This window comes from Dipodomys merriami, unplaced genomic scaffold (genome assembly GCF_024711535.1).
Source record: "Dipodomys merriami isolate MVZ:Mamm:240054 unplaced genomic scaffold, mDipMer1.0.p SCAF_35, whole genome shotgun sequence".
Lineage (NCBI taxonomy): Eukaryota > Metazoa > Chordata > Mammalia > Rodentia > Heteromyidae > Dipodomys > Dipodomys merriami.
This window is the reverse complement of record NW_027205048.1, coordinates 10143300-10204247: the sequence shown is the minus strand read 5'-3', so window position 1 is coordinate 10204247 and position 60948 is coordinate 10143300. Positions and strand designations below refer to the sequence as shown.

General features: G+C 43.2%; 2 protein-coding genes and 2 non-coding genes across 4 annotated transcripts; 3 read left to right on the top strand and 1 right to left on the bottom strand.

Moving 5' to 3' along the window:
- The first annotated feature begins 4934 nt into the window (after positions 1-4934).
- On the top strand, positions 4935-48470 carry Eif3a (eukaryotic translation initiation factor 3 subunit A). Its single transcript, XM_069988126.1, has 22 exons — positions 4935-5121; positions 12619-12809; positions 12941-13077; positions 13420-13583; positions 15373-15572; positions 17884-18092; positions 21254-21425; positions 22235-22339; positions 22667-22765; positions 23803-23919; positions 24528-24713; positions 25569-25916; positions 27275-27379; positions 27740-27853; positions 30062-30184; positions 31447-31600; positions 32064-32248; positions 38122-38210; positions 39705-40396; positions 43903-44107; positions 45537-45727; positions 47258-48470. Exons 1-22 carry the CDS (start codon positions 5073-5075, stop codon positions 47485-47487), a joined length of 4065 nt encoding a protein of 1354 aa, XP_069844227.1. The 5' UTR covers positions 4935-5072; the 3' UTR covers positions 47488-48470.
- LOC138803998 (small nucleolar RNA SNORA19) lies at positions 22446-22575 on the top strand. Its single transcript, XR_011365120.1, has one exon. It is a non-coding gene; the product is annotated as a small nucleolar RNA SNORA19 (small nucleolar RNA).
- On the top strand, positions 23339-23468 carry LOC138803997 (small nucleolar RNA SNORA19). The gene has a single exon (XR_011365119.1). It is a non-coding gene; the product is annotated as a small nucleolar RNA SNORA19 (small nucleolar RNA).
- Nanos1 (nanos C2HC-type zinc finger 1) lies at positions 48455-53971 on the bottom strand. Its single transcript, XM_069988133.1, has one exon. It carries the CDS (start codon positions 53885-53887, stop codon positions 52994-52996), a length of 894 nt encoding a protein of 297 aa, XP_069844234.1. The 5' UTR covers positions 53888-53971; the 3' UTR covers positions 48455-52993.
- Positions 53972-60948: the final 6977 nt, after the last annotated feature.

Sequence of the window (60948 nt, the reverse complement as noted above, 5' to 3'; positions counted from 1 at the left end):
TTGCATGCATAAGGCCCTGGGTTCAATTCCTCCGCACCACATAAGCAGAAATGAAAAGCCGGAAGTGGTTCTGTGTGGTAGAGTGCTAGCCTTGAGCTGAAGATCTGAGGGACAGCGCCCAGGCCCAGAGCTCAGGCCCCACGACCAAACCCAATAAATAAATAAATAAATAAATAAATAAATAAATAAATAAATTCAGATCCTGAGATTCAAACTTGAGGACAGAGAGAAAAGGTAAAATGTCACAGAGGTAAAACAGCATGAAAGTATTAGGTTTATTGCTCCTCCTTGCTCCCTATCTCTGGCCTTGGGTAATGCCTTAAACATCTCCTCAAAGAAAAACTTAGGGAGTAGCCTCAAGCAGCAAGGCCCCCAGGGCCACTTTTGTCTGTGACAAAAGCAGCATTTGGAAAACAAATGAGTGAAATGATGGATAAATAATAAGATAAAGGGTTTGAGAGAGTTGGTGCTGGGTACAGACAGGGAGGGAAGGATAATGAAGGTTGTATAAGTTTGATGGGTGACACTAGGCAGAGGTGGAGACATTATTTATAGAGAAGCAGATGACTGGAATAGATGACTCCCACCCTCCTCTTTCATCACTCTGTGCCATCAGACCTGCCAGACAAGTCCACAGTGTTAAGGGGAGTTAAGGGGAGTTAAGTAGCAGAGGGCAGAGTCAGGGGAGAGAAGGGAAGTAAGTACTCCCAGCAAACTTTAACTATGACTGACCTCAGTGCCATCATACTTGGAGCTATCTGGGCTGTGGGAACAGACTGAGTTCAAACCTAGCTTACCTGGGCAGCCTTACTATGATGTCAATCTTTTTTTTTTTTTTTTCTCCTTGTGCCATTCTTGGGCTTGTACTCAGGGCCTGGGCACTGTCCCTAAGCCTTTCTTGCTCAAGACTAGTGCTCTATCCTTTGAGCCACAGCTCTACTTCCTACTAACTGGAAATAGACTCACAAACATTTCTGTTTGGTTTGGCTTTGAACATAGAACCTCAGATCTCAGCAATCTATGTAGTTAGGGTTACAGGTGTGAGGGCTCTCTCTCTTTCTCTCTTTCTGTCTCTCTCTCTCTCTCTCTGACAAGGTCTCACTTTGCAGCTTAGACTGGCCTTAAACTCATTGGGTAGCCCAAATTGGTACCATCCTGCTTCAGTCACCATTAGTACTGAGATATGCTGTTATACTCTGCTGTTTGGTCAATCTTCTTATTTGGGACTTATACATATATTTTTTTAATTTATTTTTTTCAATTTTATTGTCAAGGTGATGTACAAAGGAGTTCCAGTTACATAAGTAAGGTAGTGAGTACATTTCTTGTCCAACTTGTTACCCCTCATTTTTCTCCCTCTTTCTCTCCCTCACTCCTCAAAGCAATGTACAATGCTGAAGCAAGCATTCTAGTATTTGAGCCAGACCAGTAAGTCTTGCTTTCTAAAAGGGTCTTGAATTTATTCCTAGATGGCCTGGAATACAATTCCCTTACTTATGCTTCCTGGGTAGTTGGGATGACAGGTGAGTACCACCATACCCAACTTTTATTGACTCTCTTGAATTTCTGCCTCCTGAATAGCTAGGCTTACAGATGTGAGCCACTGCCCCAGCTTCAATAGGAATTTGTTGTTTTTCTAAGCATGTACATTAGTTAACTTTTTTTTTTTTTGCTATTGCAAAAATGCCTGAGAAAAACAACTTATTGCTTTGGGCATTAAGACAATGGTCTTCAGAGTTAATTGGCTCTCAGAGATGAGCTCTCAGAACAGGTGGCATTTAAGTTGCTCTGTGAGAAGCAAATTCAATGACAAGGTCCAGGAGATCATCTAACCTCCATCTCCCCAACACAAAAGTCCACACCCTGTGGCTCCAGCTTTCCTTCTAATTGTGTTTGACATGTTAACTGAGAAGCTTATTTTCAAACCACACCCCAGAGTGTCTTACTCACTCTGCTTTTTTGACCTAGTTGGTTTGTGTAGCTTTGGGCATAGCTTCCCACATGCCCAGGGAATAGCTGGGCTCGATGGTATGCCAGTGATGTTATGTGCCAGGTAAATTTATCTTGGTAATTGACATTGTGCCTTTCTTTATTCATTCACAAAGAGTATCTGAAACTGAGAGAGAGAGTGAGGGAAGATGTGATATTGTCTAAAAAGTAATGTATCTGGTGGGGGAAAAATGAGGGGCCGGGTGCCCATGGTTCATACCTGTAACCCTAGCTACTCATGAGGCTGAGATCTGAGGACCGCCATTCAAAGCCAGCCCAGGCAGGAAAGGCCATGAGACTCATCTCCAATAAACCACTCAGAAAACCAGAAGTGGCAGTGTAGCTCTATTGGTAGAGCACTAGCCTTGAGCTGACGAGTTGAGGGATAGAGCCTAGGCCCAGAATTCAAGCCCACAACCAACTAAACCAAAACAAACCAAAACAAAAAAACACAACCACCACCAAACCCAAAACCAAGCAAAAAAGGAGGTCAGGGTAAGCCAAGTGACAGCTTGCCAAGCATGTTCAAGGCCTTGGGTTCAATTCCCAGCACCAATCGCTAAATTAATCAAAAAAAGGAAGAAGGGGAAAAAGAAAAATTTTGAATTTGCTTTTTGGCTCAATTGATTCTCCTACCTACTTCAGTCTCTCTCTGGAGTAACTGAGTTTACATGCCTGAGCTACTGTGCCCAGCCTCACACTTTAATTTTATCTTATGAACTTAATAGCTGTATTTCCAATGCTTAATATACTTTAAATAATTTGAAAAGGAACTGATCAATGTGTAGGAATACTCAAAATTCACTGTATCTCTCAATATTCTAGTATTTGATCATAGGTCTACCAAATTAATAATTTTCTATAATTTTCTTTGGGATATAAGCAAAAGTCTAGAATGTCAGAAAACTTTTTCTGATATTTAGGTCAAATTTTCTTTTTAAATTCTGCTTACATCTTCCTATGGTCTACTAAATACTTTTTTTTTTTGGTCGGTCTGGGGCTTGAAATCTGGGCCTGGGCACTTTCCTTCAGCTCTTCAGCTCAAGGAAAGCTCTCTACCACTTGAGCCATATTACCACTTCTGGCATTCTGGTGGTTAATTGGAGATGAGTCTCAGGGACTTTCCTGCTGGACTGGCTTTGAACCACGATTCTCAAATCTCAGCCTCCTGAATAGCTAGGATTACAGGAGTGAGCCACTGACGCCTGGCTCTACTAAATACTTTTTATCTGCAGTGCATGAAAGAATTATTCTTAGGTTTGGCTCCTTAATTTTGACTTAATTATAATAAACTGACAAGTTCCTTGATCCTGACCATAAAACAACTGCTAAAGCTTAGTGCTGTTGCTTTTTCTTTTTTAGTACTGACATTAAACTCAAGGCCTCCCACTCACTAGCCACTTCCTAGGCCCTTTTTCTTTTTCAGAAATTGCCTCCAGCAATGCTGGCACAACACACATGCACTATCTCACTTAGGATATTTTGTTTTGATAAGGTTTCACTATTTAATTACCTCCCCTCCCCACCCCACTTTCTCCCAGTTCTGAGATCTGGGACCAATTGGGAATACAGTTGGTTGTGAGGCACCTAGTTTGCTTGCCACTATTTTCTTTTTCTTTTTAGTTTGTCCTGGAGCTTGAATTGGGAGCCAGGTGCTGTCCCTGAGCCCTTCTGCTCAAGGGTAGCTCTCTACCACTTTGAGCCAGAGTCACTTCCTGCTCAGCTGGCTTTGATAGTGATCTTTAGCTAGGATTACAGGCCTGAGCACCCAGCACCAGCACTTGGCTACTTTTTACTTTTCTATTTTAAAAAATCAATCCTGTTTGGTTACCTTTAGAGGGGAATGAGCTTATGCATTCAGAATGGTCCAAGTAGTTTAAGTTTTTAAATTTTAAGTCTCTCTTTTAGAATTGATCATCTTTTTTTTTTGGGGGGGGGGGTCCGGTCGTGGGGCCTGAACTCTGGGCCTGGGCGCTGTCCCTCAGCTCTTCAGCTCAAGGCTAGCGCTCTACCACTTGAGCCACAGCGCCACTTCCGGCTTTTTCTGCTTATGTGGTGCTGAGGAACTGAACCGAGGGCCTCATGCATGCGAGGCAAGCGCTCTACCACTGAGCCACCTTCCCACTGGGCCACCTTCCCAGTCCCCCACCCCGTCTTTCCTATCAAAGGGCTTAAGAGCTAACCTCGGTTAAAATGGCTTTTAAGTTCCAGGTATAGTAATTAATCCGCGAGCATCAGAATCGTATACTCAGCAATAAAACAGAGCTCGTGATTAAACTTCCCCTCACGAAATGATCTCCTAGAGTTGTTTGTGACGTGGGCTGCAGGCAAGAGCGCCTCAAGCATTTTTAAAGCCCCTGCAGTGGGACCCGCGCCCGGGCTCCGCCCCTGCCGCCGCGCCCGGGTCTCCATTTCTCCGGCAATCCTGCGACATCGACTTTGTTTCACCAAGAGTACGAGATGACGCGGGTGGGAGGCCGGCCCGGCTGCCCCCGCCTCGGCCCTCCCGGGGCGGGTCACCGCGGGCCCCGCGGCGGGCAGCGCGCGCCGGCCGTACCAGCTCCCAGCCTCGGCGGGGTGGGCTCAGCACGTAGGCCCGCAGTCTAGCCGAAGACATGGCTCCGCGCAAACCAAGCCGACCTGAGCTTGGTAGACAGCTGCCTTTTCTCCTGCCATTCTCCCCACCCTGACCCTCGCTCCAGCGGTGCCGGCCTGAGATCAGCTCCCCTAACGTCCTCCGGGCGCGCCCCATAAAGAGGGCCCCGCGAGCCCCGCCCCAGTGCGTACCAAAGACGCCACCGGCGCCGCCACGTCAGCCGACGCGCGTGATGCCAGCGCGCCTGCGCGCAGTGAGGGGCGGGGGCTTGTGAGGAGGTCCGCCCCCTTACATCCGGGGCTCGGGCGGCGGCGGTGCCGCCGCGCGAGGGGTCACGTGGTCCCTTCCTTTCCGTCTCTGGCCGGCTGGGCGCGGGCGACTGCTGGCGAGGCGCGTGGAACCTCGCGCTGGTTCCCTTTGGTCTCCTCTCCCCGCCCGGGCCACTAGGGAGTCGGCTGACGCCGGGTGAGCTGAGCCTACCGCCAAGATGCCGGCCTACTTCCAGAGGCCGGAAAATGCCCTCAAACGCGCCAACGGTGAGTAGGGGAGCGGGGCGCGCCGGGCCGAGGCGGCCCGAGGCCTGGAGGTTGAGGGCCGGGCCTTGCTGGCCGCCGCCCGGGCTGCGGTCCGTGGGGAGCCCTCTGGGGCTGGCCGCCGCTTTCCCCGGGCCGGCCACGGTTTCCTGTCCCACTCCAGCGCGCTGGGGTGGGAGGCGCGGATCGGGAACCGTCCTGGGAGCCTGTTTTTCTTCGGTGACTCCTGGTGTTTCTGCGGCACCGAGGCTCGGCAGAAAGGCCTGCCCAGCCCAGAGTTCCTTCCCTTCCACCTCCAGCCAGCTCTCCAGGCCACCGGCCGTGGTCTGCTTAGGCCCTGCGCCCCTGGCCGCCATCTGGGAGTGTCGGGGAGGAGGAAACATGGCTCCCTCCCGGGGACAATGCACGCGAGAACCTCGGCTCCACCTCCCGCCGGGACCCGGAGCCCGGCAGGCCCACCCCTAGCCCTCCCTCCTGCAGGAACCTCTGCCCCCAGGGTTCGCGCGGTGCTTTGCGGGGTCTGGGTTCACTTAACTCTTCCTCAGTTACTTCTGTGTACTTTAGAGCCCCTGACCCATTTAACCTGTTACCTGGACTCCCCCTCCCCCCCCCCCGTATCAGTGTGACATTAATTAGGGTCGGTTAGAAAGCTTAACTCTAAATCACAAGAAGTTGGAACAGAGTTAATATTTTTAGTCTTTAGGAGTCCTTCCTAAACTAGGCCTAGAGAGAATGGTTTTCCCAAGGTCACTCCGGAAGTTTGTTGAGCCACGAGACGAAAACCAAGCTCTTGACATCCAGATCAGTTTTTTTTCGCTCCAGCGCTGCTACTTGCCTATTTCTGTTTCTATATGTGTGCTTAAGCACTGGGCACTTGCAGGAAAAACTTGGGCGATCTCTTCAAGAATCATGTGTAATACTCTGATATTATAGGGGTGCGAGTGCCTTGTGCATGCCGGGTCTTCAAAATAATTTTTTATTGCTTTTGTTTTGAACCTAATAATGTTTCCATGAGCATGTTTTACCCTTCATCCAAACCGAAGACCCGTATTGTGGATGGAGGGGCTATGTTAGGTACAGATTTATGTTCGGAGAGCTTATTAAATTGTTTGAAATGTCACTTTGTGAAAAGGCCATGGGTGCCACTTTAAAAACATGAGTGCTCCTGATAATCAGGAGAAAAGATGTGTTGGTCACATTAAAAAAAATGAGGGAAGGAACAGTATGTACAATAATTTGAAAAGGTTAGAAGATGACTTTGATTCTAAAGGCTAGATATGACAAATATGTATATAAGAAAATAGATTGTGAAGGAAATTTACTACTATAAATAGCAAAGATGATTATTTAGATGGTTGAGACTTACAATTATATTGTGGTATATGAAGTGACTTGCTTGATTACAAAGCCGTTGTAGAGGCCTTTTAGTCATTTGTATGCCTCAACAACAGGTCTTTTCGTGTTGTTAAATCGGGCTAGTCTGAAGAACTGCAATCTGTATGGGCTAATAGTACATAATTTGATGTGTTAGTTTGAACCTTTCATCTTTGTTCGAATCTTTGTGTTTCAGTTAGCTTTTTTGAAATAGGAAGGTCATGAAGTGTGCTTCAAATTTGTTTTCCACAGTTTATAAGTTGAAATGACTTGATTCATGAAGAATGAGCTGGGGAAAGTATTTTGAGAGTAAAATAGGCAATACGAGAAAGATACTGTAGGTAGAAAGTTGGATCTTGTTTACCCAGGTCCCTACTGCCTCCAGCTACAGCCATGTAAACTGTTGGGCTGTTCTGTAGTAGATACCTTATTTTCTAAGTAGTAACTTATATATCTTGCCTTTTGAGTGAAAGATTTGTTCTCTGAGCAGATTGTGGATGGCACAAGGCACTGCTTTCTAAACACTAACTAGTATATTAATAAAAGTATGTTTTACTACAGAAATCTCATTTTAATTTTCTCTGAACATTTGTAATTCCAGATATAGTTAGATCTAACCCAATGTGTTGTCTTAATAAATAGTAAATTTAAACAGAATAATCCAAATCTTCCCTAAGCATTATACAGGAGAAGTATTTTGGGGGGAAAATTACAATAACCATATAGAGAGATGACCTTGGCCCAGCAGTTATAAGCAAGAAATTCATATCATAATTATTCAGAAGCCACTTTTCCATATTATGTTATTAGTAGTGTCAAAGTAGCTTTTAGTCTACACTCTACAACAAATGCCTTTAAAAAATGCTTATGAAACCTGTAAGTTGAGTAACATCTATTTGGACTATTGTGCAAACTAGTAAAAATGAATGGCTGATTTAAACCTTTATTGATTGATGCATAGTTTCATATGTCCAAAAAGGTAAACTTAAAATGCCTACCATCCTAGTAATAGTCAAACTTGTAGTTTTAATTTCTAGGCTATTAAGCTGGAAATTAGGAAATAAATATATCTTTCAAATATTGGACTAGAGTCTTTAATAGATGATAATTCCTTCCCTCAAATCTCTCCCCCCATAAAGAGGAACTAAGTCTTTCTTGAGTAAACATTAGAATAGTCTCCACTATATGTCATGAAAAATCCATTTTCCATCATTTGAAAAACATCCTTTGGCTATGTTTTCATGTTTGATGTGATTGTGTCTTGTATGTTATTGGAAGCTTTTCTTTTGAAGTTAGAAAGTCTGATTTGAAAAATGCTTTTAGTTTTATCCCTAAGTAAAGATTTTTGGAACAGGGTTTGGCTAGGTAGTTTAGGCTAGTCTCAAATTTTGACTTGGCAAGAGCTGAAATTACAGGTGTATGCCAAATCTAGCTCCAAAACAATATTTGAAAAATGAGATTAAGGAATAATATTCCTGTTTAAAATTTTTTAAAATTAGAGATTTGGAAAGTATTATTTTTAGACAGTTTGTATTGTGTCATTCTTGCATGCTGGGCTCAGCTCTCTAAACTTCTTTTTGCGGGGGAGGGGTCCAGTTTTGGGGCCTGAACTCTGGGCCTGGGCACTGTCCCTCAGCTCTTCAGCTCAAGGCTAGCGCTCTACCATTTAAACCATAGCGCCCCTGCTGGCTCTTTTTTCTTTTTGCTTATATGGTGTTGAGGAATCGGAACCCAGGGCCTCATGCATGCAAGGCAAGTGCTCTACCACTGAGCCACCTTCCCAGCCCAGCTCTCTAAAGTTTTAGCACTCCATTTGTCTCTATATCATGTTAAAAATTGATAGATCAAAGCTGGGCGCCTATGGCTCATGCCTGTAATCCTAGCTATTCAGGAGGCTGAAATTTGAGGATAGTGGTTCAAAGCCAGCCTGGGCAAGTAAGTCTGTGAGCCTCTTACCTCCAGGTAACCACTAGAAAACCAGAAGGGATGCTGTGGCTCAAGTGGTAGAGCACTTGACTTGAGCTGAAGAGTGCAGGGACAGTGCCGAGGCCCCAGAGTTCAAGCCCCATGACCAACAACAACAACAAAAAATTGATGGACCCATCAATTAATTAAATTAATTAAATATATTAATAAAAATTTAATCTTCAGCATAAGGTTAGGAGCTAGATATAATAGGTCATTTTAGAGTTACTGCTGTGCTTCTTATTGTAAAGGGTAAATTTAATTAAAGGCATTTACTTCTACAATCTTTATTGATAAGTGACTTAGTTAAATAGCTTTGCAAAACATCTAAAGTACACATGGCTTTAGATAACTTTATGCTCCCAGATAAGGAAAGACGTCGTATTCCAAAATTATGAACTCTTGGGGCTTTGTGCTCTCACTTGGCTTTTTCTGTTTTAGGATAGTACTCTACCACTTGAACCACAGTTGCTTCCATTTTTTTCCCTGGTTAATTGGAAAGAGTGAATCATGGACCCATTCTGCCTGGGCTGGTGTTGCACTGCAATCCTCAGGTCTCAGTCTCAGTCTCTTGTGGCTAGGATTATAGATGAGAGCCACGGCTCCTTAGCATAAGGTTACTTTTTTTTTGTTACTCAGTTGAAGGAGGACTGTGTGAAATGGTGAAGGTTTTTTTGTTGTTGTTGTTGTTGGTTGTGGGTCTTGAACTCTGGGTCTGGGCTCTTCAGTTCAAGGCTAGTGCTCTACCCATTGAGTCACAGTGCCACTTCTGGTTTTCTGGTAGTTGATTGGAGATAAGATTCTCATGAATCTCTTTTTTGGGTCCGGTCGTGGGGCCTGAACTCTGGGCCTGGGCACTGTCTCTCAGCTCTTTAGCTCAAGGCTAGCACTCTACCACTTCAGCCACAGTGCCACTTCCGGCTTTTTTCTTTTTGCTTATGTGGTGCTGAGGAATCGAACCCAGGGCCTCATGCATGCAAAGCAGGCGCTCTACCACTGAGCCACCTTCTCAGCCCCATGAATAATCTTGCTGGCTCTGAACTGTGGTCCTCAGATCTCAGCCTCCTGAGTAGCTAAGATTACAGGTGTGAGCCACTGGTGCACCGCTCTCCAATTCTCCAATATATTTTAATAAAGTCTTGCTGGCTGCCAGCAGCTCATGCCTGTAATCCTAGCTACTCAGGAGGCTGAAGTCTGAGGTTCACAGTTCAAAGCCAGCCCAGACAAGAAGATTCATAATCTTATCTCCAACCACCAGAAAACAAGAAAGTCCTCATGAGACTCTTGTATTACATTTTTTTTTTTTGGTCAGTCATGGGGCTTGAACTCTTAGCCTGGCTGCTGTCCTCAGCTCTTCAGCACAAGGCTAGTGCTCTACCACTAGAGCCACAGTGCCACTTCCTCATGAGACTCTTATCTCCAGTTAACCACTCAAAAACCAGAAGTGGAGCTTCAAAGTGGTAGACCACTAGTCTTGAGCAGAAGAGCTCAGGGACAGCCCTGGCCCTGAGTTCAAGCCTACAGCTGAGCAAAATATAGACAGACATACAGACAGATAGATTGGAGAGTTAGAGACCATTGTAGTTTTCACTGGAAGGACTGTTGGGACATACCATTCATTCCTAGAAGGAATAATTGGAAGAAGAAATGATAGAAATGATTACTAAACCTGTAGATTTAGTAAAACCCAAATAAAGGGTTTTTATGGCCATTTGTTTGCCTACCACAGAGTTATTTGGTATATAAAGTATATACTGTTGAGATTTTTTTGTTTGGTTCTTTTCTGGGTGCTGGGCATTGATCCAGGTGCTCCATCTTGGTACTGTGGACCTTCATTCCTCCCAGCCAGATTGTCAGAGAACAAGAATTTTTTTTTGGGGGGGGGTCCGGTCATGGGGCCTGAACTCTGGGCCTGGGCGCGGTCCCTCAGCTCTTCAGCTCAAGGCTAGCGCTCTTCCACTTGAGCCACAGCGCCACTTCTGGCTTTTTTCTTTTTGCTTATGTGGTGCTGAGGAATCGAACGCAGGGCCTCAGGCATGCAAGGCAAGCGCTCTACCAATGAACCACCTTCCCAGCCCCAGAGAACAAGAATTTTTAATCCAAGAAAACTAAACATTTAAAACAAAACAAGTAAAACTTGTTTTAGTTGCTTCACAATTTTCAGGTGTACAGTTGAACATTTTGTGTTTGTGTTAAATTTGGCAGTTTCTTAATTTTAAGCTGAACTTCAGCCATTGACTTAGATTAAATAGCCTTCTGTTAGGTGTTAGTTCAAAGGAAAAATAAAGGATGAGGAAAGGTAAGGTAAATTTTAAGTTGGAGCCATTTCTTTTGACTGAATTTCAAAAGGAGCAATGTAAGTAAAACTTAAGGTTGACACTGGGTTAGTTTGAATTTTACAGAATTATTTCAAAGATAGTACAGAGTTCTCACCTATGCCATGTCCTTTGGCCCCTGCTAATGAACAGCTTATATGTATATAGTACACAATCCTGACAGATACAATACCAAGATAGTATACAATACTGAGAGATATTATACCAAGATGCTTCTATTTGTCATGTCTCTTAACTTTACTCTTAAATTATGACAGTTCCCAAATTTTACTTTTTATGACCTTGACCATTTTGAGAAGTACAGGTTAGGTATTTTGTAGAAGGTTCTTCATCTCAGTGTTTTTGTGCTGCTCTAGCAAATACTACATCCTAGGTACTTTATTAACAACAGGAATAAATTTATTCCTTACATCTGTGGAAGCTGAGAATTCCAGGCTCAAGATGTCAGCAGATTCAGTGTCTGGTGAGGTCTGTCTACTTCTGTACCTTAGAAATAGGAATTACTACTGGAGGGTGACTAATGCTGTGTCCCTTGCATGGAGGAAAGGATGGGAAGGCAAAAAAAGAAGTTATCTAGTTTGCTTCTATAAAAACCACTGATGTAGCCAGGCGCCCGTGGCTCACGCCTGTAATCCTAGCTACTCAGGAGGCTGAGATCTGAGGATCACGGTTCAAAGCCAGCCCTGGCAGGAAAGTCTGTGAGACTCTTATCTCCAATAAGACACCAGAAAACTGGGAGTGGCGCTGTAGCTCAAGTGGTAGAGCGCGAGCCTTGAGCTGAAGAGTGCAGGGACAGTGCCCTAGCCCAGAGTTCAAGCTCCACAACGGACCAAAAACAAAAAACAAACGAACCACTGATGCACCTCTTAAAGGTCTTAGCCATTAATACCATTGCATTAGGAACTAAGTGTCAATATGAATTTGGACACGTACTTCAACCATAGCATCTCCAGTTGGGACTTGTCTTGATATTCTTGTCTTGATATTGTTTTCTCATGTTTGAACTGGCATAAATGAGTGGAGAGAGTCTATGTTCATGAATTGTAAGGTTCACCATTGCTGTCAGCTCCACTCTTAACTACACCTGTAGATTCATTGTAATTCCAATAAAAATTCTTGTGATTTTGTAGACATCTACAAACTGGTTGTAAATTTGTGTGGAAAGGCAAAGGACCCACTATAGATTATACAATATTTAAGGACAATATCAGAACCCTTATTTATTTACCATAAGACAGTAGGGCAAAAAAAAGAACAGAAGAAAGCCCAGGCTCTTAAATGTAGTCAACTTAAAGTGTAGTAAAGACTAATGAGTTTTTCTGTTTCATTGTAGCATAAAATAGCAGAGGTTTCCTCAGTCAGGTAAATGTGATTTTTAAAAGTTGCTGGGAGAGATTTTTTTTTTGGGTCCAGTTGTGGGGCCTGAACTCTGGGCATGGGTGCTGTCCCTCAGCTCTTCAGCTCAAGGCTAGCGCTCTACCACTTGAGCCACAGCGCCACTTCTGGCTTTTTTCTTTTTGCTTATGTGGTGCTGAGGAATCGAACACATGGCCTCAGGCATGCAAGGCAAGCGCTCTACTACTGAGCCTACTTCCTAGCCCCGCTGGGAGAGATTTTCCTCCATGCAGTTTTACTAGTATATTTTGAGGTAGTACCATCTTCATTGATTTAACAGTTTGGCTTCCTTTTAGAATTTCAAAATAAGCATGACCTAAGAAATAGGTAATGAGTTAAGAAATTACTTCAGTAGGTAAGGTTTAATTACACTTGTATGTAATGTAGTGTTTTATGTACTGACTTAATGCTGCTGAATTGTTTTTTTCAGAATTTCTTGAGGTTGGCAAAAAGCAACCTGCCCTGGATGTTCTTTATGATGTTATGAAAAGTAAGAAACATAGAACATGGCAAAAGATACACGAGCCAATTATGTTGAAATACTTGGAACTTTGTGTGGATCTTCGTAAGAGCCACTTGGCTAAGGAAGGATTATATCAGTATAAAAACATTTGTCAACAGGTAATAAATAGAACTCAGTTTTGAGTTTTTAAAATTTACCTTTTAAAGTAAATATATTTTGTATCACAAATTTCCTTTATACACATATGGTTCTTTATTTGAAATGAGTTACTTTTTCCCTCCCTGTTTAGGTGAACATTAAATCTTTAGAGGATGTTGTTAGGGCATATTTGAAACTAGCAGAGGAAAAAACTGAAGCTGCTAAAGAAGAATCCCAACAGATGGTGCTAGATATTGAAGATCTGGATAATATTCAAACTCCTGAGAGGTATGTAGTAAGTTGTTACATCTTTACAAAATATTTGGAGCAGTGTTTCTTATAAAGGTCTTCATTGTTCCCATTTGAAGTAATTTTTTCAGAACACTTACCTTTGAAGTTTTAAATGTATATCACAGCAACAAATAACAGTTAAAATTTCTAAAAGTGGACTTAGGATAGAAGGGCATTAACTTAAATGGTTATAACAGGTTGGGAGTTCAGGTATGTATAAATGTGAAGACATAGGAAAGTTTCATATCATTTCACAGTGATCACTGTTGGTTTTGAATTTTGAGTCACATTGGAAAGTAGGAAATCATAACATTTTCAAAAATTTTCTTTTCCTTCTAGTGTTCTCTTAAGTGCTGTGAGTGGGGAAGACACTCAGGATCGTACTGACAGATTACTTTTAACTCCCTGGGTTAAGTTCCTGTGGGAATCGTATAGACAATGTTTGGACCTCCTTCGAAACAACTCTAGAGTAGAGCGCCTCTACCATGACATTGCCCAGCAAGGTAAATTTCACTGTGAAAGCTCAGTTAACTGATTGGAAAGTTAATTTAAAAATAGATTTTTGCAAATTAACTTCCTTTAATACTTGGAAAAATGAATTAGTGTAACCCTTAACTGAAGTATGAGTAATATTTGAGTATTAAGTAGATAGCCAAATAAGAAATTTGTATTACCAGTTAAAGTAGTTCCATATGAAATGTATTGGAAAAGGTCTAAAAGACTTTTTAAGTCTTTGGAATTTTCCAAGTGATGGAAAGAAAGGAACTTTTCATTGCTTTCTGGTGAAATTGATTTTTTTCCTTCTTTTGCTGGTCCTGGGCTTGAACTCACCCTGGTACTGTCCCTGAACGCTGCTGCAGTTACAGCTTTTTGCTCTTTAATTGGCAATAAGAATCTTAGAACTTTCCTGCTAATTTAATACTGACTTCAAACTGTGATCCTTCAGATCTCAGCCTTTCGAGTAGCAAGCATTACTGGCAAGAGCCACTAGTATTTGGCTTTGATTTCTGTTTTTTTACTCTATTGGATATGAAGAATTTTAGGGAAAAAATTATTTTTCTTTTTTCTTTTTGCCAGTCTGGGGCTCGAACTCTGGGCCTGGGCACTGTCCCTAAGCTCCTTTTGCTCAAGGCTAGCACTCTAATACTTGAGCCACAGTGCCACTTCTGGCTTTTTGTGTGATAAATTGGAGATAAACATCTTACAGACTTTTATGTCTGGGCTGGCTTTGAAACACGATTCTCAGGTCTCAGCTTCCTGAGTAGTTAGGATTATAGGTGTATGCCATTGGCAGCTGGCTATTTTTCCTTTCTTGAAGTCTTACTGAAGGGAGATTGAGACTTTCTTGATAACTGAAAATACTGCCACTTGTCGTTCTTTCTTGCAGTAAATGCTGTTTTTTGAGTAGTAGCCACTTGACAGTGGCTTTAGCTTTTTTTCCTGTTTTAAATTAAGTCTTTCAATAATGATTGGCATTTCCTTTATTGAGACAGGATCTCACATAGTCCAGACTATCCTTGAATGTATGATCCTTCCTTAGCTTTGGGGGGAGGGAGGAGGACCTTGAACTCACGGCCTGGGCACTGTCCCTGAGCTTCTTTGCTCAAGGCTAGCACTCTACCACTTGAGCCACAGAGCCACTTTCAGCCTTTTCTGTTTATTTGGTACTGAGGAATTGAACCCAGGGGCTTCATGTATGCTAGGCACATTCCCAGCTTCATGTATGCTAGGCCACATTCCCAGCCCCCCGTGTGTTTTTATGGCTAGCACATGTGAATTTTTACTAAAAGTAAATTTGGGCTTCTTGGTAACTTCATTGATAGAATGATTTACTTGTTACTTTGTTTTGGGTCTGTTAGAAATAGTATTTGCAAGTAGTTGATCTATGTAAATAGCTGAAATTTGATTATTGGCAATTTCTGTTTTTGTTACTGTGAAAGTATGTTGTTACACTCCAAATTAGATATGTAGTAAATTCATTGTATCTCAGCTTAGACTCTTCTACTCTTAGGATTTGAAAACTGGTGAATCTTTGCCAAATTTAAATTTCAATAATATCCTCTTTATAAACCTCTAGAACCATATGTTGGTCTTAGACCAGGACCAGTGACCATTCTGTGGTTTGTTTAGGGTCCAAAATGGTAATCTGGGCACATTACAGTTCTGTAACATTCAAAGACTAATGATGAGTTTGGTGAATCTTGTTAAAATAACTAATCTTACATGTGACATTTGAATACTGAGTTGATAGTGGAAAGAACCTAGTAATATATTTGACAATTATGCTTACAGCGTTCAAATTTTGCCTCCAATATACTCGTAAGGCTGAATTCCGCAAGCTTTGTGACAATTTGAGAATGCACTTATCACAGATTCAGCGCCACCATAACCAAAGTACAGCAATCAATCTTAATAATCCAGAGAGCCAATCTATGCATTTGGAAACAAGGCTTGTTCAGTTGGATAGTGCTATCAGCATGGAACTATGGCAGGTATGTTTGAACTATTGGCTTTTTTTTTCTTAATATCTTACAATCAGTTTCAATAGACAAAAGTAAAGACTTTAAGGTCTCATGGAGCAGAAGATAATTTTGGTTTAATCATTGTGAAATCTGTACAATACGTAATCTTTCAGATTCAGCTTTTTTCACAGAAAACAATGCCATGTCAATGCTATTCAGAGTGTGGTCCCATGATTAATGACAGTTTGCATTAAATATATGAGCTTAGTATAGAGGAATGTAGAAAGTTAAACTATGTATAGAGAAGAAAAACATTTGTAAAGATGCTTGCTGGTGGCTCATGCCTGTAACCCTAGCTACTCAGAAGGATGAGATCTAATGATCATGGTTTGAAGCCAGCCCAGTCAGGAAAGTTCATGAGACTTTATTGCCAATTAAGCACCAAAAAATCTGGATGTGGAGCTGTGTCGCAAGTGATAGAGTGCAAGCCTTTAGCAAAAAGAGTTAAGGAACAGTATTCAGGCCCTGAGTTTTAAAAGAAAAAAACAAAAAAACAAAGATTTATGTGTTTTTGTTTTGCCTTAAGATTGTTTGCTGTACCACTGAGTTGGTTTTCAGTTTCATTTTTGTATTAACTATTGAGTTTTGTTAAAGAATATTTATTGATGCTAGGTTGGAAATTTTTTCGTAAAAAGGTATGTTTGCTATGCTGATACTAGAGATTGAACTCAGGCCTCAAGCTTTTAACTTATATAGTACCATGCTTGGTTGAGCCCAGTGATGCAAGGATGCTTGTCTTTTTTATATATGAGTCCCAAAAGACATTTTTACATGATTTTGTAGTCTTGTAAGGCACATATATGTGTGTGTGTGTGTGTGTGTATTTATAGACACACACACACAATCCCTCCCTCTGCCCAGTCCTGGGGCTTGAACTCAGGGCCTGGGCACTGTCCCTGTGTGTCTTTTACTCAAAGGTAGCACTACCACTTGAGCCACAGTGGCATTTCTGGCTTTTTCTGTTTATGTGGTACTGAGGAATCAAACCCAGGGCTTCATGTATACAAGGCAAGCACTCTACCACTAAGCCACATTCCCAGCCAGGCTTTTATGTTTTGTAAAAAAGTAACAGATTACAGGGGAAGGATGAAAAATGGCCAGCTTTTCATCTAAGTAAAACTGGTTTGACTCCTGGTTTGCCCTATAATATTTTCCTTTTCTATAGGTATCTGCATCTTAAATTACTACCTGTAGAGGACAAGTAAACATGCTCATAATAGGAAAAATGGATGAGTACAAAGAAAAAAAATGTTCATCCATTATCTGATTACTCAGAAATCACCTGAATTTATTCTGTTGGACATCCTTTCAGATCTTTCCTTTATATTGGCTTCAGGTGGTATAATAATATGCAAATGTTTTCCTTTTAGTCTGGTCAGTCTACTCTACTTTTTTTTTTGTTTTGTTTTTTTTGTTTTGTGTTGTCAGTCATGGGGCTAGAACTCAGTGTCTGGGTGCTACCCTGAGCTCTTTCATTCAAAGCTAGTGCTCTGTTGCTTTGAGCCACAGCTCCACTTCCAGTTTTCTGGTGGTTAATTGGATTTTCCTACTTGGAACCACCATCCTCAGATCTCAGCCTTCTGAGTAGTTAGGATTACAGGTGTGAGCCATGTGGCCCAGATGTTTAATTTCTAAAGAGCCGCCGTGTGTGTGTGTGTGTGTGTGTGTGTGTGTGTGTGTGTGTGTGTGTGTGTGTGTGTGTGTGTGTGTGTGTGTGTGTGTGTGTGTGTGTGTGTGTGTGTGTGTGTGTGTGTGTGTGTGTGTGTGTGTGTGTGTGTGTGCGCGCGCGCGCGCGCGCGCACGCGTATGCTCACGCTTGGGTGTGCCAGTCCTGGATCATGCCCTTGGGGCCTGGGTACTAGCCTTTAGCTTTTTAACTAAAGGCTTTTAGCCTTTAGCTTTTTAACTAAAGGCTTTTACCACCTTTTGTGCCACAAACTCTACTTCTGGCTTTCTGGGGGTTCTATTGGAGATAAGACTCGAGGATTTTACTGACAGGGCTGACTTTGAACTGTAGTTCTCAGATCTTAGTCTCCTGAGTAGCTGGGTTTATAGATAGGAGCCACTGGCACTTGGCTCCTAACTAACTTAAAAGTTTAAAATGTTAGTGGTTTGGTAATTATGGCAGTTGATTCAAATATATATTGTAGATAACAATATATGAAGTCACGTATATGTATGTTATTTTTGTGTACTCTTTGTGTTAGGATTCACAGCAAAATCTGAACTAGAGATTCTTAGGTTTTAAAATGCAGTGACTAATTTATACTATTACTTTTAGGAAGCATTCAAAGCTGTGGAAGATATTCATGGCTTATTCTCCTTATCTAAAAAGCCACCTAAACCTCAGTTGATGGCAAATTACTATAACAAAGTCTCAACTGTGTTTTGGAAATCTGGCAATGCTCTTTTTCATGCATCTACGCTCCATCGTCTTTATCATCTCTCTAGAGAAATGAGAAAGAATCTTACACAAGATGAAATGCAAAGGTAAGAAAGAATGTTATGGTTGGATAGAGTTGAAATTGTTTAGCAGTATTCCTAATATATTAGGTGTGAGTTGGGAAATGAGGGAGTGTATTATAGATTTGAACTCAGGGCATTGAGTTTGCTAAGCAAGCATTCTACCACTTGAGTTTCCCATAGTGTGACTACTGAAAATACCACCGTACTTTGTTTTTGGATAATATTCTCCATCTTCAGCTCCCAATGAGCCTGTCCACATACGGGTAGAATAAATCAGACAGTTAAGATAATTCCATTAGGCCATTTTTTTCTTGATATTAAACTGTTAATGATATTGTATGCTCCTTGATTTGCTGTGGGGTTATAGCCCAGTAAATTCATTGTAAATTAGAAATATTGGAAAGGAAAGATGCATTTAATCCACCATACCTACTGAACATTGTAACTTATCAACCTAGTATGCTATACTGTCTGCTGTGTACACTTGTGACTCCATAGCTAACTAGAGCTGTGGCACATTGCTTTTGCCATTTTCCAAACAAAGCATCGTAGTTTTGCTAGCCTGGGAAAAGATAAAAATTCGAACTATAATTTCTACTGACTGTTAGTACTATTTTTTTGGGGGGGGGAGTTCTTTTTTTTTTTTTTTTTTTGCTTATGTGGTGCTGAGGAACCGAACCCAGGGCCTCATGCATGCAAGGCAAGCACTCTACCATTGAGCCACCTTCCCAGCCCCCTGTGTAGTACTTTTTTCTTTTTTCTTTTTTTTTTTGTCGGTCGTGGGGCTTGAACTCTGGGCCTGGGCGTTGTCCCTCAGCTCTTCAGCTCAAGGCAAGCGCTCTACCACTTGAGCTACAGCGCCACTTCCGGTTTTCTGGTGGTTTATTGGAGATAGGAGTCTCACGGTCTCTCCTGCCCGGGCTGGCTTTGAACCTCGATCCTCAGATCTCAGCCTCCTGAGTAGCTAGGATTACAGGCGGGAGCCACCAGCGCCCGCCTCTGTGTAGTACTTTTACACTATGATAAAGCCAACATTGACAGTTGAGCCATTGTGAATAGCATACCATCGTGTCTTTGAGAGATACATACCCCAAAATAACATGAATACAAAAATAAAGTTCAGTAATCTAACAACCCAGAGATTTAAAAAGCAAAAATAGCATAAATAGCCAGTTTGTGCCGGGTGACGCTGGCTCATGCCTGTAATCCTAGCTACTCAGGAGGCTGAGATCTGAGGATCTTGGTTCAAAGGCAGCCCAGGCAGGAAATTCCGTGAGACTCTGATCTCCAATAAACCTCTAGAAAACCGTAAGTGGCACTGTGGCTCAAGTGGTAGAGTACTCACCTTGAGCTGAAGAGCTGAGGAATAGTGCCCAAGCCCAGAGTTCAAGCCCCACGACCAACTAAATAAATAAATAAAGCCTGTTTGCTTGCTTATATATTTGGTCAGTTTCTCCCTATCCCCTCCTCCCCATCCTTCCCCTTGCCTTTTCTCCCCCTCGTGTGGATATAGGAATTGAATCCAAGGCCTTGTATAAGATAGGCCCACACTCTACCACTGATTCTTAGACTATCAGCAACCTTTACTTACAGCATTAGGGATTGAGCTTGGATGCTTATGATTATTATTAGGCAGCTGTTCTAGCACTTGAGCCAAGTCCTTGGTCCCCAGTTACTTTTAAAAAATACATTGGATGGGGCTGGGAAGGTGGCTCAGTGGTAAAGCGTTTGCCTTGCATGCCTGAGGCCCTGGGTTCAATTCCTCAGCACCACATAAGCAAAAAGAAAAAAGCCAGAAGTGGCGCTGTGGCTCAAGTGGTAGAGTGCTAGCTTTGAGCTGAAGAGATGAGGGACAGCGCCCAGGCCCAGAGTTCAGGCCTCACGACCGGACCCCCCACCCCCCCAAAAAAAAATAAAAAATACATGGGACTATAGTTGTCTTTTGCTAGAATTGAATACATCAGGTTGCTTTTCTTCTTAGGTAGCAATATGTGAAACTAAATGAATTGTTAGTATTTTGCCTAGTGTCTTTGGTACTCTTTAGGACTATATTATGTTTCCTGTGATATAGTTCACATCTATGGATACAAGGAAAAACATTAAAAATCTCATTCCTTTAACAAATCTATAATATTCGTTCAGTGAATATTGTCATAGTAATGAACATATTTACCCTATGTGTGTTACTTGATAATGTCATTACAAAGGCCATGTAATTTCATACCTTGTTGGAGGTCACAGACAGACTTAGAAATAGTGAAGCAACGATCTTAACAACTTAACTCTTGAGCTTCAGAGCCCATAATCCTTAATGATCTATAGAGCTACAGAATTCAACTTGACTCACTTCTTTTATTTATTTATTTTTTCTTCCGTCATGGGGCCTGAACTCGGGGCTTAGGCGCTGTTCCTCAGCTCCAGCTCAAGGCTAGTACTCTACCACTTAAGCAACAGCGCCACTTCTGGCTTTTTCTGCTTATGTGGTACTGAGAAATCGAATCCAGGGCTTCATGCATGCAAGGCAAGCCACTGAGCCACCTTTCTAGCCCCTTGACCCTCTTCTTTTTTGGGGAGGGGTTGGTCGTGGGGCTTGAACTCTGGGCTTGGGCGCTATCCCTGCACTCTTCAGCTCAAGGCGAGCACTCTACTGCTTGAGCCACAGCGCCACTTAGGGTTTCTGGTGGTTTATTGGAGGTCAGAGTCTCACGGACTTTTCTGCTGGGCTGGCTTTGAACAGTGATCCTCAGATCTTAGCCTCCTCAGTAGCTAGGATTACAGGCGTGAGCCACCAGTGCCTGGCTTTGACCCTCTTCTTAGGTTTCCAGAAATAATGGTTTGGGCTCAACCTCTCAATTCAAACTACCATAATTGTCTTCACTGACTAGCCATTAAAATTTCATTACCTTTAGTATCACTTATTTCCATAGTTTTTTTTTTTTTTTTTGTCAGTCCTGGGGCTTGAACTCAGGGCCTGAGCACTGTCACTGAGCTTTTAAGGAAGTGTACCTTTTCCGCTATTTAGCCGGAAAACAATGGAAAAGAAGTGAAGTTATGATTCAGTAAGGATTCGTTTAATTAAGGTCCTTCTCTTTTATGAATGAATAGTGCATATACAATTAAAGGGAAGTGTTTTGCTTACTAGGCAACAGTTACAAACTTAATAGACTTAACTTTGTTCACCACAGAATGTCTACCAGAGTCCTTTTGGCTACTCTTTCCATCCCTATTACTCCTGAACGAACTGATATTGCTCGACTTCTGGATATGGATGGCATTATAGTTGAGAAACAGCGTCGCCTTGCCACACTGCTAGGTCTTCAAGCCCCACCAACGCGAATTGGCCTTATTAATGATATGGTTGGTATAAGTTTGAGCACAGTAAAAATTTACATGTTTAGTACAGTTATGTATTTCTCCCCTAAATACTTTCCAGCTATGGTTTGTTGACTGCAAATAAGGTACCTGAAGGTACTGAAGACCAACTGTTAAATACGTGGGACATGTTAAGTTTTTCTTTTTTTTTTTTGTCGGTCGTGGGGCTTGAACTCTGGGCCTGGGCGCTGTCCCTCAGCTCTTACAGCTCAAGGTGAGCGCTCTACCACTTGAGCTACAGCGCCACTTCCAGTTTTCTGGTGGTTTATTGGAGATAGGAGTCTCATGGTCTTTCCTGCCCGGGCTGGCTTTGAACCGTGATCCTCAGATCTCAGCCTCCTGAGTAGCTAGCTAGGATTACAGGCGTGAGCCACCAGCGCCTGGCTTTGTTAAGTTTTTCTAATCAAGTATTGCTGCCCCAGCAAGTGGCTCATTCCAGTAATCCTAACTACTAAGGGTAATTTGAATAAAAATAACTTGAAAGCTCTGGTATTTACTTGTTACTGGCAATAAATTAGTCTTTGTTGACTTTAATAGTTGGTTTGCAAATATCTTACTGTTGGCTTAGAATTTTTATTTCTTTTGAAGTTTTCAGGTCTTTTCAGTATAGGTAGATGCAAACTGAGCACAAAACCCCTCAATACAGTTTTGGATTGTTTTTTGGCAAATTTAAATGAGATTTAGACTAGATAAACCTGAAGTTATTTCTAAATTTAGTTTAATTTGTATTTAGTTCAGAACCTAAGTTGGAATACTTCCCTCAACAATTAAACCTTTTACTCTGCTAACTGTAGGTCAGGTTCAATGTACTACAGTATGTTGTTCCAGAAGTGAAGGACCTTTACAACTGGCTGGAAGTAGAATTCAATCCTCTAAAACTCTGTGAGAGAGTCACAAAGGTGAGTTTTTGTCTTTGAAGTTTTGGTTTTGTTACCATGTATCTGATGGTGGTTTAGGGTTGTATTTAGCCTTGTGAAAAGAGTATTGTCCTGAATCTTTGAATCAGTGCACATTTCATTGTCTTTTTTTCTTCAAATTGGGAGAAAAGATATTTCTGATGTGCTAAACAAATCTTTGGAGGTAAATTAGCAGCATGACTAACTTAGCCATTGCTGTCAGTCACCTTCAGACATGTTAATAGCTTCATAAATTTTGTGCATTTTATGATTTTGTATAGTAGAACAAATTTAATAAAAAAGCCTAATTCTCACTAATGAACTTTCTAGGTTCTTAATTGGGTCAGGGAACAACCTGAAAAGGAACCAGAATTACAACAGTATGTTCCACAACTACAAAACAACACCATACTTCGCCTTCTGCAGCAGGTAAAAATAGAAATGACTTTTTTAGGAGGCGAGCTAATTCATTTCCTCTAGATTATTTTTTCCTGTTAAAAATATTGAAGAGGGGCTGGGAAGGTGGCTCAGTGGTAAAGCACTTGCCTTGCATGCCTGAGGCCCTGGGTTCGATTCCTCAGTACCACATAAGCAAAAAGAAAAAAGCCGGAAGTGGCGCTGTAGCTCAAGTGGTAGAGTGCTAGCCTTGAGCTGAAGAGCTGAGGGACAGCGCCGAGGCCCAGAGTTCAGGCCTCATGACCGGACCCCCCCAAAAAAATACTGAAGAGTTGTGCATCTTATATTCATGTATTTTTGCCTTCAGATAGGTATAAGAAGTGGAATTCAAATCATAGTTCACACAATAAAAGCTTTATTCCTCAGAAGACCCAGTAAACCAACCCAATAGCCTATTTTTCCCTTCTGCTAACACAATTTGAGTGTTAATGTTAATTGAATGTTGCATTTTTTTAGAAAGTTTTTTAAATTGTTACAGTAAAAGGAGCTTTAAATACTTTTGCTTGTTTCATTTGGGGAAGAGATCTTTATAATGTATCTAGGGATTTGCACATTTCATTGACCTGCTTCCCTTTGTATGTGAGCAGTGTAATTTCGCATGTGCTATACAAATAGTTGATGGTTAATTAGCAGATTCACTATACATAGTAATTCTGCCAGTCTCCTTCAGACAAAACATAAAGATGCTTCAATTTATTAGGTAAGTAAAAGGTCTTTATAAATATGTGACCATTTTGTTTTTTGTTTCATTTCACAAAACTAGAGTTTCAAAAGTATAAATATTTGAGGAATTGTAGGATGTGATAGAATGGTATGGAAGATGGTATGGGCATCACATTCCAGCAATGTCAACTGAATGAGTAGTGAGTTTTGGTTGGCTGAATAATGAGCTTCGGGTCCCTCTCACCCCCAACAGTGGCATAATTTCTACTTCCTATGCCATCAGGAAATTGCATTGAAAGTACTGAATAAATAATAGTGTTATTATTAACCCTATCTTTTTTATACAGGTGGCACAGATTTATCAGAGCATTGAGTTTTCTCGTTTGACTTCTCTGGTTCCTTTTGTTGATGCTTTCCAACTGGAACGGGCTATTGTAGATGCAGCCAGGCACTGTGACCTCCAGGTATGTACTATAAAGGAACAATGACATAGTCAGAATCCCATTGAGCACTAGAGAGACATGTTCTTTGTTTTTCAGCTTTGGTAGAATGGCAGCTTTTTAAAGCTCTACAGAGTAATTTTATAGCTTTACATAACTTTTTACATTTCAATTGAATTTTAAATCCATTAATTTCATTACATTTTTTTTCAAGTTCATTTGATTAAGTTGATTATTTTCAGTCAGGGCACAGCTAGCTAGCTTTCTGTAAGTGTTTAGGTCTTCAGATACATAACTGATCTTTTTATCCACTTTGGATCTGTAGCAGATCATTTTCTTTAACTATTAATCTCTGGTTGCTTTCTTTTGATACTTTTCAGCTAGTGTTTTAAATCTCTGCTGAATCACTGGATTCTCTCTTTCAAAATGTTCAAGTAACATAGTTTTAAAAGTTATTTTTATTAAGTAGTTGTACAAAGAAGTTACAATTCTGTAAATCAGGTTATGAGTACATTGCTTGTTGGTCAGTGTCACCCCTTTATTTTCCCTCATTTTCCCCCTTCCGTCCCTACCCACAAATTATAATATATATCATCAACACCAAGATTTTTAACCACTGACAATTTTTATAGGTTCGTATTGACCACACTTCTCGAACTCTGAGTTTTGGATCTGACTTAAATTATGCTACTCGAGAGGATGCACCAATTGGTCCTCATCTGCAGAGTATGCCTTCAGAACAGATAAGAAATCAGCTCACAGCCATGTCTTCAGTGCTTGCAAAAGCACTTGAAGTCATCAAGCCAGCTCATATACTGGTAAGTGTTTTTAGGGGGAGAAATGATTTATATTTACATATCCCCAAGTTTTTTCAGGGGAGAGAAAGATTAGAGTCTTGCTATGTATAGTGATCTTGAACTCTTGTTCTGACTCTATTTCCCAAGTGCTGAGATACTGTAACTGTGAGCCACCCTCCTGCACTAGTTTTGTTTTTATCAAATATCTTTATTAGACATGCAAATTATTGAGTTGCCTTTCATGACATAAAATACTATATATATATATTTTTTTGTCGGTCGTGGGGCTTGAACTCTGGGCCTGGGCGCTGTCCCTCAGCTCTTCAGCTCAAGGCGAGCGCTCTACCACTTGAGCTACAGCGCCACTTCCGGTTTTCTGGTGGTTTTATTGGAGATAGGAGTCTCACGGTCTCTCCTGCCCCGGCTGGCTTTGAACCGCGATCCTCAGATCTCAGCCTCCTGAGTAGCTAGGATTACAGGCGTGAGCCACCAGCGCCCGGCATAAAATACTATATTAAACACGTAATAAAAAACTGATGTTTATAACTGCAATTCCATGACACCCAAAAACAATGGGGTACAAAGATTGGGCTTTTCTTTACTGCTTAATTTATTGTTTGTAACCTCTATTAATATACCTTGGCTTGAGCATGTAAGGTATGTTTATTGCCAAGAAAAATTTACTTGCAAATAGAGACATTTTTTTATTTACTAAAAAATTGAATAGAACTAGTGCCACAATATTTGATACTGGAAACAAATATAGCTTGAAGAACAAATAACATAGAAAGGCAGTTCATCAAGATTATTTTTGATCCCTAATATCCTAGTATATGTTGCTTTCAATAAATTTTAAAAGTAAGTTTGTTTTTGAAGCAAGAGAAAGAAGAACAACATCAGTTGGCAGTTACAGCGTATCTTAAAAATTCAAGAAAAGAACATCAGCGTATCCTGGCTCGCCGGCAGACAATTGAGGAAAGGAAAGAACGACTTGAGAGTCTGAATATTCAGCGTGAGAAAGAAGAACTAGAACAGAGGGAAGCTGAACTCCAGAAAGTACGGAAGGCTGAAGAAGAGAGGCTGCGGCAGGAGGCAAAGGAGAGAGAGAAGGAGCGGATCTTACAAGAACATGAACAAATCAAAAAGAAAACTGTTCGAGAGCGTTTAGAACAGATCAAGAAGACGGAGCTGGGTGCCAAAGCATTCAAAGATATTGACATTGAAGTACGTGACATACAATAAGAACTTTGTATTATCCAAGATTTCTGTAGTATCAGAAGCATATAGTCTTTTACCCTTTATTTAGTCTATTTTGGATTGCTTTATGCATGTTTTTACAGCTGGCTCATTGATTAAGCTTTTTTGGGGGGCAAGGAGGTCAGTCATGGAGTTTGAAGTAACTTGGCCTGGGAGCTATCCCTCAAGACTAATGCTGTACCACTTGAGCCACAGCACCATTTTTGGTTTTCTGGTGGTTAATTGGAGATAAGAGTCTTACGGATTTTACTGCCTGGGCTGGCTCTGAACCTCGATCCCAGATCTCAGCCTCCTGAGTAGCTAGGATTACAAGCATAAGCCACCAGCGTGTAGCTGCATTTGTTTTTAATTGATGGGCTTTTTTCTTTTGGTGTTTTTGTTGTGTGTATGCTTTTTAACTATTTGAAGGTTTGAATTCAGCCAGAACTTAGGCAGACACTGTGCTACTTTGAGCCCCTTGTACAGTGTTTAGCAAGTGTCTATCATTGGGGTAGAATTAATATAAACTAGAGACGTGAGAGGTAAAAAGATTATGCATGTTATTTTCTTGGTTGTACAAAAGCCTATTGTGCAGTGTTTTTTTTTTGTTTTGTGTTTTGCTGGTTGTGGGGCCTGATCTCTGGGCCTGGGCGTTGTCCCTCAGCTCTTCAGCTCAAGGCTAGCGCTCTACCACTTGAGCCACAGTGCCACTTCTGGCTTATTCTCCATATGTGGTGCTGAGGAATTGAAGCTAGGGCCTCATGCATGTGAGGCAAGCACTCTACCACTGAGCCACCTTCCAAGCCCCTGTGCAGTGTTCTTTTAAATAACATGTCAAAATCATTTGAGACTTGATCTTAGAAAACTGAGCTTTTTTTTTTTGGTCATGGAGCTCGAACTCTGACCTGGGCCGCCGGTTCACCCCTCCTTAGGCAACCTGGTGTTCCCCCGCTCCCAGGAGGTCACCATATTGATGCCGAACTTAATATTGATGCCAAACTTAGTGCGGACACCCAATCGGCATAGCGCACTGCAGCCCAGAACTCCTGGACTCAAGTGATCCTCCGGGCTCAGCCTTCCGAGTAGCTGAGATTACAGGCGTGTGCCACCGTGCCCGGCATGGGGCTTGAACTCTGGGCCTGGGTGCTGTCCCTCAGCTCTTCAGCTCAAGGCTAGCACTCTCCTGCTTGAGCCAGAGCGCCTCTTCCGGCTTTTTTCTTTTTGCTTATGTGGTGCTGAGGAATCGAACCCGGACCTCATGCATGCAAGGCAAGCACTCTACCACTGAGCTACCTTCCCAGCCCCTCATTTATATTTTTAACCAGTGCATTTTTATTGCCTTTCAGGACCTTGAAGAATTGGATCCTGATTTTATCATGGCTAAACAGGTTGAACAATTGGAAAAAGAAAAGAAGGAACTTCAAGAACGTCTGAAAAATCAGGAAAAGAAGGTAAAAGAAGACAATTGGTAATAGTTTTGCTGGAGCTCTACCATGTGAGCCATGCCTCTGTCCACCCTGCTTTTTGCTGGTAATTTTAGAAATGGCATTTAATAAATGTTTCTGCCTGTGATTCTCCAGATTTTGGCTTCCTGAGTAGGATTACAGACAGGATCCACTATCACCCAGCAAGGATTATTAAATTTTTTTCCTGTCTTTTTTTTTTTTTGATAACTGAGGATTGAACCTAGGACGTTGTACTTGCTATGCAAGCGCTTTGCCACTGAGCTACATCCCAGCCCAATCAGTAACCTTCTAACATAAATTAACAGATAATTTTAATAACTATGTTTATTTTTATGTCAAATTCAGATTGATTATTTTGAAAGAGCTAAACGTTTGGAAGAAATTCCTTTGATAAAGAGTGCTTATGAGGAACAGAGGATTAAAGACATGGATCTGTGGGAACAACAAGAAGAAGAAAGAGTTAAGTTTTTCATATAATTGCAATATTTTCAACCTTAAGCAGATAAGTAATAGGGCCAGAGTTTTAAATGATTTTATATTCTTTTGCTAGAAATGATGGTTGGTTTAATAGATATTTAAATAAAACACGTCAGATGAAAAGATTAAACAATGTTCATCAGAGGATTTTTCTACCCCCAGCTGGCTTTGAACTGTGATTCTTAGATCTCAGCCTCCTGAGTAGCTAGGATTAGAGATGTGAGCCACCAGCACTAAGCAGTTTGTAGTTTCTTTACAGCATTGTGCAGCCACTACCACAAACAAATTTTAGAACATATTCCCAGAAATGTTTTAGTAACTGCTCCCAGGAGAGACACTGTATCCATCTGCAGTCACTCCATTGCCTTAGGCTGCTACCAGTATATGGTGTGTGCACGTGCGTGCTTGCATGTGTTTTGCCACTCCTGGTGGGGCTTGAACTCAGGGTCTGGGCACTGTCCCTGAGCTTAAGGCTAGAGCCACAGCACCACTTCCAAGGCTTCATGCATGGTAGACAAGCACTGAGCCACATTCCTAGCCCCACCACTCTGTTTTACCTCTAGATTTACTATTCTGAGCACTTCTCTCAATTAAATTAGATACATTACTCTTTTTTTTTTTTTTTTTTTCTGTCGGGGAGCTTGAACTCAGGGCTTGGGCGCTGTCCCTCAGCTCTTTTTTTTTTTTTGGTCGGCCGTGGGGCTTGAACTCTGGGCCTGGGCGCTGTCCCTCAGCTCTTCAGCTCAAGGCAAGCGTTCTACCACTTGAGCTACAGCGCCACTTCCAGTTTTCTGGTGGTTTATTGGAGATAAGAGTTTCATGGACTTTCTTGTCCAGGCTGGCTTTGAACCTCGATCTTCAGATCTCAGCCTCCTGAGTAGCTAGGATTACAGGCGTGAGCCACCAGCGCCCGGCTGTCCCTCAGCTCTTTAGCTCAAGGGCAAGTGCACTATCACTTGAACCATAGTGCCCACTTCCAGCTTTTTCTGCTTATGTGCTGCTAAGGAATCAAACTCAGGGCCTTATGTATGCATGGCAAGCACCCTACTGCTGAGCCACCTTCCCTGCCCAGACACGTTAGTTGTTTGTGACTAAACTGCTCTTCTGTACTTTTGTTGGTCTACATTGTACTTACCTTACACTATAAAAGCAGAGTTTGCAAATTTTTATGGTGATTTGACACGTAGTAAAACAGTAATTCTAGCTTTTTTTAAAAAAAGAATAGGAACATAGGGTATATAGCATATGGTTCCATCTAACCTGATAGCTGCCATCTGGTGATCATGAGCTTTGTATTGTCAGTTCTTCCCAATTTTAAAGGACAAGGTGTACTTCTGGTGACACAACTCATTTATGATAAAAAGTATTTAGAAATGAAAGCACTGCTTAACAAGAAATGTAATTGGAACAGTTTGAAGTGTTTTCACCTAGGGTACAGGAGAAAGCTTTGTATTGTCCTACCTTCACCTTCAGTTCTTTTTTTTGGCGGGGGGAGTGGGGAGGTCCGGTGATGGGCCTGAACTCTGGGCCTGGGCGCTGTCTCTCAGCTCTTCAGCTCAAGGCTAGTGCTCTACCACTTGAGCCACAGCGCCACTTCCGGCTTTTTTTTCTGCTTATGTGGTGTTGAGGAATCGAACCCAGGGCCTCATGCATGCAAGGGAGGCGCTCTACCACTGAGCCACTTTCCCAGCCCTCACTTTCAGTTCTTTGGGGGACAATGTCTTTACTATGCTTAGTACACATGGCATTTATTTTATTTTACCACATATGTTACACTGTATCCTATTCAAAAAGTTTGATATAGAGGTAAATAAAACCAGCCTCTTACTGATGCCTTAGAACTATTTGATATACCTCTTATATATGATTGCTGCCTGTTGGCATGGCCTTTTGGGTTATTTTGTGTGCCCCTCCTGGGGCTTGAATTCAGGGTCTGGGTGCTGTCCCTTATCTTTTCTCAAGCCCGTGCCACAACTTCATTTTGGGCTTTTTGGTTAGAATTCTGAGCTGGCTTTGAATTGTGATTCTCCTGAGTAGCTAGTGTGTGAGACACCAGGCTGGCATGGCCCATTTAACTATAACAAGGTAAAAAGGGATTCTTTTCAAGAATACCTGTCAGTGTGTGTTTGGGGTAAGTTAGTAATCAGTATGAAATGCTTTGAAGTTTAACCTTATAATATATGCTTGCAGATTACAACTATGCAGCTAGAAAGAGAAAAGGCTCTTGAACATAAAAATCGAATGTCACGAATGTTGGAAGACAGAGATTTATTTGTGACTCGACTCAAAGCTGCCCGACAGTCTGTTTATGAGGTGAAGTTAATTAAATGTTTTGAGAAAAAGTGTGACCTTTTTAGTGTTAAGATTTTTTTTTTTTTTGTATTTTTTGGATCTGGTTGTGGGGCCTGAACTCTGGGCCTGGGCACTATCCCTCAGCTCTTCAGCTTAAGGCTAGCACTCTACCACTTGAGCCACAGCGCCACTTCCGGCTTTTTTCTTTTTGCTTATGTGGTACTGAGGAATCGAACCCAGGGCTTCATGCATGCAAGGCAAGCGCTCTACCGCTGAGCCACCTTCCCAGTCCCAGTGTTAAGATTTTTTTTAACAAACTGGTATCTACTGTCTATGCGTTAGCATATAATGATAACCCCAGTTACATCCTTATATCTTGTTAGGGGTACTCAGGGCTATGAGTACTCATTTGGTTTATTGTTTGTTCTTGGCTGGTGCCCTACTTCTCAGTCATACCTCCAACCCCACTCTTCAGCCTGCTGAGTAACTAGGATTATAAGCATGTGTCACCTCTTAGGCTTCTGTTATGTACTTGTTTTTGTGCTAGGCCTGAGGTTTGAACTTAGGGCTATGGCACTGTTTCCGAACTTTTGTGCTCAAGGTTTGTACTCTGCCACTTGAGCCACAGCTTGCTCCATATCTGGCTTTTTGCTCGTTATTTGGAAAAAGAATCTTGCGGGCTTTGCTGTGTCATGGGCTACTGAGACCTGCTTAATGATACACCTTTTTTTTTCTTTTTTTTTTGCTGGCTCTGGGGCTTGAGCTCAGGGCCTGAGTGCCATCCCTTAGCCTTTTTCTCAAGGCCATGGTTCTACTGCTTGTGCCACAGATACACTTTTGGCCTTTTAGGATTTTTTCCTTATTAGAGATGAGTCTCTAATAAGTAAAGCCCAGGCTTTCCTGCCTGGGCTAGCTTTGAACATTTGAACCACAATCCTCAGATCTTAGCCTCCTGAATAGTTGCTGGGATTATAGGAGGGAGCCATTGGCACACAGCTTCTCCCTCCCACTTCACTGCCCTCAGGGTTTTAACTTGGTCTCAGGCTTGTCAGGCAAGACCTGTCACACCTCTAGCTCTTTTGGTTTTTCAGACAAGGTCAAGATACATTGAATTTGTATTGTCAATAATAGAGAAAAGATTATAGTGATAAAACTTATTTGGAACTTATGTTTTTATTTGATGGCTGCTTTTCTTTTTGGTTCCAAGGAACTGCAGGTCTTTTGTAGTCCTGACTTTGTATCTTTTGAAAGAAATTGATGTTCTTGTAATTGTTCAATCTCAGGAAAAACTTAAACAGTTTGAAGAGCGATTAGCAGAAGAAAGGCATAATCGCTTGGAAGACCGAAAGAGGGAACGGAAAGAAGAACGCAGAATAACTTACTACAGAGAAAAGGAAGAGGAGGAGCAGAGGAGGGCAGAAGAACAAATGCTGAAAGGTATGGCGAAGCAAGATTGAAGTTGTGAAGTTGAGTCCATGTTAACAATCTTAGATAACCTCGTTACATGCGAAGGTGCTCTGTCTTCTTACAAAATTGTCTTCATATATTTGATCTTTTAAAAAGGTCCCCCCCCCCCCCCCCCCCCCGCGGGGTTAGTCATGGGGCCTGAACTCTGGGCCGGGGTGCTGTCCCTCAGCTCTACCACTTGAGCCACAGCCCCACTTACAATTTTCTAGTGGTTTATTGGAGATCAGAGTCTCACGGACTTTTCTGCCCACCCTGGCTTTGAACCACGACCCTCAGATCTCAGCCTCCTGAATAGCTAGGATTACAGGAGTGAGCCACAGGTGCCCTACTTACCTTTACTTTTGTAATGCTTCCTGCATCAGGAAAGTGCAGGCCTAGCACTAGGGGAAAGATAAGTCAAAGACTCACTTGGTGACCCAATACAATTACATAGAGCAAGAAGAGAGAGAACGTGCTGCACGGGCAAAACGAGAGGAAGAACTTCGAGAGTACCAAGAACGAGTCAAGAAACTAGAAGAAGTAGAAAGGAAAAAACGCCAGAGGGAGTTGGAAATTGAAGAAAGAGAACGGCGTAGAGAAGAAGAGAGAAGACTGGGTGATGACCCACTTTCTAGGAAGGTAAATATAGAAATTACTAAATGTTTACCAGAACATTCTATTTATTTATTTATTTATTTATTTTGGTCTGGTTGTGGGGCCTGAACTCTGGGCCTGGGTGCTGTCCCTCAGCTCTTCAGCTCAATAGCCCTCTGCCACTTGAGCCACAGCGCCACTTCCGGCTTGCTTATGTGGTGCTGAGGAATCGAACCCAGGGCCTCAGGCATGCAAGGCAAGTGCTCTACCACTGAGCCACCTTCCAATCCCACAATAACAGTTCTTTAACATGTCACTCAAAGGTGTATTTGAAGCAGCAGTATAGGCAACTGAGAACTTATCATCAGTTCATTCTTTTTTTTTAATTTTTATTTTTTTATTGTGAAATACTGTACAGAGGGGTTACAATTACATGGACAAGATAATGAGTACATTTCTTATCAGGCATTGTAGCCTCCTCTTTTGTTTCCCCTTCTCATTCCTTCTCACCCCCCCTCCCCAAAGTTGTAAAGTTTTCGATATAAAGACTTGTACATCTCATTGTTGCAGTGGGTCCACCTGTATCCCTATTTAAACGATTTGTATTTCCCCTTCTCCTCCACAAATTATACCAACATCAAATACAGTGAAAGCAGGGGTTATACTGTGGAGAGGGACATACAAAGCAACAAAAAAATAATCTTATAAATGCATTAGAAACAATCCTATGAAAGAAAAAAAAACATTTGAATACATATCTTAGGGTTCATTTCCCTAACATCACCTTATCTGACCTTTTCTGCTTGACTCAGACATATACTAGCTATTGCAAAAAAGGGAAACCATGGGACCTATGTTTCTTTTACTCCCACACATTTATTACCTTAATTTAGTTTTTTTTTTAGCCTTCCAAGTCTTCAGTCATTCTGTTTTGTTTTTTTGATTTTTTAAATTTAATTTAATTTTATTTGTGAACATACTGTACAGAGGGATTACAATTAATTACATGGGCAGGATAATGCGTACATTTCTTACCAAGCATTGCAGCCTTCAGTCATATTCTGTTAATAGTTCTAGACCTTCCTTCAGATGTTTTTTTTTTTTTTTTGGGGGTCCAGTCGTGGGGCCTGAACTCTGGGCCTGGGCACTGTCCCTCAGCTCTTCAGCTCAAGGCTAGCACTCTACCACTTGAGCCACAGCACCACTTCTGGCTTTTTTCTGTTTGCTTATGTGGTGCTGAGGAATCGAACCTAGGGCCTCATGCATGCGAGGCAAGCGCTCTACCACTGAGCCACCTTCTCAGCCCCTTCAGATGTTTTTAATGGAGAATGTTCAGTCTTTTTTTTTGGGGGGGGGGTCCGGTCATGGGGCCTGAACTCTGGGGCTGGGCGCTGTCCCCCAGTTCTTCACCTGTAGACCAACCCTCTACCACTTGAGCATAAGCCCCACTTCCAGCCTTTTCTGCTTATGTGGTGTGCTGAGGAATCGAACCCAGGGTCTCAGGCATGCAAGGCAAGCGCTCTACCACTGAGCCACCTTCCCAGCCCAAATGTTCAGTCTTTAACCTTTGTTGGTACTTATTACCAAAAACTTTAGTTAGTGTTCAAGGCCTTTTCATGGTTACTTTTTTCTGGTTAGTCTTCAAGTCATGTTTGCTTTAGCTATTCTGAGCATTTTTATGTCTGTCTGTCTGTATGTATGTATGTGTGTCGGTTGTGGGGCTTGAACTCTGAGCCTGGGCACTGTCCCTCGGATCTTCAGCTCAAGGTGCTCTCACTTAAGCCACAGTTTTCTAAGTGGTTTATTGGAGATAAGAGTCTCCTGGCCTTTCCTGCCAGAGCTGGCTTTGAACTGTGATTCCCAGATCTCAGCCTCCTGAGTAGCAGCACCCAGCTTGCTTTTTTTTTTTTTTTGGGCGGGGGGGGAGGGAGGTCCGGTCGTGGGGCCTGAACTCTGGGCCTGGACACTGTCCCTCAGCTCTTCAGCTCAAGGCTAGCGCTCTACCACTTGAGCTACAGTGCCACTTCCGGCTTTTTTCTTTTTGCTTATGTGGTGCTGAGGAATCGAACCCAGGGCCTCATGCATGCAAGGCAAGCGTTCTACTGCTGAGCCACCTTCCTAGCCCCTTTTTTTTTGTTTTTGTTTTTGTTTTTTGATCAGTCGTGGTGCTTGAACTCTGGGCCTGGGCACTGTCCCTTAGCTCTTCAGCTCAGGGCTAGTGTTCTACCACTTGAGCCACAGTGCCACTCCTAGTTTTCTGGTGGTTGATTGGGGATGAGTCTCACAGACTTTCCTGCTGGAACTGGCTTTGAACCACGATCTTCAGATCTCAGCCTCCTGAGTAGATAGAATTACAGGTATGAGCCACTTAGGCCCTGGTTGTTTAGTTTTTAAAGGAATGGTAGCTCAAGAATTTCTTGGCATTTCATTTTGTTGTTCCTTTTATGTGGCTAGCCCTGTAACTAGATGATTTATGTCTGTTTTCATTTTTCATTTTAGCTTTATCAAATATGGAGATAGTGAACTTTTATTACTGATCTCCTGTTTTACTTCCTGTTGTCCATAATGTGGTCTGTGTGTAGCTTTGTGTTTTGTTTTGTTTTGTGTATTTTAGTACTTTTTTTTTTTGTTACTTAAAATGTGTGGTCATGTGTTTTATTTCATTTTTTTTTTTTCCTTTTGGTTGTTTATTTTGTTTTGTTTTTGTGCCAATCCTGGCCCTTGAACTCAGGACTCTATCCCTGACCACCTTTTGGTGGAGGCTACCATTGTGTCACTTGAACACAGCTCTATTTCGGCTTCTTGGGTAGTTAGTGGAGTCTCATAAGACTCCTGGCTGGGGTAGCTATGAACCATGTTCCTCAGAACGCAACTCCCTGAGTAGTTATAACCATGAGATACTGGTTCCTGGCCATGGTCAAGATTTTAAGAATTGTGTCCTATAAATTTATGGGATCTTCTGAGGAAAGTGAAGAAACTGATCTATGACTAGCATCTTTTCAAATCTTGTTTGTCCACTCTTGTTCATTTACAATCTTCTGTTTTTGTTGTAAAGTCATGTCAGTTCCCTTTGGATGGTTAAATTTGTCTTTAACTTGATTTTTTTTTTGTTTTACATTTAGCATGGTAGCTGTTCTAAACTATTTCTACTGGGTTCCTCCCAAATCTGTCTAATAATAAGTTTGATAGCCATATAAACAAATATTGCCTCAAATAGGTACATTTTGGTTTGGTGTATCTTCAAAGTGTATGGATTTAACTTTCCTTATGTATGTCTCAAAGGAGGTTTTGTTCTTAGTATTGAACAATGGTTCATTGTTTTGACCTGTTTAAACATCATTTTTTAGGAATGTGGAGAGCATTCCTTCTCTTTCAATGTAAAGTCAGAGGGGAGAGTTCCTGATACCAGATTTGGTCTTGTTACTTTTCTAGATACTGTTTTATTTCTTGTAAACCTCAAGATGCTGAGAATCGTGGGTACTTGGTAATCATATGCTGTATAACTGAGCTATATACCCCCACCTCTCCTTTGCTATTTCTGTGGTAAAAGGAATTAGAAATTTCAATTTGGAGCCTCTCAAATGTTGGGACTACAGGTTTGTGCCACCACATCTGGTTTTGTGAAGCTTTTCCCCCATTTCCTTTTGCCCTTTATGCAAGAGGATTTAGTTCCTGTGCAAAACAAAAACTTGCATAACTTTTCTCAATTTTGTCTAGTCTTTCCTTTAGAAAAGTCTCTATAGGGCTGGGAAGGTGGTTCAGTGGTAGAGCCGCTTGCCTTACATGCGTGAGGCCCTGGGTTCCATTCCTCAGCACCACATAAGCAAAAAGAAAAAAGCCGGAAGTGACGCTGTGGCTCAAGTAGTAGAGTGCTAGCCTTGAGCTGAAAAGCTGAGGGACAGTGCCCAGGCCCAGAGTTCAGGCCCCACGACCGGACCCCCTTCCCCCCCCAAAAAAAAAAAAAAAGAAAGAAAGAAAAAGTCTTCTATACCTTTTAATGTTTTACTCTAGTTGTCTTCTTTTGTAGCAGGTTCCCTGAGATTCCAGTTTAGAGTATATGCATCAACAGGGCCCAGTTTGCTATTTAACCACTAACTTTAAGACATTTTTTTCTCCCAGTTAATTATTTTTGTTTTAATGGCTAATAGCCGTACTCAAAAATCTCTTGAAGTTCTGTTAGGTCTATGCTTCAGTCTGTAGTATTGTTGAGTTAAAGTAGAAGTTGGAGGCTAGGAGGGTTCTCAACATTATAGAATGATTATAGGTTACATTGACTATATTAATCTCCCATATTGTCCATTTGGGGAAGTCCCTTAGAACAAATTTTCATTTTTAAGACTTGGCCCAGTATTAGTTATGGTGGCAGGGGAGCCAACTCATTATTTAGCCACCCTTGTTTTGGCTATTACTGGAGAGCATCATTGTTAAGATAGTTGAAAAATCTTTTGTGGGGTATGAGTAGGTATTTGGAATTAAACTTAGGGCCTCAGGCATGTTAACATATTCCTTACTACTAAGCTACACTCCAACCTGTACAAGAAGTTTTTTGCATGAGGGTCCTTTTTACTCATGAACTATTTAAAGTCATAGGTCATTCTCAGCTTTGTACTTCTAGTTTTTCTCACCCCTACATTTTGTTTAAATACCTTCCTGAAATTCTCTTTTGGTTACATGGGGATTTTTGTTTTGTTTTACATTCTTACACTGGGACCTTTTTGCTCATAGCTGGTGTTCTACCTCATAAACCATGCCTACATTCTGACATTTTGGTGGTTAACTGGAGAATAGTCTTATAGACTTCTGCCTTTGAACTGAGATCCTTAGATCTCAGCCTACTTATTAGTAGGATCATGGTTGTGTTCTATTTGTGTAGGAGCTGATGAGCTGCTCTGACAGAACATGATTGAGTTCATGATGAAAGTTGTCTGAATTTATTTGATCAGATTTATATTTTCAGTTTGTGAGTATGGAATAACTTCCTAATTTAAGATGTTCATGTTTAAGGGCTTGAGGCTATAAAGTTAAGAATAATAATTGGGGCTGGGAAGGTGGCTCAGTGGTAGAGCGCTTGCCTTGTATGCATGAGGCCCTGGGTTCGATTCCTCAGCACCACATAAGCAAAAAGAAAAAAGCCAGAAGTGGTGCTGTGGCTCAAGTGGTAGAGCACTAGCCTTGAGCTGAAGAGCTGAGTGACAACACCCAGGCCCAGAGTTCAAGCCCCACGACTGGACCCCCCCCCCCAAAAAAAAAAAAAAAAAGAATAATAACCTTCCCCCTATACTGAGGATTACATTTAGGGCTTTAAGCATACTATGCAACAAGCACTCTTCCGTGTGTGTGTGTGTGTGTGTGTGTGTGTGTGTGTGTGTGTGTGTGTGTGTGTGTGTGTGTGTGTGTGTGTGTGTGTGTGTGTGTGTGTGTGTGTGTGTGTGTGTGTGTGTGTGTGTGTGTGTGTGTGTGTGTGTGTGTGTGTGTGTGTGTGTGTGTGTGTGTGTGTGTGTGTGTACTCACCTGCCCAGCCATCCATCCTAGCACTTGAATTCAGGGACTGGACACTGTTGTAGCAAGCACTTGAGCCACAGTATCATTTCTGAACTTCTGCCATTTAATTGGGGATGAGTCTCTTGGACTTTCCCTCCCAAGCTGGCTTCCAGTAGTGAGCCTCTGTAGTAGCTAGTATTATAGGCATACTGGTGGGTACCACTGGTGTCTGTACCCGTGTTAGCCTTTTGTTCTGAGATAGGGTCTCAACTGGAGCTGCCCTTCAATTCCCTTCAACTCTCAATTCTTCTACCTTTACCATCAGAGTAGCTGGGGGATTCCAGGTGTGCACCCCCATACCAGGGTCAAGAATGGAAATGTTTGCATGACAGTTCCAGTAGTTGTAGTCACTGTGGTGACTTTTGTTCCCATTGTAGGACTCTCGCTGGGGGGATAGAGACTCTGAAAGCACATGGAGAAAAGCACCTGAAGCTGACTCTGAATGGAGGAGAGGCCCACCAGAGAAGTAAGTGGACTTAAAAAGTGTGCCCCTAGTCATGATTTTAAAAATCTGGTTTATTTTGTTAGAATGAGAAAGGAGTTGTGTTTCTATTAATAAAATATTTTATACTTCGCCATTACTATGATGATGGACTTAAAAACATTTTGACAAATAAGTATTTCAGATTTCTTAATTCCCTAACCTGAGTATTGAGTTTAAGGAGTAAATATGAATAGTTCTATGGCATTTTTCTTTTCCTTCAAATTTAAACTACAAATGGTAGACAATAATGAAGGCTTTAATTCTTTTTTTTTTTTTGGTTGGTCATGGGGGCTTGAACGCTAGGCTTGGGCACTGTCCCTGTGCTCTTCAGCTCAAGGCCAGTGCTCTACCGCGTGAGCCACAGCGCCACTTCCGGTCTTTTAGTGGTTTATTGGGAGATCAGAGTCTCACGGACTTTCCTGTCGGGGCTGGCTTTAAACCGCGATCCTCAGATCTCAGCCTCCTGAGTAGCTAGGATTACAAGGCGTGAGCCACCGGCGCCCGGCTGAATGAATGCTTTAATTCTTGAACAGAAATTGAGTTTAGAAAGCTTATTGTAAAAGATATAGAAGTTGCCAAAGTGCTTCTGGGAAGGTGAAGATGACCTATTTTAATCTGTCTTCTTAGTGGTCTATGTCTTGGTATATACGCCACTAAATTTTGTGTCACATTTTATGGTTTTTTGTTTGCCAGTCCTGGGGCTGGGGGCTTGAAATCAAGGCCTGGACATTGTGCACTCTACCACTTGAGCCATTGCACCACTTCCAGCCATTTCTGTTTATATAGTACTGAGGAATTGAACACAGGGATTCATGCATGTAGGGCAAGCAATCTGCCACTAAGGCACCTGCCCAGCCCTTGTGTTACATTTTATTAGGGAAACTGTTTTTTTTTTTTTTTTGTCAGTTTTGGGGCTTAAACTCAGAACCTTGATGCTGTCCTTGAGCATTTTCAGTCAGGGTTAGCACTCATCACTTAGAGCCATAGCACCACTCTGGAATTGGAGATAAGAGTCAGTCTCTGGACTTCCTGACTGGGCTGGCTTTGGAATGCAATCCTCAGATCTCAGCCTCCTGTGTCATGAGAGCTTTTTTTTTTTTTTTTTTTTTTTTTTTTTGTCGGCCGTGGGGCTTGAACTCTGGGCCTGGGCGCTGTCCCTCAGCTCTTCAGCTCAAGGCGAGCGCTCTACCACTTGAGCTACAGCGCCACTTCCGGTTTTCTGGTGGTTTATTGGAGATAGGAGTCTCACGGTCTCCCCTGCCCGGGCTGGCTTTGAACCGCGATCCTCAGATCTCAGCCTCCTGAGTAGCTAGGATTACAGGCGTGAGCCACCAGCGCCCAGCTGAGAGCTTTTTTTTTTAAGTACCAGGATTAAAATTAGTGTTTGAAACAAAAGAGTGAAATAAAACCTAATTCCTCAAAGAATCCACAACTTTCAAAAAAAGTTGCTGATAAATATGGCCTGTTGCTCTATAGGGATTGGAGACGTGGAGAAGGTCGGGATGAAGAGAGGCCTCATAGAAGAGATGAAGATCGACCAAGGCGTGTGGGGGATGATGAAGAGAGAGAATCTTCTGTCAGGCCAGATGATGATCGTATACCTAGGCGTGGCCTGGATGATGACAGAGCCCCTAGACGTGGTCCTGATGAAGACCGTTTCTCTCGACGTGGGGCAGATGATGACCGTCCTTCCTGGCGTAATACGGATGATGACAGGCCTCCAAGACGAATTGGTGATGATGACAGGGGAAGCTGGAGGCATGGGGATGATGACAGGCCACCTAGACGAGGGCTGGATGATGACAGAGGAAGCTGGCGAGCAGCTGATGAGGACAGAGGACCAAGACGGGGCATGGATGAGGACCGAGGGCCAAGGCGAGGAGTTGCTGATGATGAGCGATCATCCTGGCGTAGTACTGATGATGACCGGGGCCCCAGACGGAACATGGATGATGACAGAGGTCCCAGGAGAGGTTTGGATGATGACCGAGGTCCCAGGAGAGGATTGGATGATGACCGAGGACCCTGGAGGAATGCTGATGATGATAGAGTTTCCAGACGAGGTGCTGAAGATGACAGAGGGCCTTGGAGAAACATGGATGATGATCGGATTCCCAGACGCGGTGATGACTCAAGACCTGGTCCCTGGAGACCATTTGTAAAACCAGGTAAAATTCTGACATGTAGAAAATGAAAGGACAGGTTGGCATATACAATGATTTTCTTGTCAAAAATGTGCCTTTGCTATAGCATACTCTTTGTTTGTTTGTTTGTTTTGTCAGTTGTGGGGCCTGAACTCTGGGCCTGGGCGCTGTCTCTCAGTCTTCAGCTCAAGGCTAGCACTCTACCACTTGAGCCATAGCACCACTTCCAGCTTTTTTTTTTTTCTGCGTATGTGGTGCTGAGGAATTGAACCCAGGGCCTCATGAATGCAAGGCAAGCACTCTACCACTGAACCACCTTCCCAGCCGCACTAACTTCTGCCTATCAGAACCTACACCGTTTGTCTCCCAGAGCTTTGGCCTGGTGTTCTTGCTTGGCTTTTTTTCACTTAAGGCTGGTACTGTACGACTTGAGCCACACCTTTACTTACAAGCTTGTCCTTTTTTGCCTTGTATTTCAAAGGACCTTTTTGTGCCCATCCAAAGCTGTGGTTTTAAAAATTCTATTCAGGCTCAGTCTTTACCTCTAACCAAAATTTAGTCTTATTAAATATTTGTCCATATTCCATTTGCAATTTCTCTTAACACTTCGGAATTTAATCTATGCCAAACTAGATTCATTGACTTCTCCCCACAGATAAGCTAGGAATTGTTTTTTGTTGTTGTTGGAGGTGGTGGTGTTTCCTTGTGGTTAATTGGAGGTAAGTGTCTCATGAACTTTCCTGCCCAGTATGGCTTTGAACTGATTTTCAGATCTCAGCCACTTGAGTAAGGATTACAGGCATGAAACATTTGCACCTGGCTGGTTTTTGTTTTTGTTTTTGTTTTGTGCCTGTACTGGGGCTTGAACTTGGGCCTCACACTCTTCCTTAGCCTTTTTGCTTAAAGATGGTGCTGTACTGTCTTTATTTTATTATTACTATTTTTTAGTGTTTTTGTTGTTGTTGTTTGTTTGTTTTGCCGGTTGTGGGGCCTGAACTCTGGGCCTGGGCGCTGTCCCTCAGCTCTTCAGCTCAAGGCTAGCGCTCTACCACTGGAGCCACAGCGCCACTTCTGGCTTTTTCTGTTTATGTGGTGCTGAGGAATCGAACCCAGGGCTTCATGCTTGCAAGGCTGCACTGTGCCGCTGAGCTACCTTCCCAGCAAGTTCTTTTTGCTGGTTTTTTTTTTTTTTTTTGTCAGTTGTGGGTCTTTTTTTTTTTGGTCGGTCGTGGGGCTTGAACTCTGGGCCTGGGCGCTGTCCCTCAGCTCTTCAGCTCAAGGCAAGCGCTCTACCACTTGAGCTACAGCGCCACTTCCGGTTTTCTGGTGGTTTATTGGAGATAGGAGTCTCGCGGTCTTTCCTGCCCGGGCTGGCTTTGAACCGCGATCCTCAGATCTCAGCCTCCTGAGTAGCTAGGATTACAGGCGAAGTTGTGGGTCTTAAACTCTGGGCCTGGGCGCTGTCCTTGCGCTCTTCAGCTCAAGGCGAGCACTCTACCACTTGAGCCACAGCACCACTTCCTTTTAGTGTTGTTTAATAGACAATATCTCACTTTATATTCCAAGCTGGCCTCAAACTCAGATCCTCATGTCTCTGCCTTCTGAGTGTTTGGATTAAAGGTGTTTATTACCACACCATGCTCTTATTAGTCATTTAGTTTTGTTTTTTTTTCCTCCCCCTGATCCTGGGGCTTGAACTCAGGGCCTGGATGCTGTCCCTTAGCCTCTGCTCAAGGCTAGCACTGTGCCACTTGAGCCACAATGCCACTTCCAGCTTTTTCTGAGTAGTTTCTTGGAGATAAAAGTCTCATGGCCTTTTCTGCCTGGGATGATTCCAAACCACAATTGTCAGCATCCTGAGTAGTTAGGGTTATAGGCATGAGCCTTTAACTTAGCACTTGCAAAACTTAGCACCCAGCTAAGTTTTGCTGTTTTGATGATCCTTATACCCATTCAATTTTGTCTTCCTCCTGGTTATACTTGAGTCTGAGTCTCCATCCTTTCAGACTCTTGTTCTTACCTTGTTTCTGGTCTTACCCACTCTCTTTGTGCTCTTTCCTGTGTTCCATAACCAGAATAATTCATTCTAAAGTCTAGATCCAAGTGAGAAGCTTCTGTGGTTTTACTCTTACAGTTTTTATGGTATGCCTCTTGTCTGTTCAGGTCTCATTCTATTCCATTGTTCAGCTGTGTAACTTTAAGTAAGCTTACCTTTTTGTGCTTTATGTAAAGTGGTTTAACAGTACAGTAGGTTCTCAGTGTTGCCATGAATGTAGAAAAATTCTAAATTGAGACTGGTTATTCCAATATATAAATTTTGTGTTATTATTACTTAAAAGCAATTTATTTAAAACTATGTTGACTTATTACATTGAGCTCATGTACTATATAATATACTATATAATATATACTATATAATATATAATAAATACTATATAATAAATACTATATAATATAGCTTGTACCTAAACAAACCTTTTTGTTTAGCACATTTATTTTCTTAAGGCATATCATCAACTTTCTTGTTTTTAGGATAAAAATAATACCTAAGTGCTACACTGAGGTCATTTTAGACAGCAAATTCAGCAGCAAAAATCACAAAGATGTGAGGAACATGGCACTAAATAAGCACGCCTGAGAGGGATGCTTGATAGTAAGAGCTGCAGCTGGAAGGCAGAGTGATACAGTCTCAGATGGGATCCTGTGTCAGGCCACTCAGATGTTCTGCTGCTCTCAGTGATTGTAATTGCCACAAGGTCAAAATCTGCCTATAGTGAAGATAACTCAGCTATGGTGAACAAGTAAAGCAGAGGGTTTAGGTTAATGCTTTGGTACATGTTAGTATCATTGTTGACAACAGTAATTGTTAGCTTTGCAGGTATTAATACACTCCCACAGAAACATTTGCTTACTTTGGGCCCTTTCTGCTTCATGTAACATATAGGTTCAGACATGGTTACTTGTGAGACTGGGCAGGATCAAAGCATTTATCGTATTCATGAATACGTGTGTGGGAGGGTTGGAGGACAGGTATAAGAAAAGAAAAAGTCTTTGATACAGCCTCTGAAAATGTTGGCAGGGTATAAGTAAATCCACAATTGGGACTTATAACTCAAAAAATAGTGTTTTCTGCTTAAATAAGCAGTCTGCTTAGAATTAGAAAAGGTTTGAATCTGAAATCAATGCATACATACAACAGGAAAAACTCAACAATAACCTAAGTTTTATGAGACATTTAATTTGGACTGTGTTATCTATAGAGATAGATGTAGGAGGAACTGTTAATAAGTAGTCTGTGCAATTAGGTACATAGCTTTAACCTTTTCTTTTAAAAAGGAAATTGAAATATCTCATTAGTGTTTAGAATGCTAATGAGTATGAGTTCACTAATGTTAAGATCTCTCGTAAGTGCTTGAGGTGTGGCTCAGTGGTAGTGTTCGCCTAGCATATCCAAAGTGTTGGATTCCACCTTCTACCTTGAAAATTAGTCTGTTTTGAGGGTGAAATAAATCCTTCTTTAAAAAATACAGGTGGATGGAGAGAGAAAGAAAAAGCCAGAGAAGAGAGTTGGGGTCCACCTCGGGATTCAAGACCAGCAGAAGAACGCGAATGGGATAGAGACAAGGAAAGGGACAGAGACAATCAAGATCGTGAGGAGAATGACAAGGACATTGAGCGAGAAAGGGATAGAGAGAGAGATGGGGATCGTGAGGATCGCTTCAGAAGACCTCCCAGGTTGGATATGTTACTTGTAAATTACAAATGTCTGTGTGTTTGTGTGTGTGTTTAAGGGGGTGGTTTTAGGACTTGAACTCAGGGCGTCTTACTGGCTCAGAAAATAAGTGTGGCTCTGTTTGAGCTTCACTTATAGCCTTTTTTGCTCTGATTATTTTTTTTTAATTCTTATTTTATTTTATTTGTGAACAAACTGTACAGAGGGGTTACAATTACATGGGCAGGATAATGCGTACATTTCTTACCAAGCATTGCAGCCTCCTCCTCTGTTTACCCTTCACATCCCTTCCCAGCCTCTCCCCTCCCCCTCTGATTATTTTTTTTTAATCTAGATTTATTTATTTATTTTTGCTGGTCTTATGGCTTTAACTCAGGGCCTGGGCTCTGTCCCTGAGCCTTTCTGTGCTCAGTGCTAGCACTCTACCACTTGAGACACAGAGCCACTTCTGGCTTTTTTTAATGTGGTACTGAGGAATGGAACCCAGGGCTTCATGCATGCTAGGCTTGCAAGCACTCTACCACTGAGCCACGTTTCCAGCCCCTGGTTATTTTTGAAGTAGGGTTACTTACTTACTACCTATTGTAGCAGGGATGATGCCCAGCTATTGGTTGAATTGGGGAATCTCAAAAGTGTTCATGCTGTCTCCCAAAGTAGTTAGGATAGCAGTTGTGAGCCTACCAGTGCCCAGTCAGTCTTTTCTTCTTAACGGAACTATCCTAGCAACCTCTTTTTTTGACCAATACTGGGGCTTGAACTCAGGGCCTGGGTGCTGTCCCTGAGCTGCCTTTGCTCAAGCTAGCACTCAGCTACATGAGCCACAGCACCGCTTCATGCATGCTAGGCAAGCACTACCACTAAGCTAATTCCCATATCACCTCTTTCTTTTAAAAAATCCTTTAAAAAATTAATAGTATAAGTTCTAGTTTCTGCCCAGTGCCGGTGGCTCACGCCTGTAATCCTAACTACAGAGGAGGCTGAGATCTGAGGATCACGGTTCAAAGCCAGCCTGGGAAGGAAACTGTGAGACTCAGGGACAGTGCCTAGGCCCAGAGTTCAAACCTCAGGATCCACCAAAAAAAGTGTCTTCTTTCCTCTACTGAAGTACGTATGCTGATAAATTTAGACAGTGCTTGCTTCTCAAGAAGTATAATTTTCTACAAGGATGGAAAGTTGTGTATTTATATTGTCCACCTTCTTGTCTGAAGTCAACAGCCACATGTGGTTGTTGAGTGCTTGGGATATAGGTAGTGATGCTAGCTGCCTTGACTGTAAGTGGATTGAGGTAGCTATGTGTGTGGTGGCTACTATGTGGGAGGAAATGCACTTTGATATATCTTTGCTTGGTTTTTATGTCTAAATATATCTAATTGAGGGAAAGTTATGAAAATTAGTCAATATCAAGAATTTTGTCCTTTCAAATGGCTACAGGGATGAAGGTGGCTGGAGAAGAGGACCAGCTGAAGAATCTTCAAGCTGGAGAGATTCAAGTCGCCGCGATGAGAGGGATAGGGATGACCGTCGGCGTGACCGAGATGATAGGCGTGATCTAAGAGAAAGGCGAGATCTAAGAGATGACCGAGAGCGGAGAGGACCACCCCTCAGATCAGAGCGAGAGGAAGGTATGGTCATTACAGCTGCTGGTGTATGGAAAACTGTGAGGAGGATTTAGTTAACTTGTAGAGTTCTATGAACTCAAAACTGAACAGTTGATACTTTATTCCATTTAGAGCTTTATGATCAGATTGTGAACTGAGCTCATTTCTAAGATCAGTACAGTGATAGGCTAAAATGAACAATACACATTTATGAAATTTAATGAAATGACTAAGTTATCTGGAAGTTATGTTCTGGTGGATAAACATAACTGCTCTCTAAAATTGGTAGTGAAAACTTTAGTAAGCAATGCTTGCTGTACATGGCAAAACTTTGGTTCTTTTCTGTTTATGTTTTTGGGTACCATTTGGGGTTTCGCAGGGCCTTCAATTTGCTTGTCAGGTGCTCTTCTAATTTAGCCAGGCCCTTTATAAGTTTCACGTTTTAATATTTTGTGTGCACACCACAATCATGATTGTCATCATAGCTTAAAACTTTTTTTTTCTTTTTATGCTGAGCCTGAGTGCTGTCCCTGAGTTTCTTTTGCTCAAGGCTATCACTTGAGCCACAGCTCCACTTTCAGCTTTTTGGTAGTTTAGTGGAGACAAGAGTTTAACAGACTTTCCTACCCAGGCTGGTATTGAATTGTTTCTCAGATCACAGCCTCCTTAGTAGCTAAGGAGGTGTGAGCCACTGGTACCTGGCTGAACTTTGATGTTTTATGACTAATTTGCTGTTAAAATTCTTCAAGCGCCAGAAATCCTTGGGGGTGTATGTGGAGGGGGGTGTATATGTGTCAGTACTGTGGCTTGAACTCAGGACCTGGGAGCTGCCCCTTACTTTTTCACTCAAAGCTATTACTGCTGTTTGAACCACATCTCTACTTCCAGGTTTTTGGTGGTTAATTGGAACTAAGAGTCTCACAGAGTTTCCTGCCGAGACTGGTTTGAACTATGAGCCTCAGATTAAAATGTTTTATTTAGCAATGATTTCTGCTTATTTTTCATTTTGTTTGTAGGTTTGATTTTTTAAAGCTTTTATTGGAAATACCAAATGTGTGAAGTTTTAGGTATGATTCTATGTAATCTTCACAAAATTTCTGAGCAATTTTAGGTAGATACATTTTTTTGTCTCAGGTTGTTTGATTTAAGACACTTAAAGCTTTTTTTCCCCACTCAATTTTTACCTTTTTTTTTTTTGGCCAGCCCTGCCTTCTATGCTATCACTACCACTTGAACCACAGTGCCACTTGTGCATTTTTTTGAGTAGTTTATTGGAAAGTCTCACAAACTTTTCTGCCTAGGCTTACTTTGAACCACAATCCTTACATCTAAAAGCCTCCTGAGTAGCTAGAATTACAGGTGTGAGCCATTGGTGCCGCGCTCTACTTTACATTTTTTTATATAGTGCTGGGGATTGAACCTAGGTCTCCTGTTAAGCAAGTGCCTTACCATTCAAACCACAGCTCTCAGTCTTTTCGCTTTTGGTTTTTCTGATAGAGTCTCTTCTCTTGCTTTTGTCTGGATTACATTCTTTGTTCAATTCATCTTTTTTAGTAAGTTCTTGGAGACGTTCTGATGACAGGAAAGATGACAGGGGAGAAGAGCGAGATCCACCCCGTCGTGTTCCTCCCCCAGCTCTAACTAGAGATCGAGAAAGAGACCGGGATCGTGAAAGGGAAGGTGATAAAGAAAAGGCCTCTTGGAGAGCTGAGAAAGATAAGGAGTCTCTTCGTCGTACTAAAAATGAGACTGATGAGGATGGATGGACCACAGTACGACGTTAAGTCTCAAGATAATGGATTCGAACTTGTGTTTTACATAGGTTTAACCACATTCAAGGATTATTATACTTGTGCTTCAGCCAGTCTAAATTGGATTCTTTAATGTTGTCTCACCATAACACACACAAAAAAGCATGAACTTGTATTATTAACCCTATATAACAGATTGATCATGCACCGTATCCACAGAGGGTTGGGAAACCATGCCATTTTCTGGAATTTAAGGTGTTGCATTATTTCATCAATCATTTGTTTACAAAAAAGAAAAAAACAAAAAAAATAAAAAATGTGAACCCTTCAGGTATTGAGGAATACCTGTTATCTTGGTATACAATTGATCTTTTTTTCTTTTGATTTTGAAATATCTGGTATTAATTTGGAATAAGGTAAGATTCTGTTAAGATGTATTTGGAAATCCTTTAAGCCAGTGGATCTGAAAGTTGACACACCAATACTGGAACATGTACTTCTCTAGGCATTTTGAGGTACTGTTTTTAGGATCAGAGAAATGCAGTAAACATTGCATGGCTACAGTGGGATTTTCGTAGCTTTGAGGAGGTGAGTATGAGGTAATTTGCAGTCATTGTCATGACATGACATACTGCTGCTCTGTGGGAATCTAGCATAGTATGGCTTCTCAGTTCTATAAGATTTGCTCAATTGTCGCTGAGGTTTTTTTTTTTTTTTCTGTTGCCAATAGCAAACTGCTTTTCCATTAATGGAGTATTCATGCCTTTTTAAGCATTTAAAATATGATATTTATAAATGTGTGGTTTGGAGGAATTGTTTAAATTCTGTTTCCTAATTTTCTTTCTCTTCAGGATAGAGTCAACAAGTAATTTGTAGTAATGACTGTGTTGCCTTCAATTTTGGAGTGCAGTAGTGATGTTAAAGATTAACTATCTGGTCTTATTGAAGCCAACACAGAACTTGCTGCTGTGTTTTTCTTTTTTCTTCAATGATAAATAAAATACTTACAGAATTTGTTTTAGTGTTGGTTTATGAATATAAAGCGTTTTGCTTATGGTTAGTACGTTTGCATTGAGGTGAGTGTATTTTGTTTTCTTTTTATCAGTGTTATATCTCTTATGTATTGAAAAATGGAAAATAGCCTAAATATAACACAGAAAGCAACTAGAAATACCACTAGATTATTACCTGTCTGTAAGTGAAGCTCTTCAACTTTTTTGTTTTTAAATGCTGGTTGTGGGGCTTGAACCCAGCTTGGGTGCTCTCTCTCAGCTGTTTTTAGTGTTCTACCATTAGAGCCACAGCTCCACTTCTGGCTTTTGGTGGTTAGTTGGAGATATGAGCACCTTGATCCTCAGATCTCAGCTTCCTGAGTAGCTAGCATCATAGTGTGCACGTGGTATGTACAGGTATCACTTTTGGATTTTTTGAACATAGAAATAAGGGAATGTTAAGGCTATGGGCACTATAAACTTGGGGAGTAGTGATGAGAATTGCTGTTTGTTGGGACAGCTTTAAGGCCAGAAGAAGGGTGTACGGATATGGTTTTGTTTAGTCAGATTCTTCTATGATTTTTTTTGTTTTGTTTTTTGCCATGGGGTGGAGTAGGGTTTGTTTGTCCTACAGCTTGAATTTCAGAGCTTGGGTGCTGTCCCTAACTAAGCTTTTTGCCCTCCACCATTTACGCCATAGCTCCACATATGGCTTTCTTTGGTGATTAATTGAAGACCCTGAACCATATATTCAGATCTCAGCCTCCTGATAGCTAGTATTACAAGGTGTGAACCACAATCATCTTTCGTTTGATAATACTAATGGTGGAAGTCACTTTTGAAAGACTGATACCTGACATTTCAGTATGCTAAAAGTTGGTATATTTGGATAGTGCTAGAATTTGAACTCAGGGCCTTGTACTTTCACAGGCACTTTGCCACTGAGCCATGCCTCTAGCCCTAATATGAAAGTCTTTAAAAAATAAGCCTTTTGTTGTGGGGAGGACTTTGCTTTCTGAACTTAAGAGATGATGACTATATCAGGGCATGAGTTTGTACTTAGGTGATAGTACATGTGATATTGCAGAATTCCGGACAGTTCTTTAAGTGAGACGTGTAAAAGCTTCAAGGCACTATCCTGGAAACCTACCTTTTCTGCTCCACTCAGCCCATCTGTGTCTCCTGTTCTATCTCCTCTTGTTTCATCCTGAGTCAGACCCAGAACACATAGCTGGGGCAGAATAGTGTTAGGCTGTTTGCTTTGTGACCCAACCCTGTATCGTTTTCCCTAGGTTTATTAACAGGTGTAACAGAAAATGAACAACCAACCTACCCCTAAATATGCCATTTGGTCTTCATGTTCTCCGTGGCTTCAGGAGTTTTAAACCAGAACATTGCTGTTAAATACAGAAAAAAGCCTGAAGGTAGAGATGACACTGTCTCCCAAAATGCTACATCCACTGGTTGTCTATGGAGTATTTTCTAGGAGTAGTTAGCACGTGGAATGTTAATCGTTAAGAATCACTGATCTGCATGGTAGAGTAGTTAGCACGTGGAATGTTAATAGTTAAGAATCACTGATCTCTGCATGGTAGTAGACAGCTTTGATCATCACACTTTGAAGGCCAATATAGAAGATTCTAAGTTCAAGGCTCAGGTGGGTTACTTAGCAGGACCATATCTCAAAACAATGCCATTGTCTATATAACTATTCCTATATAACTACAATAAAAGTACATGATGCCATAGGAAGAAATAACAACTTAGCAAATTAATTACAAGGAACCAAATTATTCACTTGGAAATCAGGACTGATGTCTTTACCACAAAGTATATTTAAATAGTGATATGGATTGAAAATGTATGGTTCCAGTTTAATGTGGCTGTTAGAAGAAATAAAACCACACATGGTGGAAATACAAGTATGAACAGGAAAGCAGCAACCTGTGCCTCTGCCCTTGGTGAAAACTCTTGGGGATTCAGATACCTTTTATTGTCTAGACAAATAGAGCATATTCTCAGGAAGAATGTAATCTTGTCATTTTTTTAAACTGGATTTTTCTACCCTAAACAATCGAGAAATGTTCAGTTTTAGATTAAGTCCCAAAGATAATTTTGCCAGTCCTGTGTTTTGAACTCTGGGCTTGAGCGCTGTCCCTGAGCTTTTGTGTTCAAGGCTAGTGCTCTACCACTTGAGCCACCGCTCCTTCTGGCTTTTTGTGGAGATGAGAGTCTCACAGACTTTTCTGCCCAATTGGCTTTGAACTGTGATCCTCACATCTTGGCCACCTGAATAGCCAGGACTACAGGTGTGAACCACTGGCTCAAGGATTATTTTTGTGCCAGTACTTGGGCTTGAACTCAGGACATCACTCTCATTGGCTTTTTTGCTGAATGCTGATATTCTACCACATGAGCTACATCTACAGTAACAAAGATTACTTTTAAATAAATGAAGTATACCCAAACTATTACAGGAACAACTTGGTACCACAAATAACAAGTATTAACAGTGTTGGGAAAAATTGAGGCAAATTTGACATGGTGCAAAGTGATTATGGGGTACTTTTAAAATAGGTTAATGTAATAGTTATCTCATCTTTACTCCAGGACTTCACAAAAACTGCTCAGCCTTCCCAGTTCAGGTAAAATAGTAATACCAGAATAGTAAATAGGCAAAGGATGCATCCCATTACATAAGTGTGCATTCTGGTACTGAGGCTGTTACAGTCAAAACAAAAGCCTGATGCCTTAGGAAATCTAAAATTCCAGTCTTAAAACTTGCCAGGTAGCTGAATCTGCCACCTGTCAGTTCTTTGTTCTGCAGAGTGCACCGTTCATAGTGACTTCAAAAGGTAGACTAATAGGTGATGGGACTTCCCATTGACTTGAAAATTTTACCTCCCCACCTCCAAAGAAACTAGAGTAATAATATTCTTTAGCAAAAAAAAAAATGTACATAATTTTATTAAGCTACTTGAGCTGAGGCCCAGACAATTCTCTTGTTGGGGGCTAGAATTAGGGATGGATGTTTCCACCATTGCTCCTGCATTTGATGCACCTTCCTTTGTCCCAAACAGCGTTCAGCTACTCAGTATATTTAGCCCAGTCTGCATTCTTATAGTGTGTTTCCACTTCAAGGCAGTAGTTTGTGGAAGTAGCTGTTTAGCATGAAGCCAGTCTGAACTAATACCCTAGCTAATAATGTAAGCTTTATAGACTTAAGACAATCTCTTGCTAGTGGTTTGTGCATTTCTGATGTATTCCTCTTAACTCACTTTCCATCTTTGCCTTATACATCTTGCCCTGGTAGTCTAAAGCTACAAGTCACAGTGTGGCATTCGGAGTGGTGGATTTAAAAACAAACGTTGAAAATAAAGTATTAGGAGCCTCTGCTTAAGGGTAACTTGGTGGGGTGGCCAGGCCACCTAAGGATCTCTTTCTAATAAGAATGAGAACACCAGGGAGGCCATGTTTCTTGTCATAACCCCTCCCCCAAAGACTCCTTTAATTAGGGCTTATCCTGGTGTACTCCCTGGATGCCAGAAGCCAGACAGCCCAAAGGGAAAACCTTCCTGAGCTCAGGTTATTACATTAGCTTTCCAACTCGTATTTTAAAGCTGGAGAAGCAACAGCTCTGAGCTTTTCTCCATCACTTAGGAAACCTGAAACAGCAATCTGAACACTTCGATTTTCTCTTCTTTGATCTTAGTATCATAGACATTCGCAAATAATTAGAAATGGGGGGGGTGCATGGAGAAAAATGCCAAATAGGAGCTATAGATAAGATGAACTCATACTGTTACTGTATAAATACACAAGTTCTTTAAACAGCACCATTTCCAAGCGTATACACAATATGATTATGACTTGGCACAAGTTTTAGAAAGTTGCTAGTCCAATAATAAAAGATCTGGTACATAAAAGGAGAAGGAGTTGTATTCTACCTGCTACAGATTGTGCATTTAATCTCCAGCTAGAACAAACAAGCCACAAGAAGGGGACCCTCCCGAATTAATACTGGATAAACCTTCACTTTTCAGAACTGAAGCTACCAGAGGCCTCACCTGGAATTAAAGAGTGACTAGGGGCAAAACTAAGATATTGATCGCATCCAACAATGTCATTTTTGCCAACATTCCATAAAAATCGCCAGTTTAAAGAGGCTCATTAAAAAAATATTCTAGACCTAATAAAGTGTCTCCATTCATGAAACGAAACATCCAAGATGAGAGACCATTTCATACGGATGCGCATCTAAAATAGGTGGACTTGAACAGTAAATAAACGATGCCTCCTGGGTGCCATTATTTCAGCCAGGGAAATACACGCGGCCCTCGCCGTTCTGCATGTGCGCAAACTATACACTGCAGAGACAAAAATCAAGATGTTAGCGTCCAGTCCCAACCGCTCCCCGGTAAAGTACTCCTCCCGGCCGGCTTCTCCCGACAGACCACCGAGACGACGTTCCGAGTTGGGCTGAGCTCCGCGGCGGCGGCCCCGCCCTGCCTGGTGGCACCGGGCCTCGGCGGAGCGGAGCCCGGCTCTCAGCGCAGCTTCTTGCCGGGCAGGCTGTCCCGGGCGCTGCGCGGCGGCAGGCGGGCGGCGGGCGGCGGCGGCACTTTGGAGAGCGGGCAGTACTTGATGGTGTGCGCGTTGTCGCCGCTGGCGCCGCACAGGGGACACGTGTAGCGGCGCAGTACCGGGCACAGCACTCGCCCGTCGGGGCCCTTCAGGATGTGGGTGGTGTAGAGCGCCACCGCCTCCTTGTTGTTCCGGCAGAACACGCACACCTGCAGCTCGGGCTTGAGCAGCCGGGCGGCGGCCGCCCCGGGGGCCGCGTGCCCGCGAGGCTCGGCCGCCCACGCCGGAGCCCGCTCCTCGCGCGGCGCCACCTCGGCCGGGGCGGGGGCGGCGGGGGCGCAGCCCAGCAGCACCGCGGCGGCGCGACCCGCGAACGGGCTCAGCTCGGCGAAGCGCTCCTCCAGCAGCCCGGCCTCGGCGGGGCCCGCGCACAGCTCCAGAGCGCGCAGCTCCAAGTAGCGGCTCCGGGACCCCGGGTCGTCGCTGTCGTCTTCGTCGTCCTCGTCGTCGTCGTAGTCAGGCGACCCCAGCGTCGGGCCCAGCGCCCCGGGCCCCGTCCCCGCGTGGGGGGAGCAGCAGGACGAGGAGGAGGAGGAGGGCGGGGACCCGCCGCCTCCACCCCCTCCGCCGCCGCCACCGCCGTCGTCGTCTCCGCCGCGGCTGCAGCCGAAGCGCGACTCGCCGTCCACCGCCTTGGTGATGAGCGTGGCGAGCCCCAGGTAGTCGTTCCACGAGCTGAAGGGCTGCGGGTGCGCCGGGCCCTGGGCGCTCACGTAGCGGGCGCTGGGCACGAGCGCCATGGGCGCGGGGGCGCGGCCGCGGCGGGGCGAGCGGGGCGCCCAGGGGAAAGCCTCCATGGGCGGGCTGCGGGCCGCGCGCCGCCTCCCCGCCGCCGGCGCGGGCCGGACGGACGGAAGGGACGCGCCGAGCCTGCCCGCGGGCCGGCCTGCCAGCCGCGGGGTGGGGCCCGCTTCGCTTGCCTTTTATCGGATCCGCTCCTCCCCAAACCCCTCCTCGCCGCCGCGGCCCTGCCCCCTGCGCTCCCCCGCTCGGGCTACAGCGCCCGCGCCCCGGACGGAGGCGGAGCGCGGGCGGTCGTTCCGGGGTCGGGCGGGCGGTGCAAGCGGAGCGCTCCGGCCCGCGCGGCTCCCGGGCCCCGGGCGCGGCGCCGGCCTCGCCAGCTGCGGGGCGCCTTTCATCCTGCGAGGGGGCGGGCGAGGCGCCGCCTCGGGCCGCGGCGCTAACTGGCTGCGGATCAGAGCCCTGGCTCCGCGGGCGCCGCTCCGGACGCTGATTGGTGGAAGCTGGGGAGGGGGCGTGAGCGGCGCGCGCAGCTCGGGGGTGAGCGGAAAGTAGGGGAGAAGGGCCGGGCCCGGGCCGGCCGGAGTGGCGGCTAGTGCCCGCCTTCGTCCCTGCTCGGGAGCCTGGGTCTGGAACGGGCGATCCGGCCTGGGGTTCCTTTCTGCCTGACTGGGAGGCGAGGCTTGCAGAAGACTGGATGGGGATGGAGACCCAGGATGCATGCACCCACTTAGCCTTGTACTGCTCCAGACTCAGCCTGGGGTGGTGCCTCCTCTTCCCCTTGTCAGCACCGGCAAGCAAAACGGAGGGAGGCAGGACTGGGCGCGATCCTGGAGGCCTCGCTTAACATCAGAGCTACCCAGAGACCCAGTAATTTCCGTTTGCACAGCTCTCTGGAGTGCTTTCTGCTGGGTGAAATCGTCGCACGCATCTCCGGGGCTCAAGGAGCTAGGCGTTTGTTGTGTTAAGTGGCCGAGGAGTGCGGGACAGCAGCATTCCGACAGGTGTTCAGAGACTGGGCGGGGGAGGGGGGGGTCTTTGGCTGGTGATTTAGATAAGAGTGGGGGCCAGAAACTCTTCCCTCTGAACCCCAGAGTCTAGGACAACGGTGGACTGTGTGTATGTGAAGCCCCTCCCCACACCGGGGGAGGGGGGGACCTAGATCGAAGTCTAGGGTGCACGTGCAATTTGAAGGACAAAGCCTATGTAATGTTTGTTTAAGACTAAGTCTTGCTATGTAGCCCATACTGGACTGGGACTTCTGCCTCAACCTCCCAAACATTGGTATTTTACGGTTATGTGCTAGTACATCGGGAAATGGACACCATAATTTAATATTTTAAAATAAACAAGATACTTCTTTTCCCCTGTAAAAACCATGGAAAAGAAAAATTAGATGATTTTTTTAAAGGTCTTGTCCTTCCCAGAAAGAGAGCTTTTTTTTTCTTTTTAAATCAAAAGTAAGAAAGGAAAAAAAGTAAGAAAGGTTTTAGATGCTGAGGGTTCTTTTGTGTTGGAGACAAGAAAATGCCTGCTTGGGCCTGGGAAGGTGGCTCAGTGGTAGAGCGCTTGCCTTGCATGCATGAGGCCCTGGGTTCGAATCCTCAGCACCACATAAGCAGAAAAAGCCGGAAGTGGCGCTGTGGCTCAACTGGTAGAGCCCTAGCCTTGAGCTGAAGAGCTGAGGGACAGCGCCCAGGCCCAGAGTTCAACTGGACCAAAAAAAAAAAAAAAAAGACTGAACATTCTCCATTAAAAATGCAAACATCTGAAGGAAGGTCTAGAACTATTAACAGAATATGACTGAAGACTTGAAAGGCTAAAAAAACTAAATTAAGGTAATAAATGTGTGGGAGTAGAATCACAGTTCAGTAATCAAGTGGGCAACAACAAACATCACTGATTAGGAAAGGGAATTCCGGAGATAAGAGAAGGGAACACAAGTCAGGCATTTGGGACACTGTGTGAACCAGTTTCCTGTAGAAGAGGTCTTTGAAATCATCAGTCCAGAGACAAGAGAAAATAAGACTCAGAGACAAGACTATGCAACATAGAAGACTATGCATCATAGTCGCATAGATAGTCACTGTGTGGCTGTATAATAATTAGGATTTAGGCCTCATCACTCCTGACCAGGTGGTTTTCCCACCATCCGAGTGGGAAATCCCAGCCTGAATTGTGATACATTATGTGCTTTGGGCTTGGGCCCCTGCCTGCAGGGAGCCAGCTAGAGCCTAGCAAGGCTCAGACAGGCAAGGACTGGAGGCACTGCAGGGACACCTGTTCTGATCACCTGACCACCTGTTGTCTTAAAGCTTGATTATCATTTCAGTTGCTTTCCCACCTCCTAGCCCCCAATACTTGAAAGAAGACTTGAAATCAGGCCTATCCTATTCTGCACTTGTCAATGCAGTTTCTTTTTCAAGTTTGTGTTGGCATTTGAGTTAAAAAGCCATCCTTTATTTTCCCCCACTCTCCCACCAAAAATAAATAAAAGAGGCTGAGTGCCCTGGGGCTCCCGTGGAAGGCTGGCAGGTTCGCTGACACTGAACTTGAGCTCTTACATGTGAGCGCTGGCCCCCAGAGTGGTATGAAGATTACTATTCTATAAATGGAAAATTCCACTTTATACACAGCCCTGCAGCTCACAGACTTACAAGGTATGCAGACATTTCAAGATCTAAAGAGTGGGAACTACTGTTCTAAGAAAAACCTCTGCAAGGAAAGTTTAAAGCTGTTAGCTGCTGTATCCACCCCCCTCCCCCACCCCGGGTCCCACCAGAAAGTGGAAGAAAAATAATCTTTGGCCTTCTTCTCTACCCTCACAAGGTTCTTAGCCCTTGTGGATGATGTGAGGACAATAAGAAATTTTAGAGGCATTTGACTGGGACCCGCAGCTGGGAGAGTAGGCAGTGGTGATGGTACAGAGATACAGGATATAGAAGGAATAAGATTATCTTTTTCTTTTCCTTTCATGAGTGTGTGTGTGTGTGTGTGTGTGTGTGTGTGTGTGTGTGTGTGTGTGTGTGTGTATGCGCACATGCACACTAGTATTGGGCTTGAACTCAGGGCCTGGTCTCTGTCCCTTAGCTTTTTCTCTCAAGGCAGCTGTTCTACCACTTGAGCTACAGCTCCATTTCTGGCTTTTGGTTGTTAATTGGAGAATTTGAGTCTCATGGACTTTCCTGCCTGGGCCGCCTTCCACAATCCTCAGGTCTCAGCCTCCTGTGTAGTTAGGATTACAGGCATGAGCCATCGATGCCTGACAACTAGGTATCTTGGGATCTGGCCACATGGGCTGGCCACATGTTACCCTATATCAAGCATGAAGTAGGTGTTAGTCAGAAAAGGCGGAAGTAGCGCTAAAGTGCACGAAGGCTTTTGCTGGGCTGCAGTGTACTAGTTATTGCCATTAGTGAGCATGGGAAGGCCAGAGCGGGCAGCTGTGCCAGCTATGGGTTAAATATAGTTACTTTTGTCACTAAGCGTAGGTCTCAGCCTTGAGGCCAGAGTGCTGCCTTCAGGGATGTGCTGAGCGCCTCCCAGGAAGCCTGGCTGTCTTTTGTCACTTTCCCAGATTCTGGGATGGAAACAGGAAGAGAATGAAGTAGCTGCCCAGGTCACCCAGTCACCAAAGGAACACAAATGCCATGGGGTGTGGAGTGTGCCTGCCGGGCTGGGTAGAAGGCTCTGGCGGACAAGGTGACCGGGCAGAGGGCTCCTTGGGTTCTGCATTCCCACCTCTCCGCAGGCCCCCAGCCCGGCCATTTCCTTTGCTGGCAGCAGAACTGACCCCGGCAAGAGGCTCTGCACAGACTGCTGGCAGCTTGAGCTCTTCAGAAGCATGAGGTCAGCCCCAGGGAATGAGGCGGCCTGGCTCCTGGCCAGGCAGTTACAGAGTGCTCTTGTTAGGCTCTGGGCCCCTGCCGGCCTGCCAGCCCAACTTTTGCGGGAACCAGGAAGTGCTTTCCTCCTCCCCCAGCTATGGGCCTGGCAGACAGGCAAGGTGCCCATGGCCACGTGGGATCGGTCAGCAAGGTGTTGTCTTTGTCCTTGTCATGACTTGTGCCAAGCTCTGTGCCCTGGGGAGAAGGCTTAGGGTCAGCCAGCATGGAGGAGGCAATAGCCCCTCCCTCAGGGTGAGATGAGGGACTTGCTGGACCCTGTTGTGGGTTTGCAGAGCACCCAAAGCCTTGGAGGAAGGATTTTCGCTCCCTGGACGTAGCTCCTCCCTCAGACGAGGGAAGGCACTTCTCAGGTAAGGTTGACACCATTCCCCCTCCTTGTTTACTTGAGTCCCTACGGCCTCAGGGTGAGCTGTGACAGGTTTAAGGCTAGTAGAAACATTCTGTTTTGCTGGTCCACAGTAAGAAAGAAGAGGCCTGGTAACCCAGGTCTTATTTATTTTTATTTTGTGATGGTCCTAGGGCTTGAACTCAGGGCCAGGGTGCTGTCTCTGGTGCTCAAGGCTAGTTACTACTACCTTAGCACTTGGTTCACAGCTCCACTTCCAGATTTTTGATGGTTAATTGGAGATAAGAGTCACAAACTTTCCTATCCAGGCTGGCTTTGAATGGCAGTCCTCAGATCTCAGTCTCCAGAGTAGCTAGGATTACAGGCATGAGCTACTGGCACCTGGCTCTTTTCTCCTTTCTTGAGGCAGGATCTCTATAGCCCAAGCTTGCCACAAGCTTTTTCTGTACCTCAGATAGCTTTGAACTCCTAACCATCCTATCTCAGACTCCTGAATGCTGGGATATGGGCTTGTACCACTAGGCCTGGTTACCTGAGTCCTTATTGCTTCCTCAGAGTTTCTTCTTATGTGAGGAGTTGCAGGGGGGCAGAGGGAGGGAGGAGCCATCCAGCCACATACAGTGGCTGAAGGGGATAGAGCAAAAACCTGCCTGGGGCAAAACCGTACACACCCCCATCCTGTCAGAGATGTGTCCCCCAATCAAAACTAAGTCCATTTAAAAATAGTCTGAGGTGGTGCTGTGGCTCAGAGTGATAGAGAGCTAACCTTGAGTAGAAACACTCAGGGACAGTGCCCAGGCCCTGAGTTCAAGCCCCACGACAGCCAGGCCCCAGTGGCTCTCGCCTGTAATCCTAGCTACTCAGGAGGCTGAGATCTGAGGATGACAGTTCAAAACTAGCCTGGGGAGAATGGTGCTGTGATACAAAATGGTAAAGTCTTAACCTTGAATAAAAAAAAGCTCAGGGACAGTGCCCAGGCCCTGAGTTCAAGCCCCATGATTGACCCAAAACAAACAAACACCTCTAATCCTAGGTACTTAGGAGGCTGAGATCAGAAGGACTGAGGTTCAAAACCAGCCCAGGCAGAAAAGTTCTTGAAACTTTGTCTACAATTAACCAGAAAAAAGTTGGGCTGGAGATGTGACTCAAGTGGTAGAGTGCCACCTAAGCAGATCAAGGTGATTGAGAGCGTGAGGCATTGAGTTCAAACCCTGGAACACAGCCTCCCCCCATAAAGAGGCAGTGAGGTTTGCCCAATGCCCCACAGCGGGCTGCTGGGTGCAGATTCACCAAAGCATTGTTCTGTGAACCACTTTCTGGCCCAGGGACAGATACTTGTTTAGAATTCACTGTGACTTGCCTTCCTACCTCTCCTGTGTATCTTGAATGGGCCTCTGATCCACTTGGCCCTCACTTCTATCCATGCTGTTGCAAGAACAGAGAGGTCCAAAGTGATAGGACTGAAATAGGGCACAGCCACTGTGGAAAACAACTGTTTTGTTTTTGTTTTTGTCAGTCCTGGGGCTTGAACTCAGGGCCTGGGCACTGCCCTTGAGCTTTTTTTGCTCAAGGATAGCATTCTACCACCTTGAGCCACAGCTCCACTTTCGATTTCCTGGTGGCTTATTGGAGATAAGAGTCTTACAACTTTCCTGCCTGGGGTGGCTTTGAATAGCAATCCTCAGATCTTAGCCTCCTGAGTAGCTAGGATTACAGCTATGTGCTACTAGTGTCCAGCTGAAAGTGTATTTTGACGTGTCTGCCAGTACTTGGGATTAACTTAGGGCCTAGAGCTCTCCCTTGGCTTTTTCACTCCAGGTTGGCACCATAGCACTTGATCCAAACCTCCACTTCCAGCTTTTTGCGAGTTAGAGATAAGAATCTCAGATTTTTCTGCTCAGATTGGCTTTGAGCCTCTATCATGAGATCTCAGCCTCCTGAATAACTAGGATTACAGGTATGTATAGCCTATATATATCTATAGGCCACTTATAACAGGTAAATTTTGTGGTAATATAAATTATATCCCAATAAAACTGTTTTAAAATGTTCACACCAAGTTATATGCAATTGCCTAATTGCTATAAACTGGAAACAACTCAAATGTCGAACAGAAGAATGGATACATGAAACTGTGATGCTTACTTATAAGCAGTATTAATGAGTAAGTTATAGCTTCGTGGGGACCAAGAACTTAGTCTGAACGAATACAATTGCAAAATAAAATGTATCATGTTTTAATTTTGATAAAACTAAAGTGAACTATTATTTGCAGCCAGACTGGGTCTGGACTCTGTATTGGACTCAGCATAGTGAAACCATTCTAGGACTCAATTACAGTAACTGAGTTTTGATTGGTTTCATGAGGAGGCCCCATAGGCCAATTAATTAAACTGTAAACAATTAACTAGTTACTCTAACCAATTGACTGGCTGGCTGTCCAGGCTGTAGCCAATTAAGTTGTTTTGTATGTCTTACTTCTGTTGTAGAAATGCTGTCTCATCATCCAAGTTCTTAGAACTTGCTTGTGGTTTGGGGAACTACCTGATTTAAGGTGTGTGTGTGTCTGAACGAGCATAAATGTGTACACACGTGTGTGGTGTGTGTGTGTATATTGTTCAAATACACTCTCCTAAGTTTACCTAGTCTAGGAAATTTTCCTTTTTTGTGTGTGCCAGTACTGGGGCTTGAACTCAGGGCCTTTTGCTCTCACTTGGCTTTTTTGCTCAAGGCTGGTGTTTTACCACTTAAGCCATATATTCACTTCCAGTTTTTTTTTTTTTAATTGTATTTTATTTTATTTGAGAACATACTGTACAGAGGGGCTACAATTACATGGGCAGGATAATGCATACATTTCTTA

Coding starts and splice junctions, on each gene's coding strand:
- Nanos1 (XM_069988133.1), bottom strand. CDS start 53,887: ATGGAGGCTTTCCCCTGGGCGCCCCGCTCGCCCCGCCGCGGCCGCGCC.
- Eif3a (XM_069988126.1), top strand. CDS start 5,073: ATGCCGGCCTACTTCCAGAGGCCGGAAAATGCCCTCAAACGCGCCAAC. Junction 18,093..21,253: donor ACACAAGATGAAATGCAAAG/GTAAGAAAGAAT, acceptor TGTTCACCACAG/AATGTCTACCAGAGTCCTTT. Junction 32,249..38,121: donor ATGACCCACTTTCTAGGAAG/GTAAATATAGAA, acceptor TTCCCATTGTAG/GACTCTCGCTGGGGGGATAG.